This window comes from Microtus pennsylvanicus, chromosome 12 (assembly GCF_037038515.1).
Source record: "Microtus pennsylvanicus isolate mMicPen1 chromosome 12, mMicPen1.hap1, whole genome shotgun sequence".
Lineage (NCBI taxonomy): Eukaryota > Metazoa > Chordata > Mammalia > Rodentia > Cricetidae > Microtus > Microtus pennsylvanicus.
The window spans coordinates 79,394,459-79,466,547 of NC_134590.1; the positions used below are offsets into that span (position 1 = coordinate 79,394,459).

At 42.4% G+C, this 72,089-nt stretch overlaps 1 protein-coding gene across 1 annotated transcript; it reads right to left on the reverse strand.

Annotated features, from left to right (window-relative positions):
* Positions 1 to 4,237: 4,237 nt before the first annotated feature.
* Positions 4,238 to 52,098, reverse strand: Actr2 (actin related protein 2). The gene is made up of 9 exons (XM_075944424.1): positions 51,685 to 52,098; positions 38,781 to 38,891; positions 32,188 to 32,403; positions 29,490 to 29,562; positions 23,721 to 23,857; positions 23,082 to 23,231; positions 19,455 to 19,600; positions 13,127 to 13,259; positions 4,238 to 6,813 (listed from the first exon to the last, which is right to left on the reverse strand). Exons 1-9 carry the CDS (start codon positions 51,730 to 51,732, stop codon positions 6,643 to 6,645), a joined length of 1,185 nt encoding a protein of 394 aa, XP_075800539.1. The 5' UTR covers positions 51,733 to 52,098; the 3' UTR covers positions 4,238 to 6,642.
* Positions 52,099 to 72,089: the final 19,991 nt, after the last annotated feature.

The following is a 72,089-nucleotide window of genomic DNA, read 5'->3' on the forward strand; positions in this document are numbered from 1 at the left end:
CATCTGTCTGGCCACTCTTGACAAGACAGTACGGCAGCCCCCACATCTGTCTGGCCACTCTTGACAAGACAGTACGGCAGCCCCCACATCTGTCTGGCCACTCTTGACAAGACAGTACGGCAGCCTCCGCATCTGTCTGGCCACTCTTGACAAGACAGTACGGCAGCCTCCGCATCTGTCTGGCCACTCTTGACAAGACAGTATGGCAGCCCCCACATCTGTCTGGCCACTCTTGACAAGAGCTTCCTGTCTGGTCATAGAGGAGGCAAGTGAAAAGGTCAGGAAATGAAGGAGAGGTGGACACAGCAGTGATGGGTATTCTAATTGGCTCCTGACAGCCTGCTATGAACAATTTCCCAGCCTTATATGGAGGGACTGTTTGCTCTAAGTGAGGGTTTCTCGAACCTCAAATCTCATGTTAAGAGCTGCCCTAGACAGAATCGGACAAGCGGGAAAGGAGGAAGTCTGTGTCCAAGCCAGTAGAGTCAAGCATGGCTGCGGGATAAAGTCTTGTTCTTCTGAACCTGGGGACAGGGTGGTTGATCCCGGTGTCCTCTGAAACTTAAGGGAGCAGGGTCCTCTTGGGGTTGATGTGTAGGAAGGGAAACTGTCTCGAGGAGGAGGAAAGTGCTTGAGGTGGGATGGGTGAATTCACGAGGGAGATCAAGCTCAGTGGCTGTGGAGGTTACAAGAATTACCACGACGGGGCCCTGCCATCTACAGGAAAGGGGTGAGTGACCCGATCCTGATGTTGACTGGGGACAGACGGAGTTGGTCCAAGGCTAGGGTAGGCAGCGGTCAGCAGACTGCCACAGGAGGGAGCCGGGATGACAGAGTAAGGGAATGAGTAGGTGATCAGAGAGGCAAGGGTGTGGGTGAAAAGCCAGGGGTCAGAACCAGTGTCCGTACATGAGCTCAAATGCCAAGATGGAAAGAGGTCGCTTGGAGAGCCCACAGCCTGAGAAGGGCCAGTGGCAGGATCTCATCCAATCCAAGTGAGGGTCCTGTGAGTCTGACCAGGGTGTTTTCTAAGGAGGGGCTAGTTAGTTCTACCTTTCCTGAGAGCTGGAGATGGTGTTAAGATATGGAAATGCCAAGGGAGGTAGGGATTTGGAGTGGGAAATGTCCGAACCCTTTTGTCAGTGGTGGGAAATGCCTTTACCCACCCTGGAGTACATCCACCAAGACCTGAAGGTACCTGACACATTTGACTGTGGGCATATGTTAGCAATATTAGCTATGATCACAGTACTAGGGGAATAAAAGCAGGAAGGTCACAAGTTCAAGGTTATTGTCAGCTACACAGTGAGTTTGAGACCAGTCCAGATTAGACACTATTGCTGCGAAGCGGCTGACTACACTGTTGCTAGGGAAACATGGCGGATTTTGGGACTCTGAACCAGAAAAGTGGTTGAATACTGTAAGTGAGGCTTAAAGGGTCATCCTAGTAGGAGCTAGGAAAACAGTACAACCAAGGGAAGTTTGAACTAAATAGGCCAGCTCAACGGGTTTTAGGGGGAAACAATATTAATATTAGCAGCTGGCTGCAAACAATTTTTGTGATATTTTAGGAAGAGTATGGTTGCATTTGCCCTTGTCCTAAGAACCTGCCTAAGGCTAAATTGACAAATTTTGGATTAATGTCTTTGTCCAAGGAGATTTCAAGACAGCCTAGTATTGACGGTGTCATGTGGTTACTAGTGCTCACTCTTATGCGTATTCACATTGAAAAGAGCAAGCAGGGCAAAAAGAAATAAAAAACACAGTTTGAGGGAAAAAAAGCAGGAAAAACAATGTTGGAGCCAAGTCCTGTGCTCAAGGAAATGGGAAGAAGAGATTCAAGAAGAAAAGCCTAATTCTAAATGGAATAAAGGGAGTGGTGACCTCAGGGCTAAGATTCACCCAGTCAAGCTTCCAGCTTGTGAGAAGTAAAGCTTATGCAGCAAGGGAAACCATCAATAAGTTGAAGCTTACGCAAATGTAAGTCTTGAAGGGGCTGTGTTTCAGTTCCAGCAGCAAAACTTGACAGCTTGGGCCAATGGTTCTGGATTTAAGAATACAGAAGGAAAGTTGTGAGTCTTTATCTCTGTGGATGAAAGCCATGGAGGCCCAAAGAGGACACTGCTTGAAGATGAAGCCTGGATGGATTTGAAGACCCCATTGGAGATGCCAGAGCTGTGGGATACCTGTGAAGGAAAGCTGCCTGTGAGAGGGGGAAGAGCACTGTAGTTGGCCCTGCTGCAAGGGAAGAGCCAGCTAAGAAGCCTGGAACACCAGACACGGGGTTTGCTTGATTGGTTTTTAGTTTTGCTTTGCTCCAGTATTTTCTCACTATGCCCCATGGAATGGTAATGTATATTCTGTGCCATTGTATGTTGGAAATATGTGATCTGCTTTTTGATTTTGATTTTATAGGGGCTTATAATTACAAGACTGCCTTGAGTCTTAGAAGATACTTTTGGACTTTAAAACAGTGTTGAGACGGTTATAGACTATGGTGACTTTTTAAGTTGGACTGAATGAATTTTGTATTATGACATTGCTATAAGCCTAAGGGAGTAGAGAGTAGAATTTGATGATTTGAATGAGAATGGGCCCCATAGACTCATATATTTGAATGCTTAGTCCCCAGTTAGTGGTATTGTTGGGAAGGACGAGGAGGTGTGTCCTTGTTGAAGGTGTGTGACTTGGGGTAGGCTGTGAAGTTTCAAAAGCCCATGCCAGGCTGTTTTTCTCTGCCTGTCTGTGAATCAGGGTATAAGCTCTCAGCTGCATGCCTGCCTCCCGTCATGCTTCCCACCACGATGCTCAGGGACTAACCCTCTGAAACTAAGCAAACTCCCGATTAAATGCTTTCTTTTATAAGAGTTACCTTGGTTATGGTGTCCCTTCACAGCAATAGAACACTAAAACAAGAGACCTTGTCTTAAAAATAAATTAATTAAAATTAGCAACAGTTAATAAACTAAATTGTACAGCAAAGTTTATGGGTGGAGAAAAAAATGAGTACAAAGGCATTCACTCCACCAACAGCAAACACTACAAAACGGCAGGAATATTCTTTTTCTATCATCTAGGGACAAGAGATACCACATCATTCTAGCAACTCAAGACACGGGGTAAGGCACCAGACACAACACTCGGGATATCCTAATGGACTCTGGTCACGAAAGGATAATGAATCTTGAGCATACAGTTTATAAGAGAGACAAAAACACCGATACCAATCCCCTAGCCCTCATGCTCAAGGCCAATCTAGGCTCAAGAATAGGCCATTTAATTATTAGTTTTCCTCTTGCTTTGATGATTTTGTCAAAAACAATGTATCAGTGCAAGAGACAATTCAAGTTCAGAAAATCAAGGTTGAATTCCCAGCACCTACACTGTGGCTCACAAACACTTGTAACTCTAGCTCCAAGGAAATCTAATATCCTCTCCTGGCCTCCAAGGGCACTACACACAAACATGGTGTGCACACATACATACAAATAAAATACTCATACATATAAAATGAAAATAAAGGAAAAAGTTTAAAACAAAACAATATACCTAAAAATCTTCACACAGATCAGCTACAATGTCATTAGAGTCAGGTTACATAAAGTCTATCTAGAATTGATTCTGTAAAAGTACCCTGCAATCTCTTGGGAAATGAACAGTCTCTTACAAAAAAAAAAAAAAAAAAACAGAACAAATTCTAATGTAGCTCTAATCCATTCTCTAAAATCCCTAGTAGAAGGGCTGGGAGTGGTGGTATATAACTGTAATCCCTGTACTCTACAGGTAGAGGCAAAGGCAGGCAGATCAGCCTGATCTACACAGCCAGTTCCAGGGCAGCTGGAACTACATAAAGAAACCCTGCCTCATAAAAAAAAATTATGTAAATAAAGACTTCACTAGAAATAATGAGTTTTGTCAATGATCAACACTGAACCAGAGCTGGGCATCATGGTGCACATCTATAATCCTAGCACTTGGAAGAGGCAGGAGAATCAAGAGTTCAAGTCCTCCGTGGCTACACGCAAGTTCCAGGTTTGCCTGGGCTATAACACTCTGTCTCAACCTCTGCCCCAAATAAGATAAAACAAACAGACAAACAACAGCAAAGGTTGGGAAGAGTGAATGACCTTGGACTAACTGGTTTAAAGTTCTAAACCCATCAGGCACAGCAAAACTGAAAGTACAAATAAAAATAATAAAATTAAAGAGAAAAGGAAAAACAAAGACAAAATTCAAATTACTTTGAAAAATCTGATTTTATTTTCTTAATCAAAAAGAAGTATATTCGTGTTAAATTTAGAATATTTAGCTTTCCATTGATCTCTCGAATTCTTGCCAGACAGACACTAACAGTGCTCAGAACTGTGAAGTTAACATCCAATACCACATTTCCTAAGAAACCCCTCAAGGCATTGGTGATTTTAATTCAAAAATAAAAAAGGAACTTTAGCATTGGAATTCTAAGCGACAATGGGTTTCAAGAGCTAAAAATCAGATCCTTTAAAAAACAGATTTTTTTTTTTAGTTTTTGAAGGACTCAAACCTGACACCTCCAATAGAATGTCCCAACTCCCAGATTATTAAATTCATTATTTCACCTTAGAATAGGAAAACTATAAAATGGAATTTCTAAATTATTACATATATAAATACATCATTTTTTAACAGTCATGTTTGCTAGCAGAATTATGAAATAAAACAAATTCTACATTCAAGGTACAAATGATAATGCTCTTTCAGGTTTTGTTTAGGATTCTACCCCATTCTTTCTTGTTTTCAACCCCTGTACTTAAAACCATGCTCAAAGCCAAGAATTAACCATTTTTCTGCACTCAATAGTCACTGGTACCAGTCCTATACACAGTAGGTGTCCTGGAATGGGCCCAGGACTTCCAAGATAGGGTATCTGACAACGTGATTTCGGAAGGCTTAGGACTCTGAGTCATGCACCCAACACCGACCAGCCGGCACTGGCAGGTGGTTGTGTACTGAGCATGTCCAGCATGCACACAGACATCTCCTATTTGTTCAAATTGAGGTAAAACAGGCAAAAATACTTAATATCACAGAAGCTGCATAATTAAGACTAACTTCCTTTTGCTGCTGATTTTACATAAACTAATTTTAAAGTTATCTCAAAAAAATCCACTAAAAATTCTCATTTTAAGCATCCAAAAAGAAAGAAAAAAGGAAAAAAGTCATTCTTCCAAATTTATCATTAGCAAAAAATATTTTGAAATGAAGAAAAATATTTATCCCAGAATCATGATTTTTGTATTCATTGTGATACAACATCTTATTATTTCATTTTTCAATGTTAGAAAGACCTCACTCACTTCTAGGTACTATCTGATATTTTTTGAGATAACAAACAATACTAACAGGACTTATAAACAGGATTTTCTGACAGGTCTGCAAACATATCCACAATCTCAAGAACAAAAGACGGCTGGGAAGTAGCAATCATGATTAGTTTTCAGTACAAACATAGTTGACTCCTGGTAAATTTTCTATTGTTGTTGCTAAAATTTTAGTTCCAGGTCTTGTTAAAAAACAAAACCAAACTGGCAACAAGTCCCACTGTTTCTGTTAATACAACAATTATAACCCACTGCCAGTAGCTGTGTGTACGATGTAGCTGTTTTAGTCAAGAAGCACTGATGGACACATAAAAGTACAACTTTCAAGAATGGTACTAAGCATCATCACCTCAATGCTTTCAAAATAAACAACAGCATTTAGAAAACACCAGCTCTTAGGAACGTTCTATCTGTAATTTGACTCAGCAAAAGCATCTTGTTTAAAATATTACTTTCTCTCTGATAGTTTAGGAAGTAAACTTCCAGGTGAGATAAGGAATTAATTCCTAAACTGCATGGCAATGAAACACTAAGCTTGCTTTTTCTACCATATGGAAACAGTTCCAGGCAGACCAAAAGAAGAAGCCTACCAAGTCAGAGTGCTATAACTGAGGTTCATCTCATACCCAGAAGCAGAAATCCTCAAAGCCACACCAGGAAGACCACCCAATTGTTCCACCACACAAAACCTACCCAAACACCTTAGTTCTGAGCTTACTATTCCCGAAGACGTTAGCAGGACAGGCTTCAGGGCACTCAAAGTGAAGATGTTAACAGGACAAGGTGGCAGCAGCTGGCTGCTGAAAACTAACACTACAGAAGAAATGCCCCAAGAACTCAGGGCTGCCCACCCATCCCTTACCACCCCCACCCAGAATATGTAAAAGCTCATGTGAAAGTTTTCTCTTATGCTAATAAAGACACACCACCTAGAGTGCTAAAACTAAAACTAGCAGCATTAAAGCAATAAAGGAAAAATATGAAGCCTACAGGAAAGAGTGAAATGCCTACTTAGAAAGGAAGAAAGCAGCAGAGACCCTCTGCCCGCGGGTGATGTTGGTAGAGGAGTGGTTGCATTAAACAACCAGATTTATCCACATTAACAATGCTTCTCCAAGACAGAGAATAAACTTGACCTTTCCAGTCAAAGGGGACAGAGAGGCCTCTTTCAGTCCTGGAGTTGAATAAGTTCAAAGACTGGCAATAAAGAAAAAAATTAAAAAGAAAGAAAAAAAAACAGAAAAAGAATGCATTAGAGGCATGTTGGGAACAAGCCTGGCATTTATCGAACAGTAACACCGAGCTTCTCCAGCACACGCACACCCTTTTCTTGGTACTCTTGTCGAGTCATCCAAAAGTTGTCTTTGTCCTTCATGATGTCGGCCAGGACTGCGCCACCCAGGAACACCATGTGCTTTCTGCGGGGTGGATCTTCAATTCGTATCTTAAATTTCTGAAGGAGAAAAGAGAGTAATGAGATCGTGTGTGCACAATGCTCCATTTCAGGAAGACTTCTGCATGTGTATCCTTGAATCTCTCAGCAGTCTACACAGGACAATAGCAGGGTCTGTCTCCTCAGACACAGAAACATTTAGTAATTCCTCCCAAGTTCATGATTAGAGACAAGAATCCTAATTCACACCTGTTACCCAGATTAAATAAATCGTGACAATCAATCACTGTACTAAATAGCCCAAGAACCAGAAGTAAGACCATAACCAGTTTGCCTCAGTTCCTGAGCAGTCTTCTTCCAGGTCAAATTGAGTCACCATGACTCTAGTTCAGTGCAACACAGTAAAACTGAACTGACTGGTCTGGCACTGGGGATTGTCAGGGGTGGGGCTGGGGCTTGGGAGGTGGCTAAGTCAACCTGACACAAGCTAAAGCTATCTGAGAGGAGAGAGCCTCAAGTGAGAAAATGCCTCCATAATACCTGGCTGTAGGCAAACCTGTAGGGCAATTTCTTAATTAATAATTGATATGGGGCGGGGCAGACCACTGTGTGTGGAGTACCCTTGAGCTAATGGTCCTGTGTTCTATAAGAAAAAACAGGATGATGGCTGGAAGATAGTGGCACAGGCAGGCTTTTAATTCCAGCAACTGGGAGGCAGAGGCGGGTGGATCTCTGTGAGTTGAAGGCCAGCGTGGTCTACAGAATGAGTTCTAGGAAAGCCACAGCTCTTACACAGAGAAACCCTGTCTTGAAAAATCAACAAAACAAAAACAAAACCCCAGGATAAACAACTCAATAAGCAGCACTCCTCCATAGCCTCTGCATGAGTTCCTACCTCCAGGTTTCTGCTCAGTTTGAGTTCCTGACTTGGCTTCACTCAACAGACTGTGATTCACAGTGTGTGAGCCAAATAAACTCCTCTCCAAGCTGCTTTTAGCCATGGTGGTTTATCACAGCAAGAGTAGCCCTGATACAGGACTGAAGTCAAGGCTTCATTCACACCAGTGCATGTGGTCTACCACTGAGATCCACCCCAGACCTTCCAGCTCCTTTCTAATATGCAAAACTCAGATTCTATTGTTTTAAATTCAAGTAAAATGCACTCAAAACAAATAAGGCCTGATAGGTTCGTAATAGATTGCTATGGTCCAGATAGGTTTGTAATAGAATGCTATGGTCCATTTCCTTTTTTCTTTTTCTTTTTGGTTTGTTTTTGAGACAGGGCCTCACCATATAGCTGACTGCCCTGGAATTCACCAGGCTGGTTTCAAACTCACAGATTCTGCCTCCCAAGTGTTGGTTTAAAGACATGCACACTACACCTGTCTGCTATGATGTACTTCCAATATGAGGCACACTTAAAGATCACCAGAGTTACAGACAAGCAGGAGCCTCCCTTAGTCAGCTGGGTGGGTACCTGCTGTGTCAAAACTCTGAAAGTCCTATGCAGGTACATATGTGACTGAGCCCAAGATCACAAAAAATGGGAAGTCTCAAGCACCAAATTATTCATTAGATAAGGCTGTGTATCTTAAACCAATGAGATGGAGAAGATGGGAAGTTCCCAGCCTATGGGAGACGAGAACAGATGTGTTATCTAACTCCCAACAAGGTCGGGGCTTGTCTGGGATTTCTGTTTGGGAAGGCTCTTAAATCTTCAGAAAATGGAAGAGATTAAGTTTTCATTACTTGGTACCACCCAGGAAGAAGCGCAGCAAGTTTCTTTTATAAACTTGGGAAGATTTCTAAGTACATAATAGGACAAAAACCAGTCTCTGTCCCTGGAGTCCCTAAAGAGAAAACTCTTGGCACTTAAGGTTTGCACTTATTATTATTATTATTATTTTTTTTTTGGATTTTCGAGGCAGGGTTTCTCCGTAGCTTTTTGGTTCCCGTCCTAGAACTAGCTCTTGTAGACCAGGCTGGACTCGAACTCACAGAGATCCACCTGTCTCTGCCTCCCGAGTGCTGGGATTAAAGGCGTGTGCCACCACTGCCTGGCTGCACTTATTATTTTTAACTCACCGCGTACTAACAATCATGACTGTATGAGTGTTGAAATTCAAAAAATTTATTTTTAAGAAAAAGGGAACTAGGAGCTAGAGAGATGGCTCAGAGGGTAAGAACGCTGACTGTTCTTCCAGAGGTCCTGAGTTCAATTCCCAGCAACCACATGGTGGCTCACAGCCATCTATAATGAGATCTGGTGCCCTCTTCTGACCTATAGGCAGACACGGAAACTAACACCGTATACATAATAAATAAATAAATAAATGTTTTTTTTTTTTAAAAAAAAAGAAAGAAAAAGGGAACTAGTTTCTGGACTTTACCTCTGCAAGGTTATTTAAAATGTTAACTGAAATGTTAAGTTTACTCGTGAAGCTGCAGGTCTAGGGGACTTCTTGTCCAGGCCACCTCTGGAGTCTGCAGTGTATCAGCTCCAGCCTGACAACTGAGCACTGTTTCTCAACCCACTAGGGAGAAGACAGACAAGCACTGGCCCGTCCTTAGCACACATTCCTGACTGACCCCTGACTGACTACCATAGGAACTGTGGGAAAGGAGTGAGCCTCTACCCCAAAGCTCAAAGATGGTACATGGGCCATCCAAGACTTTAAAAGTTAATTCTAAAAATACCTGATGACACCTTATAAAAGGACACAGTGTTGGTGATTTATGTTTATACTAAATATACTGCTATTTTTTGCTTGTGATACTGTGAAACAAAAATCTTCTAACTGAAAAAAACAAAAACAAGTTTTTCTAACCCAGAATTCAGAAAGAAAAACTATTGAACCAACTCAGTCTTAGAACTCCCCATTTCCCAGTTGACTCAACTTCTGGAGTCTAAGATGCTCAGAGGAAACTACCATTACACAGAAATAGTTTATATGTTGAAAAAATAATCAGAACTATATTTGAATCTGAGGCTTAGCAAAAGTACTGACTGTTCTTCCAGAGGACATGGGTTCAATTCCCAACAACAGCACCTACAAGGTGGCTAACAACCATCTATAACTCCAGGGCATCTGAGACCCTTTTCTGGCCTCCACAGGCACCACAGACATACATGTAGGCAAACACCCATACACATAATAAATAATGCTAGACCCCTAGACATCTACAGACCTCTGTTTCTTTCCATACCAATCATGAAAGACTGTCAGTTTCTAGAGTCACAAATTCTACAAGAGACAATGGAACCATGAGTTCTAAATTGTTTCTGTCACATATATAAAATGTAGGTATTTATGCCATGGGAAACAATAGTGTTTCAGTTAAGTCTGAAAACCATTCTGTTTTATTTATTCCCCCTGCCCTGTAACAGCTCTAAGCTGTCCTAGAACTTGCTTTGTAGACCGGACTGGCCTAGTTTACCTCTGCCTCCCAACTGCTGGGATTAAAGGCGCATATAGCCACCAGGCTACCTTTTTTTTTCTTTCAATTTTTTTATTTTTATTTATTTTTATATATATTTTTTAAATATTTATTTATTTGTTATATATACAATATTCTGTCTGTGTGTATGTCTGCAGGCCAGAAGAGGGCACCAGACTTCATTACAGGTGGTTGTGAGCCACCATGTGGTTGCAGGGAATTGAACTCAGGACCTTTGGAAGAGCAGGCAATGCTCTTAACCACTGAGCCATCTCTCCAGCCCCTTTCAATTTTTTAAAAGGTTAGTTACCACTCCCCTCCACCCCCAAAGACAGAGTCTAGCTATAGACTCTGGGCTGACCTTACACTCAGTATCCTCCCATCTCATACTCCTATGTGTACCACTGACTTGCAAATGTTTTCATAAGGGTCAGAGTAAATGCTTGGGGCTTTTCATGTCTCTGACTACAAAGACCTTGGTGAAGCTGTAAGATAGTTATAATGTTTGACAATGAATAATGTGAACAATAATGAATATGTGAACAAATGAGCCTGGCTGTATTTTGCTGAAATTTTTTAAATTAATTATTATTATATCTATGTGTGTATCTGCATGTGGGTATGTATATCTATCTGACTGCAGTACCTGGAGCGGGAGTTATAGGCAGTTCTTAAAAGCCTATGGGTGTGCTGGTCCTCTGCAATAGCACCTGCTTTTAATCTTTCCAGCACCTTCAAGGAAACGTCTAAGGGCTCTGGGGGCTCATGAGGCTCTCAGAGAAGACACTGCTTCCTGAGCTGTGCTCTCAGCAGACTGCCGCTCTCACCCTGGAGGGCTCACAGCAACCTTCCTTAACTATGACTTCTACTACCCGCCTCTTCCCCCAACTCCACCACTCCTCCTCCAGTCTCTCTAGATCCTCACACATCTCCAGCTGTTTCTTCTCGTCCCTATTCTTCACTGGCACACGCACACATCCCCTCTATCTTCTGTTCTCCTTTAGCTGTTACTGTGTGTTGTAAGTATATATACAACTTTTGGGAGTCAATTCTTTCCTACTAGCAGGTGTTGATTCCAGGAATCTAATTCCGGTCACCAGGCTTGTGAATTCAAGCACTGACGCACCTCACAAGTCCTAGCCTCCATTTCTTTCCTTGTGGGATAAGGTGTGAGTAGGCTTGAGATACAGTATCTCTGTGTAGTCCTGGCTGTCCTGGAACTTATTATGTAGACCAGGCTGGCCTCGAATCTGAACATTCTCCTGTCTTTGTCTCCCAAATGGTGGGATTAAAGGCAGGCACCACTACTGTCTAGTGTCTCCATTTCCTTCTAAATTGAAAAAGAAAATTATTTTGTATGTATGAGTTTTGGCTGTATGCATTTATGCGTACATGCCTGGTGCTCGAGGCAGTCAGAAGGGGACACTGGATCCCCTACAGCTTGAGTTATGGATAGTTGTGAACTGAACCTGGCTTTTCTGCAAGAGCAACATACGCTCTTAACCACTGAGCCATCTCTCCAGCCCTCTCCCCTTGTTTCTTTACATTATCATTGATGACTTTTTTCTCTCCTCCTTACATTCATTCACCTGGCAAAATACCAACTCAGGTAATCAACCTGAACCTGGTTTTTCAAACAGCTCAACACGCCAGGCAGTGATGGCGCACGTCTTTCATGCTGTCTATTTCCCCACTCTCTACGACAACCATTTTAACCACTAATTTAACCTCTACCAGCTCTTTCTCTCTCACGGCTTCCTGTCTGAACCCTCCTAGGTCCTTTTCCCCCAAACAAGGGGTGAGTCAGATTCTATCATTTTTCTGTTCAGAACCCTCAGGATCCCTCATCTTTACCATAGCTGACGTGTCCTGCTTGCTGGTTTTCTGACCTCATCTCTCACCTCCTGTTTACTCTGTTCCATTCACACAGACATTCCTCCCAACTCAGACCCTCTGCACTACTCTCGACTAGAAATGCTCAGACCTAACCTGACACAGGTCTATGAGCCAAAGGCATTTCAGAGGCCTTTTCTGGTAAGTATGAGGGAGCACACCCCTTACCAACAACAACCGTGTTCTATCTCCCACCCCCACCCCAGCCATTTATTATTACTAGTGCTAAGTTACTCAAACTGACAGCAGCAATTTTTATTGTTTGCCACTGTTTTGTTCCCATGGCCTAGATCAGTTCTGGTGCAGTGCTGGAGTTCAATAAATGCTTCCTGGGCTTACAGTGTGGCTTAGTACTAGACTGCTTGTTGGTGTGTGTGTGGTCCTGGGTCCAACAGCTCTGAAGACCTGAAAAAATGTGGGGGGGGGCAGGAGGGGATCAGAGTATGCAGAATCAATTTCAGTGGGGTTTTACCAGAATATAGTGCTTTATAATCTCTTTTCCTCAAAAGTTTGCAGAATAAATGGTCACCAGAGATGGATCTTTAAATTTTCTATATAATCCAATGAAATGAGAAATGCGAGTGAAATACTTAGAAAGCACTATAGTATCAGTGTCTCTATACACAGTTTTCAGAAATGGATATTATCTAAAATAGGTAGCTATGGATAGTTAAGACAAACCCAGAGACTAAGCCATGGTTAAAGGACCTGGGTTACACCCATACTACAGACAGTATACTTCACAGTCCAAAGCTAGGAAAAAGGGCATGCCAAAGAACCACCAGCAATTGTATTCTAGTGAATGGCAACAATTACCAATAACGTCCATTTCAAAAGCTGTGGTAATTCTGGGAACACAGTATGACTGGGGAGACAAGACATACAACAAATGGACAATTTCTCTTAAGGCTCTTCAAGTCTTGCAGAGGCTGACTGTATAGGAATCCATTTACAAGACTTCTTGCTCCATCTAGTGGTTGTCAAGATCTATAAGTTACTTTACAGACTATTAAACAATGGCAATAGTTACTGGAATACTTACAGAAAGTTTTTCCACATCTCCTTTTAGAACTCGTTCTAAGTAAAGCTGTTTAAGCTCTCGTTCCAACCTCGATGGCAGCCCAGGGTACATGGTTGAGCCTCCAGAAAGCACAATGTGCTTGTAAAATTCAGATCTAGGAAGACACAGTGGGTATTTACAGTTTATTCATTTGTTTGAAATCGTTGGGGTAGGGATGCAGCTCAGCAGAGCACTTGCCCAGCAGCACAAAGCCTGTATTCCACCCTCAGCACCGCATCAACAGGGAACACTATGAGGTGGCGGAAGGAGATCAGAAGCTCAAATCTCTGCCAGATAAGACTGTCGCAAATGATACAGCAAAAATAAGATATACCCAGTAGACATATGGAGGGAGGAAAAAGCTCAACATCCCCCATCAGCACAGGAGTGTCAATTAAGTGGCATGAGCTATCTATCACTGCACACCAGAACAGTGACTCACAGAAACTGGGGAAGGAAGGGAGAATGTACAGAAGAGGGGAGCCTTGTACACTGACAGACAACCACTGTAACAAAACACAGCTTCTAAACTGAGCTACAACCCACCCAGGGTCACGTAACTTGACAACAGTAAAAGGTTCCCTAAAGTGCAAAAACCAAAACTTAATTCAAAAGCAAACATGCAATGAATCTAAGGTGTTTTGTTCGTGGCAATGCACATCCGTGTTTCCTCATGCAACTTCATCACAACTCAACTCACACAACTACTTTGGAATACAAAATAAATTTGCAGCACCTGGGCTCAAATTTAAGACTATGATATGTTAGAAAACCATGCATTTTTACTGTATGTACAGCTTTCTGTTCCTAGGAAAACTATATAGAAAACGAAGATTATTTTTCTATCATCACTTCTTGGTATATTAAGTATAAAATCAGAATATTTTTAGCTATATTGGGCTAGAACACTTGGCTTTAAAAACCAATGTTAGTTGGGCAGAAGTGGTATACACCTTTAACACATACTCAAGAGGCAGAGGCAGGCATATATCTCCAGGTTCAAGGCCAGTCCAGTCTATACAGAAAGTTCAAGAGCAGCCAGAGCTACACAGAGAAAACCTGTCTTGAAAAAAACAAAACTAGAACCAAAAATAAAGCTAGGGGCTAGAAAGATGGCTTACAGGTTGGGAGCACTAGCTATTTTTCCAAAGGACCAGAGTTCAACTACCAGCACCCACGTGGCAGCTCATAATTGTCTGGAATCCCAGTCCCAGGTGATCTAACACCTTCACACAGACATACATGGAGGCAAAACACTAACACACAGAAAGTAAAAATAACCAAATCATTGAAAATAACCCCAATGTATGAATTTTAACTTTTGAGTTTCATTTGAAAAAAAAAAAAAACCATTGCTTGGCGGTGGTGGTGCATGACTTTAATCCCAGTACTTGAGAGGCAAAGGTAGGAAGGATCTCTGTGAGTTCAAGGCCAGCCTGGTCTACAGAGTTCCAGGACAGGCCTCAAAGCTACAGAGAAACTCTGTGTGTGTTTGGGGGGGGGGGGGTCATTAAGTGAATCTGACTGGAGATTAGTTCAGAATCTCCAATAATTTCTGAAACAGCTTAAACACATTTTTGCCATTCTGTTGTTTCTTACAGTAGTGAGGACTAAAGCTGGTCCTCACACACTACAGGAAAGCACTCTACCTGAGACGCATCCTCAGCCCTGCTGTGTTTTTAATGAGACAGGATCTTACTATGTAGCCTAGGCTGGCCTCCTGCTTGCTACGTAGGCCATTCTGGACTCGAAATTGAGATCTGTCTGCCTCAGCCTGGCAAGTGCTGGGATTAAAGACATCTACCATCATATCCAGTTATCACTGATTAATCAAAATTCTGGCCAGTTAAAAAACACTGGCAGTGTTCTTCATCCTACAGCATCAAATATTCAGTCAAGATTTCTTCTTTTGATGTGTGTGTGAGCATTTTGTTATGTGTAGGGGCAATGCTGGAGAACAAATTCGGGGTCTTGGACACACAAGGCAAGTGCTAGCCCAAGATCGACTGATTTTTCTCTCTTTCCTTCCTTCCTTCCTTCCTTCCTTCCTTCCTTCCTTCCTTCCTTCCTTCCTTCCTTCCTTCCCCCCCCCAAAGGGTCCCACATAGTCTAAGAAAGACTCTATATGTAGCTATAGCTGGCCTTAAACAAGTGTGGAACACCATATTCAGCTTAAGATATAATTATTTTTTAATGATTTATTTTTACTTTATATGTATGAGTATTTTTCTTGCACATATGTATGTGTACTTCATGTGTGCCTGGTGCCTGATGAGGTCAGAAGAGGGTACCAGATCCTCTGAAACTGGAGTTACATATTGCTTTGAGCCACCACGTGGGTGCAGGAAATCAAATCTTTTTTTTTTTTTAAGATTTTTATTTATTTATTATGTACAGTGTTCAGCCTCCATGTATGCCTGAAGGCCAGAAGAAGGCACCATACATCATTACAGATGGTTGTGAGCCACCATGTGGGTTGCTGGGAATTGAACTCAGGACCTCTGGAAGAGCAGTCAGTGCTCTTAACCTCTGAGCCATCTCTCCAGCCCCCAGGGAATCAAATCTTGTTTCTCTACAAGAGCAGCAAATTCTCTTAACCACTGAGTCACCTCTCCCCAAAAGATTTAATTCTTTAGGTAAAAACAAACAAGCTCATTCATTTGATTAGTATGGAATTTGTTTTCATTTCTAATACACACACACAAAATTTCTTCATGATTCATTATCAGTAAATGTTTACCTATATAACTATCTTATATTCCTACATACTGTGAGAATCATGTAAAAAATTCTCAATCAAAAAAGAGCCATAGCCAGGCATGGTGGGATGTGCCTTTAAACCCAGCACTCGGAAGGCAGAGGCAGGTAGAGTTTGAGTTTAAGGCCAGCCTAGTCTACATATGAGTTCCAGGCCATCCAAAGCTGCATAGTGAAATACTCTCTCAGCTCCTTCCTCCAAAAAAGCGGGGATATGATGGCTATTCTTGGTTGTCAACTTGACTTTATCTGGAATTAACTAAAATTCAAAAACGACAGAGCACACCTGTAAGGGGCTTTTGCTTAATTTTAAGAGGGAAGACCCACTTCTAATCCAGATCTTGAGGTGAGAACACACACCTTTGGTCTGGGCCACACCTGCTGGAAGTCTACGTAAGGGCATGGAAGAAGGGAGCTTTACTCTTTGCCTCTTGCTCTCTCCTCACTAGCAAGCCCATTTCTTCACTGGCATTAGAGCCTACTTCTTCAGGATTCCAGGGTATATTGAAGACCAGCTGAGACATCGTGGACTAAACAGGCACTGGATTTTTGAACTGGAAGGCAGCCAGTGTTAGATTATCTAGAACACAGCCTGTAAGCCATTCTAGTAAATCCCCTTCTGTAAATAGATTCGTTCTATAAGTTCTCTTACTCTAAAGAACCCTCACTAACACAGGGTGTATCATAAGTGAAAAGTTTAAGGAGCTCTAATATAAACTAAAATCACCATTACAGAGAACAGTATTGAAACTCTCCTGAAAACTAAAGACAGACTATCAAATGATTCAGCAACCAAGCAGTAAACACGTATCTCAAAGACTGGAAATCAGCATGCTGAGAAGACGCCTGAACTCCCACATTCATGCAATTTTGTTCAATGGTCAGGTCATGGAATCAACCTGAGTTACTATTATGGATGAATAAATAAAAAAGATATTTGGGGGTGCTGACAAGATGGCTCAAAGGTTAAAAGCACTGGCTGCTCTTCTAGAAGTTCTGAGTCCAATTCCCAGCAACCACGTGGAGGCTCACAACCATCCATAGTGAGATCTGGTGCCATCTTCTGGTGTGCAGGCAGAATATTGTATACATAATAATAAATGAATCTTTAAAAAAATATTTGGTATATACAATGGAATGTAATTCTCCCTTTAAAAAGGAAATCTTGTAATTTGTAGCAAAGTAAATAGGCCTGGAAGAAATTATGTTAAATAACGTCAGGCAGAGAAAGGCAAATACTACAGGGTCCTATTTACATGGCATCTCAAAAGTCGAATTCAGTATCAGAGTACAATGATGGTTACCAGGGATGATGACCTGGTGACTGAAGCGAGATGTTGATCAAAGAAACGCAACTTTGGTTAGATAGGAGCCCCATCACACAACACACAGATTCTATTTCAAAATATATTATATATGCAAAAACACTGGATTTTAAGTGTGATCATCACAAAAGTTGTATATACAATAAATATTAACTTAATTAAAAATGTACATTCAAGACCTCATACCACACATACCATAAACAGAACTTCCGTCAATTAAAAAATAAATTTAAGCTGGCATGGTGGCAGAGGCAGGAGGGTCTCTTTGAGTTCAAGGCCAGCCTATTTTCAGGGCTACACAATGAGACCCTGTCCAAAAAAGAAAACTAAACAAATACATAAATTTAAAGGTTGGGTGAGATGGCTCAGTGGGGAAAGGTAAAAAACAACTTCCAAAAGTTATTCTCTGACTTCCAAGTATGCGCCATTGCACCCCCAACCCATACACATGTAGACTAAAGGAAATAAAAATGCAATAAAATTCATTCAGTGCTGTGCGTCAAACCCAGGGTTTCATATATGCTGGTCAAGTACTGTAACTAAATCCAAAAAGTAGATATGTACTAGGGTAAAATAGTAACTGGTAGTAAAAATGAATTTAGGCAAGGCTAACAATGGATGTTAGGGGCAGAGTGTGCTGAGGAAAGGGACAGATTATCAATGACTCTAGAGGAGCAGGATGGGTCGTCAATGGACACTAAAGGGACAGAGCAGAGTGGGATGTTCATAGAGTTTTTTTTTCTAAAGGTGTTTTATTACATATACTCTGTTCTGCTGCATGTATACCTGCCGCCAGTAGAAGGCACCAGCTATCATCACTACAGATGGTTATGAGTCACCATGCGGTTGCTAGGAATTGAACTCAGGGCCTCTGGAAGTGCAGTCAGTGCTCTTAACCTCTGAAACATCGCTCCAGCCCCGTTCATACAGTTTCAATGTGTTTCCCCCCCCCACAAGTTTTTAACTAGGAAAAGAGAAATAGACCATCAGAGGAAACAGTAAACTTCAAGTAATGCTTCAGTAAGAGCATTTATATCACCAATAACAAACATCACTTCTGGATGTTGATACCCTTAGGACACACCATATACAGAGTATTCTAATCAGAAATATATGCCTGAATGAGAAAATATAAAAGCCCAAATTTAAAAAAATCTAAAATAACTAGCCTGACTTTGCAAGGATGTCAATACCGTGAACTGCACCAGAAAACAAGCAATGTAGAGCCATGATTAAATATGCATGAGTCTACCCTTGATCCTTCACAGACAGAAGACAACTGTACAAAAAACACTACAGGGACACTGTACAAAACTGATATGATGCTATGTACATCAATAATAAATCTCTTGTATGACATATTCAACTACATAAGTGTATCTTTTCTCAGGAATACAAACTGCTAAAGAGAATTTATATATTCAGTCTGTTTTCAAATGGTCCCCCAAAATACAATTAACATAGAAAATAAATATAATATTAATATTAGCAAAAGAGTAAAATTATAGAAAGGACACACTTGCCACTTTTCTGTAGATTTTAAATTGTTTCAAAACACTAAGTTTAAAGTGGGGTCTGGAGAGGTGGCTCAGCAGTTAAAAGCACTTGTCCTTGTAGAGGACCTGATTTTGGTTCCCAGGACCCACATAGTAGCTTACAAACATCTGTAGCTCTGGTTTGCCATTTTCTGACCTCCATGGACATGATGTATGCACACGGTACACAACCATGCATGTAGACAAACACTCATGAACATAAAATAGAAAAAAATATATCTTTAAAACACACAGTGAGGGGTAGAGAGATGGTTCAGTTCTAACAACGTGGGCTGCCCAGTCTGATGAGCTTGGTCCCTGGGACCCACGTGATAGAAGGGAACCAAGATCCACCCAAGTACCATGGCATGTGCAGGCCATGTATGTACCATACATATGTGTAGACACAAATAAACAATGTAATATAATCTTTAAAGTTTAAAAACAAAATAACACCTCTCCTAAAAACACAATGAGGTCAGACAATTTGTTCATTCAAATTACATTACATTTCTTTCTTTAAAAAAAAAAACTGTATTCTTATTTTGAACCATGTTGAGGTGTGTGTGTATGTGTGTCATATGTATGCATGAACTCAGGTCCTCTGGAAGAGCAGCAAGTGCTCTTACTGCTGGGTTATATCTGTGGCCCACACACTTCTTATAAATGGCGGGGAAATGCTGTCTACTGTACCTGGTATCGATGTCAGCTGCCTGGATTGTATTAAAGAGTAATTCTGCAACACCAACCCCCTCAACATTGATCAAGTGAGGCTGAAATAAAGCTTCCGGTGCTTCAAATCTTTCTCCTCCAACTTTAATAATGCGTCCATCCGGGAGCTAGAAACAGAAAATAACCCAGTGCTAGTCAGCAAAGCCCCACAACTTCCCAGCAGTCTCCATAACAGTGATTCTTTTAAATACGTCTATTCTGTAACCAAATTTATTTTACATTACATTACACCATCTATTTTTTTTAATGGTACAAATGCTGCCAACTAGAAAATTCTTTGAGGCCGGGCGATGGTGGCGCACGCCTTTAATCCCAGCACTCAGGAGGCAGAGGCAGGCGGATCTCTGTGAGTTCGAGACCAGCCTGGTCTACAGAGCTAGTTCCAGGACAGGCTCCAAAGCCACAGAGAAACCCTGTCTCGAAAAACCAAAAAAAAAAAAAAAAAACAAAACAGAAAATTCTTTGAGAAGCGACCAATGCATACATGTGTGACATCCAAATGTGCTGACTAGCCAGCACATTCTGATTATTCCTTGAAAAGCTAATGCAAGCTGTCTTATTTCAACACAACTGTGATTTTAAGAAGATTTTTTTTTTAAATAAAAAGCTGACATCAAGCACTTGTAGTAATTTTCTTTCAATAGTATGTGATGCAAGTAGCATTTTACCACCAAATAATTTCAATAAAAACAAACAAAAAGGTTTAAGAAGTTGGGCATGGGGACTGGGGAGATGGCTCAGTGGTTAAGAGCACTGGTTGCTCTTCCAGAGGACCCAGGTTCAATTCCCAGCACCCACATGGCAGCTCACAGCTGTCTGTAACTCCAGTTCCAGGAAATATGGTGCCCTCACACAGACAAAACAGCACTATATATAAAACTACATCTTGAAAAAAAAAAATTTTCAAGAGACAAAACAAACAAACAAACTAGACTCTAGCAACCTTTCTGCTTTAGCCTTAGCTAGGACTACAAGCATTCCCTGATGTACCCAGCTGCGTTTTCTTATTTTTAAAGATATATATATATATAGTGTTCTGTCTGCATGTATGCCTGCATCCCATAAGAGGGCATCAAATTATAGATGGTTATGAGCCACCATGTGGTTGCTGGGAATTAAGCTCAGGACATCTGGAAGAGCAGACAGTGCTCTTAACCTCTGAGTTTTCTCTCCAGCCCTCAACATTGAATTTCTTACATCTTATTCTAGCCTACATTTGCCCAAACTTGCTTCTTTCCATTTACTCATTTAGTTTGTTTTGGTTTGTTTGCTTATTTTTAAAATTTATTTTTATTTTATGTGCACTGGCGTTTTGCCTACATATACATCTGTGTGAGGGTCTCAGATCTTGGAGTTACAGACAGTTGTGAGCTGCCATATGGGTGTTGGAAACTGAACCATTGTTCTCTGGAAGATTAGTCAGTGCTCTTAACCACTGAGCCATTGCTCCAGCCACCCCTTTTATTTAAATTTATTTATTTTTAGAGACAGGGTCTCTCTGTGTAGCTTTGGGTGTCCTGGAACTCACTTTGTAGATCAGGCTGGCCTCAAACTCACAGAGAGATCTGCCTGCCTCTGCCTCCCTGAGTGCTGAGATTAAAGGCGTGCATCACCACTGCCCGGCTGTGCACTTGAATATATTTTTCAAAGCTATCTCCAACTGTTTAAGGAAGGAAGGAAGAGACATATTTTGTTTCCACACCTCACCCCTCGAGTCAGGATCTCACGTAGCCCAGATGACCCATATACCCCTACCTTTCTGTCTCTACCTCCCAAGTGCTGAGATTATTTATAAGTGGGCACCACTCTGCCTGACTTTTATTGGGAGTCTGAGGCTAAACTATAGGCACAGGTGGACCTCACACTCACTGATACTTCAGCCCCATTTCACAATTACTTAAGTTACATATGGGCACCACCGTGTCTGGCTTTTGGTTTTGGGGAGATGTTGGAGGAGGTGGAGGTGGTGTTAACATGGTCTTACTTTTAGTCCAGGCTGACCCCAAACTAATTCACTGATGACTCTTGTGTCCAACATAAACCATGTCTTACATTGTTAGTTCTCTCACTGTTTAACTTATACTAGTTCCTTCCAAAAAATTAAGACTGAAAATTAGGATCTCTAGAAAATTTTCCAGGAAAGGTTTTGGGCTGAAACTATCAGGGCAAACCTGGAGGTTATCAGAAATTATAAGGTAGGTTTTGTTGTATGTTTAGAATGGTATCTTTTGGGGAGGAGGTCTCTATATGTAACCCTGGATGGCCTGGAACTTAATATGTAGACGAGGCTGGCTTCAAACTCAAAGAGATCATCCTGCCTCTGCTCCCCTCTCCCCCAAGAACTGGAATTAAAGGCATGTGCGACCACCGCTGGTTTCTAACAATATCCCTACCCCATCTCCCTTTTATGTCTTTTGAGACAGAGTCTCACTATGTACCCTTGGGTGTATGTACTGTGATTAAAGGCATCACTATACCCAGCTATTCTGGATTTTTTGGGAGACCTTATCAGGCGGGCCTCATTACTTATGGGTGCTCTCACTTCAGACAGTATTCCAAGTGTATGTGCCACTATGCCCAGCAGAGCAAGTGTTGAGCTCTGGGATCCATGTTGGCACTACTCACAAAATATGTGCAAATGTAATGGGTTTCAAAGTAAGTCTGAAAGCAGCCTGGATTCCAGCCCAGCTGGGTTTCAGTGAGAACCTGTCTGAGAAAAACCAAGGCATGAATATGTCCAAGATGCCGGGGGTGGTGGCGCAAGCCTTTAATCCCAGCACTCGGGAGGCAGAGGCAGGCAGATCTCTGTGAGTTCGAGACCAGCCTGGTCTACAAGAGCTAGTTCCAGAATAGGCTCCAAAACCACAGAGAAACCCTGTCTCGAAAAACCAAAAAAAAAAAAAAAAAAAGTCCAAGATATGTTTCTTAGATTATCAGCTCCATGACATGCTACAAAATTTTGAGGTTCATATGCGGAATGCATGATCGCAATCCCACCATGTGGGAGGCAGAGGAAGGAGGACCTTATACTACAAAGTAAGACTTGGTCTCAAACACCCAAGAATCTGAGAAACAGGCATACTAAATTTTCACAACTGCATATATACTGGCACATCAAAGGGCCTGGGAGTCACACAGCAATGAGATAATAATTATCTCCACAACTTATTTGACATTTATAACTTATTCTATTTTGTGTAACTCGTAAGTAGCACCCAGACAAATAACACTGCACAAAACATGTTGAGAAATGATATTCTGAAGATGCTAGAATCTCAACTAATACTTCCATTTCTAATTATATTCTAATTTAATTCTTGTTTTAATTCTCAATACATGGTGTCTTCAAGAATTATATCATGAAATCTTAATGTAGCAGGAGATATTGAAGTCAGGAAAAGATATTACACAAATCCAAACCACAAACACAGAAGGCAGAGACTAATCTGCTGGGTACATACAAGGCCCTCGGTTTGATGTCCAGCAAACACAACAAAACAAAAACCAAACAAAGCCAACTTCTAAGTGAACTAATAAACAGAGACACCCCTTTTCAGCCCACAGATGTGCTCCACACAGGATACTTACTGTATAGGACTCTACTAACACTGTGGTCTCTAAGGCCAGCTTCTGCTCTTGCTCAATATTGTAACCCACATAACACAGTTTTTCTTTAATCATGCGAACTGTCTCAAAATCAGCAGAATGGTTGAAGGCATATCCTCGCAACAGCAGCAGCTGCCATTAAAACAAACAAAAAACCCAGCAAATTAATAATCCATGCAAGTAAGTTCCACTGTAAAAAATTAAACCCTTGTTGGCTACTAAGATGTTTGGGCAGGTAAAAGGCACTTGCTGTCTCTGCCTGAGCTCCATCCCTGGAATCTCTGTCAAGGTCAATAACGACATACTGGGTGATGCTAGAAACGTTGTACATGAATATTTTAGATTTTTTATTATTTTAAATTATGTGTATTATATGTCTGTGTGTGGGTATGTGCATGCAAATACTGGTGCCTGAAAGGTCCAGAGGAAGGCATTAGATTCCACAGAGCTGGAGGTACAGCGGTAGAAAGGCCAAGAGAACTGTTTCTCCACAAGACAAGCATGTGCTCTCGATTGGCAAGCCAGCTCTCCAGCACTTAAATGTTTTAGACACTGATTTTTGTGTAAGTCAGTAAACAAACTTAAAAAGAAAATGAGCTTTTATAATTTCCTTTCACTTACCTTGATAAGATACCTAGTAATATCCCTCCCAGCAATATCCAGCCTTCTTGTAAGGTGAGGGAGAGAAAAGCCTTCATACACTGGGCAAATATGAGTTACACCATCTCCAGAGTCCACCACTACACCAGTCAATAAACCTGCACAAGAACCAGAAGGTTTTTAGAGTCGATTCAGAAAAGTCAAAGCCAGAAAATCTCAAATATAGTAGAGATGCCACCCAAGGAAAATCAAGCAATTAGTACTCCTTTCCTTTCTTTCTTTCTTTCTTTCTTTCTTTCTTTCTTTCTTTCTTTTTTTGTTTTGTTTTTTCAAGACAGGGTCTCTTTATGTAGCTCTGCCTATCACAGAACTATGTAGACCAGGCTGGCCTTGAACTCACAAAGATCCACCTGCCTCTGCCCTAGTGCCGGGACTAAAGGCCTGCACAACTACACTTGCTTCAGCACAGTTTCTAATCACAGATGGAAGCGTCTGTTCCTCAATGATTTCCTTTACATTTTTCTTTGTATGGGGTACAGATGTGGAAAAGAGGACACATGTACGCCATAGTACATGTGAGGTCAGAGGACAATTTATGGGGATGGGTTCTCCCCTTTCACCATGTGGGGCCAAGGGAATCCAACTCAGGTTGTCAGGCTCAGTGGTAAGTGCCATTATCCATGGTCATCTTGCCCTGGTGTTTTCCCTGTAGAGTTTCTAGTTCAATCACGGCTGCTTTAAGAACTTGGGAAGAAAGACCCTGCTACAGTTTTCTTTTCAACCTAATCAAAGCCCCTTAAAGTGAAATTTTCTCAAGTATAACGAATAATTTACGGAAACTGTGGAAAGTGATTCTTATACCAAGTTACAAGATGGTTTAAATAAATCTGCTAAAATCATCAGGCCTGGTACCTCATATTCAAAATCGAACTCTCAGGAAACTTGTGATGGACTAAAATTTCTAAGTCATGTATCTCAAAAACCTAAAAATAAAGAAAACAAAGCCAGTATGGACTACAAGGTGAGAGGTCATCTCACAAACGTTAAAAACAAAAGTCATCAAAGGAAAGTAAAAGCCAGCACCAACTGAGAACTACACCTGTCCTCACTGCTCACTTACAGGATGACTGGAGAGTTCCCCAGCCGGCCAGAGCTGCACAGGCAGACACCAATCTTGAGGAAATGTCTAATACATAGAAATACTACATCACTACATCGGTCATTCGTTATGGAGCCCAATCAAGAATGACCACAACTAAACCTACGACAGAGAAAAGCATCACTGGGGTGTAGTACAGCAACAGAGTGGGAGCCTAGAACCTGTATAAGGCCTGGTAGGTTGTAGCCAAAAGCCCATAAGCAACAGCAACAATAAAAAAGAGCAAGGGAGCTGGGCAATGGTGGTACACACCCTAATCCCAGTATTTGAGAGGCAGGGGCAGGTGGATCTCTGAGTTCAAGGTAAGCCTGGTCTACCCCGCGAGTTCCAGAACAACCAGGACTACACAGAGAAACCTTGTCATCACCCCCCCACCCACACACATATCCCATCACACAAAAAGGGAAGGGAGCTGCTGCTGTGTTTCCTGATTGCCACCGAAAAGATTTACTTTACTTTTGTTGTTATTAAGGCAGTCTCACCCTAGTCAAGAAATCATAACCATACTGCCCCAGCAGCCTGAGCAATGGGCTATACACTGGAATGACAGGTGTGCACGTCTGGCCTCTGCAACTGAAAAGTTGGAACAGAAGTTGGCAAGACAATAAAACACTTTGCAAAGCAAGCCTGGTGACCTAAGCTCAATCTATGAACCCCATGTAAAGATAGGAGAAAACCACCAACTCTGCAAAGTTGTCCTCTGACCTCTAAACACATGCATGGCATTATTATCACCACCACCACCCACACACAAACACTAATAATTTTTAGTAAAATATTTACTTTTATATTATTTGTGTATGTGTGTGCGCATGCACATGCTTGCCATAGCCACAAAAGGACATTAAAGTGCCTGAAGCTGTAGTTATAGGCAATTGTGAGCCACTTAACGTGAGTGCTTGGAATTGAACTCAGCTCCTTTGGAAGAGTAGCAAGTACTCTTAATCACGGAGTCATCTCTCCAGGCTACAATAATAAAATTTTTAAAAAGGAAAAAAACTGTTTGAAAAAAGCCAAGAGTCAATTCTGAGGGAAAAGAAAGCTTTTCTGGTTGGGCACACTGGGAAGACAAGGATGCGAAGGTCCAGGTCAGGCTGAGTGTGGCACTAATGTAGCACTTCAGAGACAGATGCAAATGAGACCAGCCTTGTCTACACAGCAAAATCTAGACTAGCCAAGACTAGACAATGAGATCCTGACTAAAAATAATGTAGCAGTATTCTAAGTCATCCTGGCTTATACTGGAAGCTGAAGACCAGCCTGGGTTGCATGAAACACTATTTAAAAAACGAGAAAAACAGAACTTTTAAAAACTCACACACAAAAAAGTCTTACATATTAATATTGTACATGTATGCAGAAGACAATTTTATAGAAAAATATTCTTCTTTTCATCTTTATGTACAGCTCAGGGGATCAAAATTCAGATCGTGCTGGCGCACGCCTTTAATCCAGCACTTGGGAAGCAGAGGCAGGCATGTCTCTGTGAGTTAGAGGCCAGCCTGATCTACAGAGCAAGTTCCAGGACAGTCAGATACTCTCAAAAACAAAACAAAACAAAAAACAAACAAACAAAAACTCTGGCAAGCTTCTTCACCAGCCCTTTATAACTCATTTTTGTCTTTTTCCCTGAATATACATTATCTATAATTTGCTTTTATTATTTCCTCATCTTTGAATGACCTCTCTACCCTTCTCTTTCGGTTTTTTTTTCTTTGGTTTGTTTGCTTTTTGAGACAGGATTTCTCTGTGTAGTCCTGGCTATTCTAGAACTCATTCTGTAGATCAGGCTAGCCACTGTCTGCCTCTGCCTCCCAGTATTCGGGAGGTGTGCGTCATCACCACCCGGCTAAGCTGTTCTTTATTTTGCCCTTTTTCTTTCTTATTACATATCATTTACATATAATACACATCCATTTGCCTATGGATGCATCAAGCACTGTAAAGATGCTTACTCTCACCTTATTATGTAAATATGCATGCACTGTCATATCTGTTTATCTTTGACAAATGAATAAATTTATAAACAGTCCCATTTTTAAGCTGATATAACTTGTTTTTCCCTGATTAATGTGACAGATTGATAAAACCACTATACTGCTATCCTGATCTTTCCAAGATATTGTTTTGGTATGTATGTACCTGCAGAGGATAGGGGGTTGATATGGCTGTATTCCTCAATTGCTCGCTACCTTACTAAATTTTCAAAGGTTATTTACTTGCTAAATTTCTGTGTGTATCTATGTATTTGTGGGTACCAGGTATCCTCCTCCCTCCCCCGCCTACTCCTTTGAGGAAGGGTCCAGGGCTGGCGTTTTCTCTGGTAATTTGGAAGCCTGCAAACCCAGCAATCTCTTGTCTCCACATCCATCAGAACTGGAGTTACAGGAATATGTGGTTTGTTTGGTACATGGGTGTTGGTATCTGAGGAAATTGGATCTCTTACTGACCCAGACTCACTGATTGGTACAGACTACTTGGCCAGCCAGCCCCCAGAATCCTCCTGTCTTGCTTGACCTTCCTAGCGCTGAAATCACAGGCATGTGCTGCTGCACACGGCCTTTACGGGGGTGCTGGGATCTGAATTCAGGTCGGCATTTACCTGCTGTGCTATCTCTCTAGCCCCAAAGACTTTCTATTGAAAAAAAGCAAAACAAAACAACAAAGCAAGGACTCTTAGCAATGCTATACCCTTTCATCACTGGGTTGTCTGTCTTTTCAATTCCTGCCCTTTTGTCTGTGTCTTCTCTGACTACTCATACCTCAACCTGAGATTTCCCAATTTCAATCTCTTCTATCCACTCAGACTGGACTAAGAAAAGAGACATATCTTCCTAAAATACCAGGTTACTTCTTATTTAAAAACCTCCTGCAGGTTTGAATGATAGTATTGTTTGTTCTTGTTAAAATTTATTTTTATCATGTATTTGTGTGTGTTTGCAGGTGTATATGTGTGCACACGAGTACAGTGCCCATAGACATCAGAAGAGAGTACCCAGTCTCCTGTATGCTGGGAATTGAACTCAAACCCTCTGGGAGGTCAACCAGTGTTCTTATTTACTAAATCTCTCCAGTCCCTCTAAAGTCACACTTTAGAATGAAATGTGTGTGGAAGAAGGGAAGGAGGAAGAAATGGAGTATAGGCTCAGATGTCAAGTGCTTGCTGCCAAACCTGACGACCTGAGTTTGATCCCTGGGACTCCCACAGTAGAGAGGAAGACAGAACCGACTCCTCCGAGTTGCCAGCTCAACACCACACAAGTGCTGTGGCCACACATGCTCATGCACATAACAAATTTTCAAAAAGCAAAACTATCCAAATGCAGACTTATCCAGGAAAATACTTTCTTTCACTTGACAGATTTCTTCTTTCCAATGAAAAAGTGCAGCTAGATTGTAATCAACCACCTTAAGAGCAAGGAAACTTTATCTCATTGTTAGACACATTTTCTATATCAAATAGAACACAAGACATATTACAACAGGTAAATAAATACAGCTTTAAAAAATAATTTCCGTGCCTTTCGTCCCAGCACTTGGGAGGCGGAGGCAGGTGGATCTCTGTGAATTCAAGGCTAGCAGGCCAAGCAGTGTTTAAAAGAATACAATTTATGTGTTGTTATTTCGTATGTAGCACTAGCCATGCGGGAGCCTGGTGGGACGAAAAGCAGGCCTGCCTGCAGCTCTCACTACAGGTGGCTAGGCAAAGTGCTTGTTATACAAGCAAAAGGACTAGCGTCTGGACCCTAGCACCCACATAAAACAACAGGTGCAGTAGCAACACAGGCTGTAAGCACTGGGAAGGAGATTGGAAGATCCAGTCATCCTCATCAATCAGTGAATTCCAGGTCAACTAAAGAGGGAACCTGTCTCTAAAGAGGAAGCGTAGAATGAGAAAGATACCTAATGTTGACCTCTGGCCTCCACAAGCATGTATCCCTGTGCACACATACATATGCCACACAGACAAATGGACAAACACACATACAACTGTCAAGTTTTTTTTTTTTAAAGATTTATTTATTTATTATGTATACAACATTCCTTCCATGTATGTTTGTATGCCAGAAGAGGGAACCGGATCTCATTATAGATGGTTGTGAGCCACCATGTGGTTGCTGGGAATTGAACTCAGGACCTCTGGAAGAGCAATCAGCGCTCTCAACCTCTGAGCCATCTCTCCAGCCCCCAACTGTCAAGTTTTGAAGTGTGGTTTTATATAAGTAAAAGTCTTTTCACTTCTTATTTATTTTTTCTATAATAGTGTTTACCTGAATGTCTGTTTACCAGATGCCTGCAGTGCCCTTTGGTGTGAAGAGGGCACAGGATCCCCTGGAACTGCAGTCATAAACGGCTCCAAATGGAGAAACAGAAAACCTGGGTCCTTGGCAGGAGCAGTCAATGCCCTTAACCACTGAGCCAACACTCCATCCCACCACTTAGGAGGCAGAGGCAAGCGAATCTCTGAGTCTGAGGCCAGCCTGGTCTACAGAGCAAGTTCCAGGACAGCCACAGCTGTTACACTGAGAAACCCTTTCTTGAAAAATAAATGGAACAAAACAACACACACAAACACATATACACACTAGTGCTCGCTAAATTAATTTTCTTAAAAGCTAAGCTTTACTTACCTTGAGCATACAAAGTCAGAACTGCCTGGATGGCTACATACACACCAGAAAATTGGTAAGTTTCAAACATTACCTGAAAATGGAAAGAGAAAAAAGGGAGGTGGTTTATACAGAAAACTTTATATCTATTTATATACTTCCTTCATGCTCACATGGCAGATCAGTTGATTAAGATGAAATCAAAGGACCCCGAGGAATTATCTATTCTAACGAGTTGTTCTTGCCCTTATAAAGCCTAGCTTTAATTTCAATTATTAGGGCAGAGTTTTAGATACACGCATGCATGTGTGCCTGCAAGCATGTATGCACACCTGAGTCAAGTTCTAGAGCATTTGTAAGTGCTACAAGCAAAGATTTCTGAATACAATATAGTCAGTGGCTAATCAGTATGAAGGCAAATTTCACACAAAATTTCCTAAATTGATATCCCTTTTTGATATCCCAGATTACCTGTCTGGGACCAGCAAGATTGCTCAGACAGTAAAGGTGCTTGTCTGCAAGTCTAACAACTTGAATTTGAGCCCCAGGACCCACATGGTAGGTAGAGAGAAATGATTCTCGTAAAGTGCCTTTCACCGCCATATACACAGGGTGGCAATCCTTCATGCCTGTGCTAGCTCACATGCGCGTAGGTGTTCTCTCTCTCTCTCTCTCTCTCTCTCTCTCTCTCTCTCTCTCACAAACACACACACACACATCAATATGAAATATCTTCTTGGGACCAGAGAGATGGCTCAGCTGTGAAAGGCCAAGTTCAATCTCCAGAAACCACATGGTAAAAAACAAAAACCAACTCCCCAAAAACTGCCCATCCACGGACATTTATACATAAACACACACCACATAAATAAGTGGAAAAAATATCTATTTCCCCCAAACTAAGTCAAAACTGGCTCTACCCCCTCCCCCCCCAGTTAAAAACAAATAATAAAAGAAATAGAACTGGGGATGTAATCCAGCAGAAGACTCTTTCTAGTTCCAATGAGACTCTGTATCTGACTCCCTACCAGTGGAATAAATGAATGGTAAAATGAAGTGTGATGTGGGATTCCCCTCTGTATGCTATGAATACTATTGGTTAACAAAGAATCTGTCTTGGGCCTGGCAAGGCAGAATAGACTTAGGCCAGCAAAACTAAACTGAATGCTGGGAGAAAGAAGGCGGAGTCAGAGAGACACCATGAAGCCACCAAAGAACAAAGATGCAAGCTGCCAGCTGGAATCTTGCTGGTAGGCCATGAGCCTTGTGGTAAAATATAAAATAATAGAAATGGGTTAAATTAAGATGTAAAAGCTAGCCAATAAGAAGTTAGAGCTAATAGGCAAGCAGTGATTTAATTAATACAGTTTCTATGTGGTTTTTTTGGGGCTGAGCAGCCAGGATCAAACAAGCAGCCTCCTACTACAGAGGAGAAGACAAAAATTAAAACACTAAGTTGTCAGATGTAGAGACTGCTCAGTTGCCCAGCCCACTGACTCTCTATTTGAGTCCAGACTGTAACTCTACTTCACACTGAATTACACTGAAGGGAGTTATTTTCTTGGGCCCTCCCTGGCCATATCTGCATTCATTCTCTGCAGCCCACGTCAGCTGAGAAAAATCTTAAATGATTTCTTTTGGTCTTCTATTGTAATCATTCACTGACTGATAGGGCTATCACTCTGAATATTTATATATTTAACAATTGATTGAAATGAGAACTATACAGAACTTCAATTTTACAATTCTGGAATATTCTAACATTTTATTCCAACAACCCTTTAATAAAGTAATGCTGTGTGTGCATATACCAACAAAATGCAAAGCCCTCCAAAGTCCATTATTTAAATCAATAACAAAGTTCTCCTGCCCTCACCTCAGTAGCCTTTTTAATCTTTCAGCAGGTTCTTCCCTCTGGCCCCCAGCCTTATCTCCACTGTCTCCTCTCATTTCTTTAATGAAAAGTATTATCTCAAAGACTTCCTAGTTTTTACCTTGAATCCCAGATTTTTGTCTTGAATTACACACACACACACACACACACACACACACACACACACACACACACAGGCTTTACTATTTTTCCATTAGTCTTATTACTTTCTAATAAACTACTTAATTTAATCACCTAACTTTTGGGGAGGGGAATGTTCTCATCTACTAGCATATACATGTTGACTGTCCCTTATTCAAAATGCTTGAGACCAAAGAGATTTTTGATGTTCGTTCGTTCGTTCATTCATTCATTCATTCATTCATTCATTCATTCATTTTATTGGTTTTTCGAAACAGGATTTCTCTGTAGCTTTGAAGCCTGTCCTAGAACTCGCTTTGTAGCCAGGCTGGCTTTGATCTCAGAAGAGATCCACCTGCCTCTGTCTCCCAGAGTGCTGGGATTAAAGGCATATGCCACCACCATCCAGCTGGGATTTCTAATTTTAAATTTGAAATATTGCCTATTTATCAGGTGAATTCGCTGATAATATTCAAAATTTATGTTACAAAATTCATAATTTCATAAGCATCATAAACATGATCAAAGCATTTCAGATTTCAGATGAGCAACTGTCAATTTGTAGGAAATATAAAACAATTAAGATCTAGGGAGAAATGATTACTTTTATTTATCTTTAGCAGCAGAAGCAGCAAGAAGAAAAAAATTCTGTTTTACATTCTATCACAGAGGTACACAAGGTTATCCAGCCCATCAAAAACTTACCTCTACAATCTTCTCTCTGTTTTTGGTTGGGTTCATGGGAGGTTCTGTGAGTAAAATCTTGCAGTTTCTGGTGTCTATGTTCAGCTTCTCTGGTCCAAATGTGTAGTCCCACAGGTGTTTCATGTCATCCCAGTTCCGTACGATGCCATTCTCCATAGGGTAGTTAACCTCCAACATGGAGCGCAATTCACTCGCCTCATCACCAACCATGAGATCCTAGAGGACGGGATAGCAAAGCTTTAAAACAAAGTTTTATGTAAAGAAGCTTTAGACAACTATATTCCTGGATTTTAAAAGCTCGAGAATAACTGAATTTTAACTTTTCTTGGACTTGCAGATCAAGTACTTTATTCCAAAGCTAATACTCTTTTCTTTCAAGAACAGCTTACAAAGTTCAATCAATATTTTATGTACTATGTATTTAAATCAATAAATTGACCTTACCTTTAATACATGTTTCCAAAAGAAGAGCATTAGCACAAATAAACCCCACATTTTCATATTTTGAAGGGTTTTGTATGAGGTTTCATCTGTTTCTTTTGCTCAAATGTTCAAAAAATAAGTCCTGTGATATGTGAAATAGCACATCGGGGGAAAAACTTGAAAAATGCTCAATGAACACAAGCACATTTCTTTCTATCAAAATTATTTATATCAATGTAGATGCAAAAATCATGATTGTTCATTTCTCTATAACAATGCATTACTTACGCACACCCATTAATGGACTTCACAAGCATCTATCCATAATGTATACATTAAAGCAACTCCTTCAAAGTTCTCCCATGGGCAACATTTTTAATCCTGACGTGTAATACTGGAAATGAATGCTATCTTTCATGAAGCACAATACTCATAACCTGTCTTCAACAAGAGTTGAAGGAGACCCACATAAAAACAAGGCGAACAGTATCTTAATATTTAAATGTTTTAGAAATCACCAATCCAGATATTATTTCTACATTAATGAATTCAATTAAAATTTAGTACCAGAAATAGCTATTTGGTATAATAAAAGTTTGAATTATTAGGAAATGAAGAAAAGAAACTGCAAAACTAACATGAGAAGATGTAAAATGAGGCTTTTAATAATCTTAAGGGGTGGTAGGGTTCAATCTGCAATGCTGGAGATAATGGGGGAAAAAAACTGGCCTAGAAATGTCCCAGAAAAGTAATTTTAAACCTGAAAACCAGGATAAGGAGTCTATTAAAAGTCAGATTTCTGAAAGATACACTAATGGCAAAGGAAAACAAAGATCACTAAAACTTTCTATAGCAACTAATTTCTTATAAAGTCAGTTTTCCCAAAATTAGCACTCAAGTTCCTTGACTATTAACTACTCAGAATCTTCAGGAAGAAAATGGAAAACTGGAAAGATCTCTACTTGTGAACTCTGGATACAGGCATGCATGGTGAAGTATTTAGGGAGAAGTTTACTACTATCTGTTCCTTAGTGAAACATCAAAAATAAACAACAACAAAAAACCAAACCAAACAAACAAAAAAACCCAGGGCATTTTGATGGATGTATAGTTATGTAATTAGCCAGAATAATAAATGTTTTGTTTCTGAAAGAGGGTCCATCTATGTAGCCCTGGCTGTCCTGGAACTCTATTATATAGAACATGCTGACCTCAAACATACAGAGATCTGTCTCCCTTTTGACTCCCTAGTACTGGGATTAAAGTTGGATAGAAGGTATTGTCCCTACACCTGGTTTAAAATAACAAATATTAATACTGAAATCTAGGTGATTGATATATGGAGAGTCTGTAAAACCTGTTTAAAGTAGTTATATGTGTTAAACAAAAATTTCTTAATTAAAAGCAGAGAAAAAAATCTATACCTGCAAATATATATGCTACTTTTAGCTATTAAGTATAATCATACCAATTTGTTGTTTATTTGTTCCTATGATAAATGAATTTTTTATTATACTATACAAGACAACTGAGTTAGATAATTAGTTGATTGATAGTTACTATTATTTCAACCAATTTAGAGTAAGTATAATACAATATCAACAAATTACACTTACTTTTATTCCTCTAAAGAACAGAGGTTTATTGCTGAGTGGAGATGGTGGCGCATATCTTTGATCCCAGCACTTGGGAGGCAGAGGCGGGTGGATCGCTGTGAACTCAAGGCCAGCATGGTCTACAAAAGTAGTTCTAGGACAGCTAGGACTAGACAGAGAAACCCTGTCTCAAAAACAAAAACCAAAACCAGAGGCTTATAGCCATTCAAAATAAAAGCTTTATGAATCTTCTTCTAGGGTCACACATATTATGAACTATTAACTGAAAGGGACATCTGACACTGAGTTTAGTCCCTTATGAACAAAAAGGGACATTTAAAAATTGAGATGAGTCTAAGGGACTTAGTGAAAAATTTGTTGATAAAATTGTTTTTTAAGCTCTCAAACAGGCCAGGGATGTTACGTAGCTGGTATAGTGCTTGCTCAGCATGCATGAAGCCCTGGGCTCCATCCCAGTACGGCCCAGTATCAGGTAGGAGGGCACATTGTAATCACAGAACTTGAAAGGGAGAGAGGCAAGAGATCAGAAGTTCAAGGCCTGCTTGAGATATCTGAAACTTTGTCTCAAAAAAATAACCCATGAAAAAAAATTAAAAAAACAAACAAACAAAAAACAGAACACAAACAACGAATGTAGGTATTGTGGCACACACTTACAATCTTAGTACCTCAACGGTCTAGGTAGGAAGATGGAGACTGTCAGAGTTCAGGCTTAGCCTGGGCTGCATAGAAAGATCAAAACACCAAACAGCCAGGAATAGTGGCACAGCTTGTAATGTCAGCACTCAAACGACTGAGGCACTGGTCTACAGAATCAGTTCCAGGACAGCCAGGGCTACACAGAGAAACCCAAACCAAAAACAAAGAAATAGAGGCAGGAAGATCAGTATCTCAGGGCTATCTCCTAGGCTCCACAGAAAGTTTAATTCCAACCTAAGCTATATGAAACCTTGTCTGAGGAAACACACACACACACACACACACCCAACTAATAACCAAAATCTCCAAACAAAACCTAGACCATATATAAACTTTACCTTAGAACCTTTCAATTTTCAAATGTCAAAAATGCTAATAATGCGGTGGTGGCACACATCTTTAATCCCTGCTCTAGGAAGGCAGACCTCTGTGGCCTGTTACTGATCAAGTTCCAGGATGACCAAGGCTGGCTACACAGAGAAATCCTGCCTTGAAAACCAAAAAACCAACAATCAAATCAAAGAATCTTAAGTTCCCTCCTCCCTTCAGAAGCAAGCAGGAAATGTTCAGAGCAGCCCTGAAATTTTACTGTTGCCCACCACTGGACTTCAAGCCTAAACCTCACCTGGAACTTAGAAACTCACAGGAAGCCAGGCGGTGGTGGCGCACACCTTTAATCCCAGCACTAGGGAGGCGGAGACAGGCGGATCTCTGAATTTGAGACCAGCCTGGTCTACAGAGTGAGTTCCAGGACTGGCTCCATAGCTACTGAGAAACACTGTATCTCAAAAAAAAAAAAAAAAAAAAAAAAAAGAAAGAAAGAAAGAAAAAAGAAAAAGAAAAGAAAGAGAGGGAGAAAAAAAGGAACTGAGACACCGGGCAACAGTCATTTATTTAGAATAAATTATATTTGCCAAGAATATTTTGAACAATCTCACTCTGAACCAGAAAATAGAAAAAACTACAAGCTTTAAACCACAATTACATCCCTATAAGGAAAGTGTGATCAGGGACATGCAGGCTGGAATTCGGATTACAGAGTGAAGTTACATCTCAAAACACGTTCTTTCTCTTCACCCACCATACTGCGGATTTTACTTTTACACTGAAAGAACAATACCAATTAGATATTCTATTCCTGATTTAAACTTTAAAATTATGCTTATACTAATCTCTACAAGTACACCCTGTCTAATAATCTCCTCAGTATTTAAGACAATGCATGCTCTTTTATTCAGAAAAAAAATTCCAGACTTAAAGACTACCACAGAAAAATGTAATAAGAGTCAAATGTCTGGGACAGGCCCAGCAAGCCTCTAGTTTGTTTGTTTGTTTGATAGAAGGGAGGTCTATGCATGGTATTTACTCATGGGGGGGTGGGGCTTTTACTTGTGGAAAAGCCTGACAGGACTGTAATTTTTTCTTATTTAGTCTCAGATAATGTCAAACCTACTCATCAGTAAGGATGACATGGAAACAGATTTTATTACTTTTTTCTCTTATGATTCATCTATAAAATAAAAATTTACTCAGTTTATCAAATACATATATGTTATCATACTGGCTGCAAATAGATGCATTCAGTATAATAGGCAATATATAACATCAATCGATAAACTTAAGTCCCCAAATGTAACAAATTCACCCGTTTTTATCTGTATCACATAGCTACTTCATTTCTGTATTATGCACACCACATTCCATTTTAAATATAACATTCATATACAAAAAATTAAAAAAATTAAAAACTATGTTAGTAATTAGTTCTTGTTTGGTTCATTGTATGCAATCAGGAAAGTATAGAACTATTAGTTGCTACAAAACTGAAGAAATAAAAAAGGTTAAAAATTAAAGTACTTAAAACAAAAATATGGATTTTCCCCCTCCCCAATACTAAAGGGACACAAAACAACAACTACTGTCCCGCCAGGCAAAAGTGGAAAACAAACAGAGCATGTGTGTAACCTCACTTACCATCTTTTTGTTATTCTACTTCAACAGGTCAAGAAAGGTGAAGAAAGAGAAGGTAGAAGCAAGAGTCAGAAAAGGCCTACATAAAATCCTCACTGAAATGTTTAAACATACAAGCAACAGAGACAATTAGGCTGAGGTCAGATGCAGTACTACTATATCTTATGGTGTTAATTATCAGGGCCAATGAACACGGACAGTAATTACTTCTAAATGAAAATTAACTAGATGATTTAAATTTTCATTGTCTTAGTCTACCATCACATTTTAACTAACAAGACTTACAAATATAAGTCAACTCACTAAGCATGGGGATTCCAAAAATTATTGAATTGAATTTTGAACTTCAATTAAGAAAACACGGAAAATACATGGTCTAGCTCAGTAAGAATTTAGTTCAGGTGTGTTTATCTAACTAAGCCCTAGTATTCAAGTGAAAGAAAAGCAATTTAACTTGAAAGGCTTCAAAGACAGCAGCGTGAAAAGAACTGACGTAAACACAGAATGACAAATTATATCAGCAATCGCTACTAGAGCCGTCCCTGAAAAATGTCTCATAAGAAAACTATTGATTTTTAACTACTTGGGCTTTCTAAGAAACAAGAAAATAAGAGAGAAGAAATGTGTTGTTTTTGTTGTGTTGGAGACTTAAAAATGACTATATATTCTGAACTTCAAAAATGCTATCATTCATAAAAATGTTTAAAAGCCAGACATTAAATAAAATGCATTATTTACACTCAGTTTTCCCTCATCACAGTACTAGCTGAATTTCAAGTTGAACTTCTTTCAAGACAGAATTTGCCAGGCTTCCTGATGCACACCTCTCCGAGTTCAAGGTCAGCCAGGCTACATAGTAAGACTTTGTTTCCAAAAAAAAGATAAAATTTAATCAGAATGAAAATTTATGAAAAAAAAAAAGGATTCCAACAAGATTTCCCTGCAAGGCCTATCCTAAAATGTCTTATAGTGAGTGAACCACTTAGTTGTTGAAACCTACCAAAGGCCAGAATTCACTTTTAGGTTTTTAAAACAAACATAGACCCTAAGTTTCCATGTGTATTTTTATCTATTATGTAACTAAGTTCTCTGGCTCCCACAGTAGAGACCTAAAACACAGGAATCTCTATCATCCATTACACCTGTCACCTTTCTTAGCACTCAAACAAGTGTCCCAGCATCCTAACTCTTACCAAAGGCTGCCCAAACAGGACCAAACAATGCTAACTATAAAAAAAAAAAAACCTCACTAAAAAAGCCCCTAAATTCTACTGGTTTACATCATCTGGACCCTGTTCATCTGAAAAATGTTCTTTTAATTATCTACTTCTTATAAAATAATGTGATTCCTGCTTGATCTCTAGATCAGTGGGAGAAAAAATGGTTGAGTCTCTCACACAAAGTACTTTGGCTAATGGCAACTTGCCCTCTTCTGCCATTACAGTAAGACAAATAGTGTTAAGACCAAATAAAGATCAACCTGACTTCCTCCCGCACTATGAAAATCAACTGTAATAGTGAGAAGAGGAACCAGTTCTAGACTTCTGGGTTTTTCCTGACTGACTGCATAAGAGTAGGAGGGTCAGCCTATGGGAACATGGAGAGAAAAGCCCCAAGTCTCAGAGACACTAAGATGACTAATATGTATCAATTTTCTACTTAATTTTAAAGCTGGTATTTTATACTCCAAATCGTAATGGCACCTTGCTATACATAAACAAAAAGATAAAATTAACTTCAAGGGTCTTTCTGCCTTTGTTGAAGTGTTACTATACAGTACAATTACCAGCAGTTCTCTGCTTTTCCTGACATTGTACTTTACACTACTTAATTCAAAGATCACTTCACACATCCTCGTGGTTATAGCGATGAATAAAACATTACCTTGATTTCAATGTTTCCCACTTTGGTGGTTGATCTGATAATAGGCCTTCCAACCAAAGCTGGGAAGATGTGTTCCGGAAAGTTAGAGCCTGCATAGCCACACTTCACAAACTGGAAGGAAACAGTAAAGAGTGGGTTAGTAACCAAGCACTTATTATGGGTATTTAAAAACTGTATCAGAAGACATCACTTTGCTTTCAAACCATCCACAGTGGTTACCCACTCTATTCCTAACATCATCTCTTATTCTCCCAGGTACCAGGTCCTTCCAAACCTTGTATTTATTAGGCTTATTATTGCTGTGATGGAACACCATGGCCAAAGTAACTGGAGGAGCAAAGGCTTACACGTCCACATCATAGTCCAGCGCTGAAGGAAGTCAGGACAGGCACTCAAACAGGGCTGGGACCTGGAGGCCAGAGCTGATGCAGACCATGGAGGAGTGCTAATACTGGCTTGCTCAGCTGCTTTCTTAGAGAATCCAGGACCACCAGCTCAGGGTGGCACCACACACTAGGCCCTCCCCCATCTATCTCTAATTATGAAAATGTGCCACAGGCTTGCTGCCCACAGCCCAATCTTATAGAGGCATTTTTTTTTCCTTGTTTGTTTTTTTTGAGACATGGTTTCTCTGTGTAGACCTGGCTATCCTAGAAATTGCTCTGTAGACCAGGCTGGCCCCGAACTCATAGAAATTCACCTTCTAACTCCTGAGTGTTGGGATTAAAGGAATGCACCACCACTTCCCAGCTAGAGGCATTTTCTTAACTGAGAGTCCCTCCTCTCAGCTGACTAGCTTGTGTCAAACTGACATAAAACTATTTAGAACAGCCGGGCGGGCAGTGGTGAAACAAACCCTTAATCCCAGCACTTGGGAGGCAGAGACAGGCAGGTCTCTGTGAGTTCAAGGCCAGTTTGGTGTACAGAGCGAGTTCCAGGACAGGTTCCAAAGCTACAGAAAAACCCTGTCTTGAAAAACCAACACCAAAATAAAACAACAACAATGAAACAACAACAAAGACAAAAAGCAATCCACTATCTAGAACAGAGTTCATATTTAGTTTTTGGGTAACTACTTCCTAAGTGTCTCCAGAGGGTAAAGTGCTCAAGCAGGGAGCTAAGCTGGTGGTTCATGCTGGAGCCTGCCTGAAAGCAGCGTCAGTGCACAGTGCTCGCTCAGAACTACTTGGGAATAGACACATTCACTCAACAAATTCTAAGTAATTAAAGAGAAATGAGCCAGGCGGTGGTGGCGCACGCCTTTAATCCCAGCACTTGGGAGGCAGAGGCATGTGGATCTCTGTGAGTTCGAGACCAGCCTGGTCTACAAAATGAGTTCCAGGACAGTAAGGGCCACACAGAGAAACCCTGTCTCAAAAAACAAAAATAAAATAAACAACAAAAGTATCTTTGATTTGAAACCAGGCTTTTTTTTAAAAAAAAAAAAAGTTATTTATTTTTATTCCACATGCACTAGTGTCTTGATGAATATGTGTCTGTACCAAATCCCCTGGACAGTTGTGAGCTGCTGTGTGGGTGCTGGAAATTGAACCTCTGGGAAAGCAACCAGTTTTTTTTAACTGCTGAGCCATTTCTCTAACTCCTAAAATGTTGATTTGTTTTACTTTCTTGAAGTGCTGGGGATAGAACAGAGGGTCTCGTGTGTGTGTGTGTGTGTTTTAATTTATTTATTTATTCTGTGTTCTGCCTGCATGTATATCTGTCTGCAGGACAGAAGAGGACACCAGATCTTATTACAGATGGTTGTGAGCCACCATGTGGTTGCTGGGAATTGAACTCGGGACCTCTGGAAGAGCAGGCAATGCTCTTAACCGCTAAGCTATCTCTCTAGCCCTAGGCATGTGTTCTGACCACTGAGCCACATTTCAAAACCAGACTTTTAAATATCCATTCATTTAAGCAGCCCCATTTTCCAAAAATGAAAAAACCAAATGATATATGGACTAACGTGAATTTTCACATATAAAATTGTCATGGTTTCTCAAGAGGGTCTTTCTGTGTTCCTTTGGAGCCTTGTCCTGGAACTCACTCTAGACCAGGTTGGCCTCTTCCTCCCAAGTGCTGAGATTAAAGGTATGTGCCGCCACCTCTACCCAGCTTCTTTCTCGGTTTTTGAGATATAAGACCTTAGACATGTTAGGCAAATATGCTCCACCTCTGAGCTACAACCCTCGATATATTTTTCAAGAGCATATACTGCACCAAGGTATGGCAGTGCATGCCTACAATCTAAGTACAAAGGAAGCAGAGACAGGGAACTACTGGAACAAGTTCAAGGCCACCCTGGTCAGCATAGGAATCTCCAAGTCATTCAGGGCTCAGTAAACTGAAAATGGGCCAGACGGTGGTGGCTCACGCTTTTAATCCCAGCACTTGGGAGGCAGAGGCAGGCAGATCTGTGAGTTCAAGGCCAGCCTACAGAGCGAGTTTCCAGGACACCCAAGACTATTACACAGAGAAACACTGCCTCAAGGGAGAAAAAAAAAAAGACAAAATGAGCAGACATTGAGAGGAAAAGACAAGTAAAACTTTCAGGCTAAGAGAATGTTATTATGGTTTGAGGACGGAATCCCTCTACAGGCTCATGTGGTTGAACACTTGGTCTCCAGCTGGAGGTTCAAGGCCAGTCTTAGCTGGCCAAACTTAACAAGAAATTTGAGGCCAGTTTGAACTACAATGAGACCCTGGCTCAAATCCATAAAACAACTATGATTGCATTGAGTTAGATAATAGACTAAGGTCATGCACAAATATCATGCTACCTTATGAACATGTGTGTGTGTAAAAGAAGAGGGAGATGGGGTGAATTCATTCCCTACACAGTCTATTGTTCTGTGGCATCAGGGCATACACTTTTAGAAGAACTAAGGTGAAAAACACTTCTTGAAAGTCATACATTATCGATAGTAACAGCACAAAGGTGGACAGAAAGCCAAGACTGGCGACATACACTTGCACCTAGAAAGTTGAGGCAAGAAGATTATTTTCAAGTCCAACATACCACTCTTAACTCAAGCAAACAAAAGAAAGTGTAAAGATAAACAGGAAATATTTTATTGGTTCATATTCGATGTATATGATGGGTTTACAAACATGTTGCATGAGTATACCATGTACTTTACCCACACTCTCGTTCCATCCCCCCCCTTTTCCTTCCTCCTGCTAGTGTCCTCTCCTCTGCTGGCTCAGTTTCACTTCTATTCTCATGACATGTTAAAAAAAAAATGATTTGTGTATCTATTACAAAAAAAAACTATGATCTACAAATGACAAACATGGTATTTATCTTCCAAGTCTGACTTATTCACTTAGTATGATCTCTGGTTGTATCCATTTTCCTGCAAATGATGGAATTTCATTCTTTAGAGCTCAAATTCTGACAGATTATAAGGAATGTTTTATCATTTGTTGACTATTATGAATAGTGCAGCAATTAATATAGTTAGTTATCTGTGGGACGCTGACTTTAGGGTGAATACCAAGAGTTAATGTCATTTAACAGTTTAGTCCTTTTTTGTTTGTTTTTTCAAGACAGGGGTTCTCTGTCCTGGAACTCACTCTGTAGGCAAAGCTGGCCTTGAACTCACAGAGACCTACCAGTCTCTGCCTTCCAAGTACTGGTACTAAAGGTGTGTGTGTTACCACTGCCCAGCCTAGTTCTACTCCTCCGTCCCCCGCCCCGTTTTTCAAGACAGGGTAAGCCTGTCCTGGAACTCGCTCTGTAGCCCAGGTTGGCCTCAAACTCACAGAGATCTGCCTGCTTATGTCTCCAAAGTGCTGGGATTAAAGGCATGTGCCACCACCACCTGGTATGTGCATGTGCCCACACACATGCATGCAGAAATGTCCACATGCAGCCAGTCACAGTGGCACACACCTTTAACACAGCACTCAGGAGGCAGCGGCAGACATATCCCTGTGATTTGAGTCCAGCCTGATCTACAAAGTGAGTCCTAGGTCAGCCAGGACTGTACAAAGAGAAATCCTGTCTCAACACCTCGCCCATAACAAATAAGTAAATAGAAACACCCACCTTCTTTAAGATGAGGTTACTGGCTGTGGTGCACCAACTAGACCAGACTGGGTGGCAGCAAGCCCAGGACCCCAGTCTCTGTCTCCAGGAATTAAACTCAAGTCCTCATGCTTGCAAGGCAAGCACTCTACCAATAAATCCATCTCTTCAGCTGCTACTGGGAATCTTGCTGGGAATCTCCATATCAGTTCCAAAGTGGCTCGACTAATCTACATTCCCACCAGCAGAATGTAAGAGTTTTCTTTTCCAAAGCTGGCTAGAAAATATCAATGTCCTGGCCCAAAGATGGTTCAGTGGGTGAGGGCATTTGCCAAAGACCTGAGTTTAATTCCTGGGATGCACAAAGTGGAAGGAAGAACTGATTCATGCATGTGGTCCTCTGACCTCCACAAACCTGTAATGTGAGCGGACATCAATCCTGCCAATATATGAACATCTTCACTGTCTCTACAGAAGCCCTTTTGGAAATGATTAATCCCATTAAATTATAAATAGCTTCCCTAGAACATTCTGCTATCCAGAATTTTGTCTTTTTAAACAGAACCTTACAAAAATGTTAAAATTATGATTTAAAGTGACTAAAAGTAATCATGAAAAATGTCTGAAACTAAGAATTTCAGATCCTCAGAGCCTCCTTAATTCCTTACCATCTGTTTCAAAACCTAAGTAAAACAAACTATTCGTGAGTTTTATTCCAAACTCACAAAGTTTAATCCTAGTTAGTTCACTGTCAGGCATTCTCTAGGTCTAGCTACACATTTCTTTTTTTTTTTTTTAAAAGATTTGTATTTATTTTTATGTGCCTCTGTGGGGTTTTTTTTTGGGGGGGGGGTGGTTTTTCGAGACAGGGTTTCTCTGTGGCTTTGGAGCCTGTCCTGGAACTAGCTCTGTAGACCAGGCTGGTCTCGAACTCACAGAGATCCGCCTGCCTCATAGCTACACATTTCTAAAGCATATTATTGTTCAAGTTGTGTAATGGTGTTTGGCCAAAACTATCTCAGGGCCTGTACCTAGAGGCCTGTAGGACAGATAAAAGTCTGGCTCAGTTTGAAAGATTGTCACCGGGGGGGGGGGGGGGGGGTGTGTGTGTGTGAAAGAGCAAATTCTAGGTAGCTGCCACTCCAGCCAGAGAGGGATTGGCTGTCTCTCATTGGCTGGAGGTACCCCCACATCACGCAATGACACAACCCATATAAGCTGAGGCTCACAGTAATAAACTGAGTGCACTCACCTAGGGTTCCCTAGGGAATAAGGCTAGGGAGGCCTGGCACAATGGCACATGTTTGTAATCCCAGCACTTAAGAGAGCCATGAGTCTCAGGCCAGCCTGAGCTATATAGCGAATGCCAAGCCAAGCGAAGCTTTATTCATAGGGAGCCTTTTTTAAAATATTTATTTATTATGTGTACAATATTCTGTCTGTGTATACGCCTGCAGGCCAGAAGAGGGCACCAGACCTCATTACAGATGGTTGTAAGCCACCATGTGGTTGCTGGGAATTGAACTCAGGACCTTTGGAAGAGCAGGCAATGCTCTTAACCACTGAGCCATCTCTCCAGCCCCATAGGGAGCCTTTCTTTTTTTAAAAAAATATTTATTTATTTATTATGTATACAATATTCTGTCTTGTTTGTCTGCCTGAAGGCCAGAAGAGGGCACCAGATCTCATTTCAGATGGTTGTGAGCCACCATGTGGTTGCTGGGAATTGAACTCAGGACCTCTGGAAGAGCAAGCAATGCTCTTAACCACTGAGCCATCTCTCCAGCCCCCCCATAGAGAGCCTTTTGTCTTAAATAAAAATACAATTCCTCTTGGGTTCCCTTTGAAGGCATATGTCATCAGAACCCCACTTGGTCATCTGACAGAGGCCGAGAAGTGAAACTGAGAGTATACGTTCAATCCCCAAGGAATGTTAAGCAGAATTCAGTAACACTAGTTCATGGTCCCACAATGTCATCTCAAATAACCGATTAATGTGACCTTTCTCGGGAACGATTACTTCAGAGCAAAGAAATAGCATTTTGTTGGGTGTGGTAGCTCATTCACATAGTCCTAACACTCTGGAGGCAAGGCAGAAAGACTGCAAGTTCAAGGCCAACCTGAGCTATCACCGTGTGTGTGTGTGTGTGTGTGTGTGTGTGTGTGTGTGTGTGTGTGTGAGAGAGAGAGAGAGAGAGAGAGAGAGAGAGAGAGAGAGAGAGAGAGAGAGATCTCATTCTTCTTCCAGAAAGACTGCAAGTTCAAGGGCCAACTTGAGTTATCACCTCACCCTACCCATGGGTGGGTGGCTGTGCGTGTGCACGGGCGTTCGTGCGTGCAAAATCTCACATTCTTCTCCTAAATCATTACATTTCTACGTTCGAGTCAAAATCCATCTTACCTGATAACTACACTGAAATAATACAAAAATTCAGAGAAAATAAACTCATATCCCTTCCACATACAAATTTCAGTATAAAGTCTGTCATTATCACCAGGCTACTGTCATAATTTCCACATACATTCTGAATATACAAAACTAAATACTATTTAAATACAAAAATCTTATGTTTAACCTTAAAGAAAGCCAGACAAAGAGGTGTAGACCTTTAAAGGCAGCACTCTGAAGAGTAAGATCTTAGTTCAAGGCCAAAATGGTTTAATAAGGATAATCAAAACAACAGAAAAAAAAAAAAACCTCAAAAACTAACAGATACCAACATTAGGCAAGTCAAAAGTACCCATTAACCAGGATGAAATGCTCACTTATCTGGGTAAAAATAGTCTAAGAAAATTAGAAGTTGGTTAGAAATATATATAGCTCAATGGTACAGTGCTTGCTTAGTGTGCACAAGGCAGTGGGTTAGAATGCCAGTGCTGTCAAAGAAAAAAGTATGAACGGAAGGCTAATCTTTAAGTTTATAACAAATGTAAATAAGTAACTTTGTCATGTGAGAAATCCTAAGTTTATTTTATTTTATTTTTTTTTTGGTTTTTCGAGACAGGGTTTCTCTGTGGTTTTGGAGCCTGTCCTGGAACTAGCTCTTGTAGACCAGGCTGGCCTCGAACTCACAGAGATCCACCTGCCCCTGCCTCCCAAGTGCTGGGATTAAAGGCGTGCGCCACCACCGCCCGGCTGAGAAATCCTAAGTTTAAAGGGGGTAAATTCTGGTACAGGGAGGAGACTGCTAAGGTTGATGGATCTCCCTGCCATTCACACATATACACAACAGCAAAGTAAAGGTCACATCAATGTCTTCAGATTACAATTGTGCAAATGGGTAGCTCATATCTTAAAATTCTTTTCTGGACTGGAGTTAAGCACCAGCTGCAGAGCTCACACCGATTAACCCCCTCACATGGAGATGATCTCTACAGAGAAGGAACAAACTTTTCCACAGCCAGAAGAAGAGGGTGCACAGAAAGCAATATCCCAGAAGAAACAAAATGTATAGCATAAAATAAATGCAGCTAAAGAAAAAAAAACCACTAGCTGCTTTTCCTAGAGGACTAGGGTTCAATTCCCAGCACCCATGTCTGTAACTCCAGTTCCAGGAGATCTCTTCTGGCCTCCATGGGCATCAGGCATGCCAGTGACACCCATAAACATAAAAAAATTGTAAAATAATAACAATTTCTTAAAAATTTAAGCTGCAATTTAAAAACTGTGTGTGTTCACACTAAGTTCCCTAGTACATTGTTCCCCTTCTCTGTGTACATCTCAGGAATCAGTCTCAGGCTTGGCAACAAATACCTTCACCTGCTAATCAGTTCAAGGGCCCTTAAAGTTCTTGAGTATATTTTAAGTGGAAAAACATTTTCCAAGTAGCTCAGAAGACAAAAATTGAGATCCTGAAGCCACAGAAACAATTATAAGCTACTGTCACTGCTTTACCAAAAACAGGAGTAGGAAGAAAAGCAGAAGGGAAGAGGGGAGGAAGAAAATTAACTTCAAATTAAAGCTACTATAATAGGGGAAAAAAGTAAGTACTTAATAAGAAACTATTGCTGGGGGTGGGAATGTAGCTCATAGAGTGCTCACCTATCATGCACTAAGCCTTGGGTTCGTTTTCCAACACTCATAAACCAAGTATGGTGGCACATGAGAGGTGGAGGTGGAGGATCAGAAGTTCAAGGCTGTCTCAGTTACATGGTAAACTGGAGGCCAGCCCAGATCCTTCGTTCGACAACAAACACCAATAGCATCTACTTACTCTTAACCTGACTTGGTGGAAGCAGATGCTGCCTTCGAATCCAGTGCCAGCATTTCTATAAGGTATGAATTCCTTATACAACAGTAAAAACCATACTAAAATTTCACATTATTTCAAATCTAAATGCATTAGGCTCCAACAATATCAAAATAATCCAATTCAGCAACATAAAATAGGCAAGCTAAACTCAAAAAAAAATTTTCAAGGCTCATTATACAACAAAATACAAGGAAAATATTCTTTCTGTGCTACCTCTCTTGGTATCATTTTAATCACTGCCATTTCTCCTGCATGTCGATCAGTTTAAGACTGGTTACTCAGTTCTATGTGCACAGGCGGTGCTTAAGAAGCAGATTTTACCATATATAGTTTCTTCCTTGTAGCACTGTGGTTTGAGCAGGCTCTCTACTTCCTACTGAGTCATCAAATAGTAAGAAGTACAATGTTCCTTAAGGCAAAATGAACAAAAGACCTGCCTACATTTGATATCAAAGCAACTTTTTCCTTAAATAAAAAAGATTCAAAGCTGGGCAGTATGACACATGCCTTTAATCCCAGCTCTCAGAAGGCAGAGGCAGGCAGACCTTTGTGAGTTTAAGGCCAGCCTGGTCTACAGAGCAAGCTCCAGGACAACCAAGGCAACACAGAGAAACCCTGCCTCTAAAAACAATACAAAAAGATTCAAAAACATTTATTTTATTTTTAAATATTTTATTAGTTTTTTGAGAATTCTAGCAACATGTTTTGATCATATTCACCCTGCTGCCCCCAACTCTGTCCCAGATCCACACCCCCTTCCCTTCCCACTCAACTTTGTCTTTTTTTTTTCCCCACTAAGGCAAGTATGTTCAATTATTCTTGGATATACAGCCTTCCATAGGAATGTGGCCGACTTATCAGGGGCTACATTATTAGTGAAAATGGTCCGACTCTCTCCCCACCACAGCAGCTAAAAATTCCCAACAGCTCCTTGCCTGGGGTGGGACTTCAGGAAGTGAGCATCCCCTCCATGCAGGAATCTGGCCTCATGTGTGCTGTCACAACTGCTGAGGTCCTAGTGTCCAGGAGTACTGTTTCTTGTGGTGACCCACTGCTTCGGGCTCTTCCTTCCACCACCTCTTGTGCAATGATTCCTGGGCCTCTGGAGACAGGGTATCACTATGTAGACGGGGCTAGCCTTGAATTGGCGATTTTCCTGCTTTAGTGGCCACAGCAGGATTTTCTTGTCTTTTGAGACAAGGCCTCACACAGCCCAGGCTGGTCTTGAATTCCTCATCCTTCTGCCTCTCCACCCCAGCACTGGAATTGCAGGCATGCTCCATCACACTCACTGGCATTTCTAAACTCTCATTGAGCTCGTGCATTTTGTATTTTTTCTATTAGTAACTGGTGGTGCTTGTATTTTAACTTCACAGTGGCCATTCTTATTTGAGGCCAACAGTTGTCTTATTAGGTCATTGCCTTTCACAAGTGAAACTCAAGTTCTTGTTTTGTTTTTACTTAAAATATTTCTTAATTAAACATACAAATGAGCAGAAGCCTGATAGATTATAACCAACTACAAATGTGAATTTTAAGTATAACATTCTTCTAGCACTATAAATGTCTAAGTACAACCATTAAACTTTATTAAGCATTGTTCTAACAACATGGCAGTCACTTTGGAGATATGCATTTTGTTGGCGAATGCAGTAACTGTTGGTGAGTTTATATTGAAGTCTGGTAACATATATTAACACCAGGAACTTGGACTCAATTTGAAAGGAATCAAAATTCACAGCTAAAGAGGTATCCTGACTTTTGTCTAAATGGCTACTTTTAGAAGCCCTATTCTAGAAAGAAGTTCCTTTCTCTGGGCTACTGAAACAAGAGTCTCATTGTGGGTAACAGGAAAATAGAGCAGGTCTAGCATTTAGCATGTGATCAAAAGAACACACCTATGCTTCCAGAATCCAATTACGGGCCTGCGAGAGAGATTAAAAATTCTAGCATCTCTCAGGGCTGGAGCGATGTGGTTAAGAGCACTTGATCTTGCAAAGGATCTAGGTTTGATTCCCAGTATGCACACGGTGCCTCACAATCATTCCGTAACAGAGGATTCAATCCCCTCAGGTACCAGGCTCACATATGATGCACATACCCACATGTAATCAAAACACCTATACACACAAAAATATAACAAATCTTAATTTTTTTTTTAAATTTAACTTCTCAGGGTTGGGGGATACACCTCAGAGAGAGCATTTACCTCCTGTGTCTAAATCCTTGGGTTCAATCCCAGCATCATTTAAAAAAAAAAAAATCAACCTCTTAAATAGTCCACATTTTAAAATAAGATAAATGAAGCCACCATTGATTCTTCTGCAACCATCTCCCATGTGCAGGGATTATAGGTATATGCCACGTTTGGTTAGTGAAGTGCTGGAGAAGGACCCCCTGGTTTCTCCAACATCGGGCAAGCACTCTACCTTATGAACTAACATCTCGGTCTCCGGTCCATGAGTGTATATGAGGGTTCATGTGTAAGAGTGCAGGTGAATGCAGGTGAAAGCTATTGGACACTAGAGGACATGGGGCGTTGGTCCTCATCTTTCACCTTGATTGAGACAAGGTATTTTGTTGTCCACTGCTACACACACAGCACCAAGATGACTTCAGAGGAAACACAACACAGACTCTAAGCAGCTCTTAGTCATCAAATATTTTTTAGAAACACCACAACTTTCCTAACAGTGACATGATTTAAGCCAGGACTATATATGAGTATATAAGATTACCACAGCTATTTCATTCACAGCCATCAATGTCTACAAAAAATACGGTTTATATAAAACTACAAGAGTAATATCAAAACAAAACCTTTTGTTTGAATTAATTCCTTTCATTTATGCTATAGTAACTGATCTTTGTGTCCTAAGAATTGGATTTAAGAAAAAAAAAAAAGAAGACGACGACGAGACGGGAGTCTGACTATGTAGAAACGGGGATCTGCCTGTCTCTGCCTCCCAAGTGCTGGCCTAAAAGACTACGCCACCGCTGCAGTCTTTTTAACAACATTTTAAAGACTTAGTTCTATTTTAGGTGTCTTATTTGTATGTGTACCACATGTGTGCCTGGTACCCACAGAAGCCAAAAGAGGGCATCAGATGCTCTGGAACTGGAGTTACAGATGGCTGTAAGCTGCCATGCAGATGCTGGGAGTCAAACTTGGGTCTTCTGCAAGAACAAGTGCTCTTAACTGCTGAGCCATCTCTTTGGTTCTAAAGTAGTATTTTTTTTTTAACAAACACTTTTATAAGACTCTTAGGAAAGTCTCAATGTTTATAGTTTAGTGTAAATATAGTGCAACAACACAAGCTCTGTTTAAAAAATTTTTTCTCCTGATAATTTAGAAGCTTTATTGGAAGCTAGGTGGAATACTATCTAGCTTTCCTCACTGCTTTATCCTTTATCTCAAAGAATGAGATCATTTTATGTATCCCTACATGAAGTCTGTGAACATAAATTATCTGTAATGAACACACATAAATGAGTTTGTTTAAAAACTTTTTCGCTACTAAATCTTAGCTATCACCACAGCAGTGGTGTCCCTCTGTATTAGGATACTTATCCTATTCTAGTCCAATTTTAACTTAGCTTAAAGGAAGCTGGTACAATAATTGTCAAAGAATGGCAGTGAATACCAGGTCCTTCCCCCCTCAACAACCTAGCTTCCAAAGTGATAACTCAAGAAAATCTATTTTAATTCGTATGTCACATTTGTGGCAAAGGAGAACTGTCACAAAATGTTGCAATACTAAAACAGTTAGAAATCACTAAAGAATTCATTCAAAAGAAACATTTTCATCTTCAAAATTGGGGCTTTGAGGCTTTTTAATGGGGATAGAAGGAAATCACTTGCAAATAGTTTTCAAATCAGTGATCTAGTCTGATTTTGACAATTTTAGAGTCTTTAAGTCTGTATCCTGCACTTAAAGAGAAAAAAATACAGGAAGGAAGGGACTGATCCACTTCCCACTAGATTAACTGGGGAGGTCCTAGGTCTCCTAAGTCTTCCCACAGAGTCGACGATCTAGGAGAGGATGCATGCAGAGAAAAGGGTGAAGCAGGAGCTGCCGACCGTCCCCCAAAACCACGGGCGGCAGGGGCAGCCCACACACTCTTCGGGGGCAGACGGGAAGCCGAGGGCTAGGGCCGCGGCCCAGGGCCTGACAGCACTTCCCCTTTTTTTCTGCGGGAACCCGTTTCCTGCCTCGCATTCGGCATCTTCAGCTACACAGGAAGAGGAAGGCCGCTGGGTCTTGTATGAAACATAGACGAGGCTCGGAAATGGAGACCTCCTCGGCACCCAGGAACCGGGCCCACCGCCACCCAGACCCACACAGGATCACAGCTCTCAACGCGGGGCGCAGGCGGATGCTCGGGGGCGTGTGGGGAACGGCCTCGCTGCCTTGGGCTGCACTAAGGGCAACCTTGCCCCCCGGCCACCGGCTCAGGGCCGGCCCGCGCCCCCGAGAGCCGCCCGACCGCCCGCGCCCCCGCCGGCGTCCCCCCGAGAGCCCGCCCGCGTGCCTGCCCGCGCCCCCGCTGCGCAGCCCCGCAGCCGAGGGTCCACGCGCACCCCGCACATCTACGCGGCCGCCCCGTCGGTTCTTACCCCAGTGCCGTTGTCGCACACCACCACCTTCCTGCCCTGGCTGTCCATGGTTCGCCCTGGAGAGCCGCCGCCCGGCTTGGCCTGCTTCCTCCTCCGCGAGGCCCCGCCCTCGGCCCTTCGCTCCGCCCAAGCCGGAAGTCCCCGCCCGGCCGCCGAGCCCAGCGAGCGGCGACTGGCAGCCGAGAAGGCCAATGAGAATCGGCCGGCGCCGGCGCGCCCTCTCGCCGCACTCGCATCCGGCCCTGCGCCCGGCGTGCGGGGCGGTGGCCCGGTCCCAGGTGGCTCGGCACTTAGGGCGCGGCCTGGCTGGCTGTCTCCGGGGCTGGCGGGTGATGGAGCGCAGGTGTGCCGTGGAGCGAGGTGGAGCAGCCGGCTGGGAAGCCCGAAAGCCACCTGGAGCTCCCGAGGCGGGATGTGTCACCGCTCCTAGGCCTTGGCGGATACACCTATACCTGTTTGCAGCCTCGCGTTTGCTCCGTACCTCCAGCTGCAGCTACAGTATAGCCCGGATGGATGCTTTCTCACTTCCTTCTTTTTCAAACGGGAACTCGCTCTGTTGCCAGGCGCTGGCCTCAAATTCGTGACCCTCCGTAGCCTCCCTTAGAAACTGGGACGAGTGCTACTCCCACCTCTTTAAAAAATAAAATATGCGCGCACACACGAACGTAGTCTCGGTTTTGAAATCAGACAACTCCAAGCCGGACGGGGTGGCTTTAATTCCTGGATGCGAAAAGCAAAAGCAGGCAGAATGATATGGGTTGGGGCCAACCTGGTCTACGTAGCGAGTTTCGGACCAGCTAGAACTATATAGTGAGATCCTGTCACAGTGAAAGAAAGAATAACTTTCATTTAGCTAGGCAGTAGTGGGGGGCGCATGTCTTTAGTCCCAGCTCTCAAGGAGGCAGAAGCAGGCAGATCTTGATTTCGAGGCCAGCCTGTCTACAAAGCTAGTTCTGGTGCAGCCAAGGCTACACACACACACACACACACACACACACACACACACACACACAATTCTGTCTCAAAAAAAAGTTTAATTTTTTTTTCGTTTTCTGAGACAATCTCACTGTCTTTTCTTGGCTGACCTGGAGCTCAATCCTCTGACTCACAGAAACACAGAAATGGGCCCCCCTCTGCCTTCCAAGTGCTGGGATTAAAGGCAAGCAGCACCGTGTCCTATACAACTCCACTTTTGATTCTGGCCCTGACAGTGAAATGTTTTGGGGTGTACGCAGGACTTTGTGCGGGGACATAATCACCTCTAAATGCACAGGTGATTGTGAGCATTCTGTGCTGAGAGCAAGCGTTAGCTCAGTGGTAGCATTTTAACGTTAAATACATGCTTCTGAGCCTGGTTCTCATTATCTGTAGTATCTACATCTGTCTTTTGTGACTGCCCTTGTTCTAAAACCCAGCTTGTTACATCTTCCTAAAGATTTTGGGCACAGCCAAGCCGGTAGTGGTCTCGGTCCTAAATATATAGGGAATGATGAAGCTTTTGCTTTTTTAATTTCCTCCTGTCAAGGCTCCATCACCTTACACAATATAAATTGCAAGATAGTAGTGTATCCTATTTAATTCAATTTTAGGCCTAGTACTCCCTTAGGTAAATATGAAAGATACCCTACATGACCTTACAGCCAGAACTTCTCAAATTTCATGGTTTTGTTACATATGTTACTACCTAAACTCAAGTACTTATTATTGATGCTTAGTGTTTCCAAGTTTAATATTTGTGATTAGGCCAGCAAGTCGGCTAGGCAAGTAAAGGAGCCTGCTTGATGCCTGAATTCAATCCCTTGGACTCACAGTGTGTATACATACATATGCATACACACACACACACACACACACACACACACACACACACACAAAGCTCTAGGATATATAGAATCTGGATGTTAAAAATAGTTTGCAATCGAAAAGAGAACAAAAGACTAGGCCGTGGCTCAGTTGTGAAAGGCTGGCCTATCAGGCACGAAGCCCTGGGTTCCATCCCCAGCTGTCAAACTACTCAGCTCCCCCAGGAGGGGGAGGCAGCAGGAGAAGAGGAGGAACACAAGGTCTGCGGGGGCAGGGATAAATTTAAATCTCTGATGGAAAATGAAAAAGAGACTTTCCGTGGCCGAGCCTCCTGGCAACAGCCTGTGAAACAGCGTTTTCATACGTTGTTTCAAGGCCTGGAAGTCTAGCTAGAAACAACTAAATGTGACCTTGGTAAAAGGAAAGAAAAAAAAAACAGCCAAGAAGACTGGGCTCAGGCCCGCACTGCCTACCTCTTCTGTTTTCCCCTGGGATTCCTGAGGTTTTTTTTTTGGGGGGGGGCGCGGTTTGTTTTGTTTGTTTGTTTGTTTCTGAGACAACTCTCGCTCATATCCCAGACTGGTCTTGCTATGCAGCCTAGGCTGAACTCTCAGCCATCCTCCTGTCTCATACTCCTAAGTTTGAGGGTTATAGGCATAAATAACCACACCAGACCTTACTTGTGGCCTTTTCTTTTTAAGATTTATTTGTTTTATTTGTATGTGTGTGTCTATGAATGAAGGTGTATACAGGTACCCGTGGAGGCTAGAAGGGGACATTGGCTCCCTGGGAGCTGGAGTTACAGGTATCTTTAAGCCATCTGACTTGGATGCTGGGTTCTGAACACTGGTTCTTTGATAGAACTGTAAGTGCTCTCAACTGCTAAGCCTTCTCTCTAACTCCACTGCTGTAGGCTTCTTACCTGTATTAAGGGGTGATGGTTAATACTGATTGTGAATTTGATGTCTGCAATCACCTAGGAGACGTACCTGCAGGCACGTCTGTGAGGGCTTCTTTAGATTAAGTGAGCCTTGGGGGCATGCCTGTGAGGGTTTTCTTGGTTAGGTTGAGAGAGGATGATCCATCCTAAAGGAAAGTGGCACCATTCCCTAGGCTAGGGTTCTGGACTGTTTAAAAAGAGGGGAAAAAAAAAGAGGGAGCAGCAGCATTCCTCTTCCTGTCTCCTGACTTCAGGTGCAGCATCTCCATCACCACGCACTGTGTGTACCCTTGAACTATGAGCCAACACTCTGTGTGTCTCTGTGTCTCTGTCTCAGTTTTCTTTCTTTTTTTTTTTTCTTTTTTGGTTTTTCGAGACAGGGTTTCTCTGTGGTTTTGGAGCCTGTCCTGGAACTAGCTCTTGTAGACCAGGCTGGTCTCGAACTCACAGAGATCCGCCTGCCTCTGCCTCCCAAGTGCTGGGATTAAAGGCGTGCGCCACCACCCAGCTTTGTCTCGCTTTTCTTGAGACAGGGTTTCTCTGTGTAGCTCTGGCTGTCCTGGAACTCACTCTATAGACCAGGCTGTCCTTAAACTCAGAGATCTGCCTGTTTCTGCCTCTCAAGTGCTGGCACTAAAGGCGTGAGCCACCACCACCCCAGTCACTCTTTCTCTCTTTTTTTTTAAATATTTATTTATTATGTATACAATATTCTGTCTGTGTGTGTGTGTGCAGACCAGAAGAGGGTACCAAACCTCATTACAGATGGTTGTGAGCCACCATGTGGTTGCTGGGAATTGAACTAATGACCTTTGGAAGAGCAGGCAATGCTCTTAACCACTGAACCATCTCTCCAGCCCACTCTTTCTCTCTTAAGCTGTAGTTATCACAATATTTTATCATAGCAACAGGAAGAGTAACTAAGACAATGGCCATATGTCCATGGAGATCGCCTCCTACAACCCCTGGTGAGTGGAGCCGTGCACCTCCTCCCTCTCTAACTTCTATTCCCAGTTTCAGAAAGGAGAGAAGGTAGAAGTTAATGCTCTTTCTCTAAAGTAGCAGCAGTTCTCAACCCCTGGGTCATGACCTCTTTGGAGGTCAAACAACCCTTTCACAGGGGTAGCCTAAGACCATTGGAAAGCATAGATATTTATATTACAATGTGTAACAGTAGCAAAATTATAGTTATGAAGTAGCAACAAAAGTAATTTGATGGTTGGGGTCACCACAATATGAGGAACTGTATTAAAGGATAGCAGCCTCAGGAAGGTTGCAAAAACTGCTATAAATGAAAAAAAAATGAAACTTATTCCCTGACAATGCTGAAGCAGGCATGGGCAGCCCATAAATGGGGGTTTTGGGAGAACTTGTCCATAATGGTTTCATGGTCTCTTCCTCAAGAGGGCGCCAGATCTCATTACAGATGGTTGTGAGCCACCATGTGGCTGCTGGGGATTGAACTCAGGACCTATGGAAGAGCAGGCAGTGCTCTTAACCACTGAGCCATCTCTCCATTTCATTTTGGCCCAGTGGTGTTGGTAGTCCACTTTGCTCCCTATTTTTGACTGTTACTAAAACTCCCGACAGGAAAATCTCACTCCCTGTGTGTTCAGCACGTGGAGATGACTATCTGATGGGGGCCTCCCATCCCTAAGTGATGGGTGGCACTGTCTCAGGTGCTCTGCCCGCCTTCTGAGCTGTGACAACACAACCTCCTTAGTTTACATTACTACATTTTCTGATGCTGGGGTATTAAAAGTAAAACAGACGATTTAAAGTATGTGAGAGGAGGCTGGGGATGTATCTCAGATGGCAGCAGAGTGTGGCTGAAGCCCTGGGTTAGATCTTAGTACAACATAAACTGGATGTGGTAGCACACACATGTAAGCCCATCCCTTGGGGACGGAGGCAAGGGGACCAGAAGTTCAAAGTCATTCTCTCTATAAGAAGTTCAAGCCTGCCTAGGTTGGAAACACTGAAACACCACCACCTTTCTCTCTCTGTGTGTGTGTGTGTGTGTGTGTGTGTGTGTGTCTGTGTCTGTTTGTCTCTCTCTGTCTTTCTCCCCCCCCCTCTCTCACTCTCTCTCTCTCTCTCTCTCTCTCTCTCTCTTTGGGGGAGGATATGGGTAAGCTCTATGCAAAGATCCCTTTCTAGCTAAAGAACTTGAGCATCTGTGCATTTGGTGTTTGTGGTGGTTTGAATAAAAATTTGAGTGTTTGTTTCCCATTTGGTGGACTGTTTAGGAAGGATTAGGAGGTGTGGCCTTATTGAGAAGGAGTGTCACTAAGGGTGAGCTTTGAGTTTTCCAAAGCTCATGCCAAGGCAAATCTTACTTTCTCTTTGCCTCCAATTAAATGCTTTCTTTTATAAGAGTTGCCTTTGGTCATGGTGTTCCTTCCCAGCAGTTGAACAATACCAAACACAGGGCCCACGTGAGAAATTTAGCAAAAGATGCTTCTCAGTGCCTGTTTCAGTGAAAACACTTAAAACACAATCTTTTTAAAAATAATTTATTTGTATTTTATGTGCATTGGTGTTTTGCCTGCATGTATGTCTGTCTGTGTGAGGGTGTCAGATCTCCTAATACAGGAATTACAGTTGGGAGCTGCCATGTGGATGCTGGGAATTAAACTCAGGTCCTCTGGAAGAGCAATCAGTGCTCTTAACCACTGAGCCATCTCTTCATCCCCCAAACCCAGTCTTTTAGTAAGTATAGCACTGGTTATTTTTAGCTGGTTACCAGATTTCACAATAGCTCCTTGGCTGTATCCCTCTTACCTAGCTGAAATGCTGTATCCTGTGATCAGTACTTCCCCAGTTCCCCTTCCACCCCTGGAAAACACTGTCCAGTTCTCTACTACCAAATTAGAACTTAAAATTTTATTACATTGACCACACATAAAAATAAACTTTATTACAGTTGACCCACACAGAGGTGTTCACATGCCTCCCCATTCCAGTGTCTGGTTAGAGTCTGGCGCACAGCTTCAGGGGCTAATGGAGATCTGATCACACAACCCTTCCAGTCAGCTGTGCTCATTAAGTTACAGTGTAAAAAGAGAAAGAAGATAAACACAGGAAACAGAACACAAAGCAGTGCATCGAAACATTGTTGGTATTTCTGGCCTATGACTAGGGTTAAACTTCTCACAGAAGCAAGAACATTCCAGGCTTCTGGCCAAGACAGAGCTGATCCTTTCCCAGCAGTCCCCGCAACAGCCTGGCCAGATTCTGTCTCCTGTTCTCACCACACTGACAGTCCGACCTACTGTATTAGCTACTTTTCTATTGCTGTGCTGAAACACCATGAACAAAGGTCTACTTGGGGCTTAAGGTTGCAGAGGGATAACGGTCTGTGATGGAGATGGGTGTAGCAGGCGTCAGGTAGCTGGACTAGCCGCTGAGAGCTCACATCTTGAACTACAAACTGGAAGCAGAGAAAGTATGCTAGAAGTGGTCGGCTTGAAAACCTCAAAACCGGTCCCCATACCTCCTAAAACTCACCAAACAAGGCCACCCACTACCTGGAGACTAAATATTCAAATGCAGGGCAGCCGTTCAAACCACCATACCTATTTTGGAGACTGAAGAAGGAAGATGACTTAATCCCACAGGTTCAGAGTCAGGGGTGCTGTCTCAAAAAGAAAAAAAGTAAATAAATCAATAAATAAAGTTAGTGTCTTAGGGTGGGTTTTTTTTTTTGTTTGTTTGTTTTTTGCTGTGAAGATACACCATGACCACAACAACATCTAATTTCATTGAGTTGGCTTGTTTACAGTTTCAGTGGTTCAGTCCATTATCATCATGGTGGGGAGGAGCATGATGGCCTTCGGGTAGACATGATGCTGGAGTAGGAGCTGAGTCCTACTTCCCGTAGGCAACAGGAAGTTGGTGAGAAACTGGGCGGTATCCTGAGCATAGGAAACCTCAAAACCAGTCCCCACAGTGACACACTTCCTCCAACAAAGCCACACCTCCTAATAGTGCCACTCCCTATGAGATTATGGGGGCCAGTTGCATTCAAAATACCACAGTTAAGTCAGGTGACTGTCTCCAAGCCAGTCAGAGTGGTGAGGGGATGCAGTTCAGATCCTTGACTGGCGCTGGTGACACAATCAGCAGACAGCTCACGGGCTTAAAACCAAGGAGTCTCACTGTTAGGAATATTTCCTAATGCGAGCTCCCTGCCGACGCAAAAATTCCTAATCAAGCCAAATCAAAACAAGCTGAATTAAGAAATATCCAGGTTTAACGGGAGATCTGCGCTCTCGGGTGGCCCCGAGGAGGAACCAGGAAGCTGTGGAAACGCAACCCCCCCCACCCCCGCCCAGTTCCTCTTTCGGGAAATCACTTAAGTACCCTGGGGAGTGGTCCTGACCCCCATCCCCAGGGAGGGGTCAGGACCTGGCCTGCTGGGATTTGGAGTCCAGACCAGGCCTGGAGACTGGGATAGATGCGAGGGACTGGGGCCTATGCTCCCAACTTGACACTCACTGACAAGGTGAACCCTCAGAAAAGCATACAGAGACCCACCTGGAAAGCTGAAATAGACAAGATCGCCTGACAAAATTGGTATCGTGAGGGCGGGGAGGAGAAGGGAGGGCAGAAGGAGAAAAGGAGGGGAGAAGGGCAGGGAGGAGAGAACTTGAGGGAACAGGATAGTCAAAATGGAGGAAGGACAGAGAGGGAGAGATATTTTGATTGAGGGAGCCATTGTGGGGCTAGCAAAAACCTTGGCACTAGAGAAATTCCCAAGAATCCACGAGGATGACCTCAGCTAAAACCCTAAGCAATAGAGGAGAGGGTGCCTGAACTGGCCTTGCCCTATAGTCAGACTGAAGAATATGTTAAATGTCACCATAGAACCTTCATCCAGCAACAGATGGAAACAGAGGCAGAGACCCACATCGGAGCACTGGACTGAGCTCCCAAACTCCAGCTGAAGAGTGGGAGGAGTGAGAATATAAGCAAAGAGGTCAAGACCATGAAGGGTTCACCCACTGAAACAGTCTACCTGAGCTAATCGGAGCTCACCAACTCAAGCCGGACAGAGAAGAAACCCGCATAGGTCCAAACCAGTCCCTCTGAATATGGGTGACAGTTGAATGTGGGGCCACTGGCAGTGGCACCAGGATTTATTCCTACTGCTTGTACTGGCTTTTTGGAAACCTATTCTATTTGGATGGACACCTTGCTCAGCCTAGATATGGTAGGGAGGGCATCGTGTCTTTCCCAAAGCAATGTACCTTACCCTCTCTGAGGAGTGGATGGGAAGGTGGAGGGGACAGGAGGAAGGGAGTGAGTGGGAACTGGGATTGGAATGTAAAATGAAAAAAAAAAGATAGCTTGTTTTCTTTTTTAAAAAAAAACAATAAATTAAAATAAATAAAAATATTTAAAAAAGTTTGGAGGGGGGCAAGGCACTCCCTCAGTCATTGAAGGAAGGGAGGGAGGGAGGGAGGGAGGGAGGGAGGGAGGGAGGGAGGGAGGAAGAAAGAGAAAGAAATCAGTGCCGGCATGTTGGTGCATGCATGCCTTTAATCTCAGCACTCAAGAGGCAGAGTCAGGAGGATCTCTAAGTTAGAAGCTTACCTGGTCTACATAATAAGTCCCAGGCTAGTTCGGGCTTTATAGTAAGGCTTTGTATAGACAGGAAGGAAGAGCAAGAACGGAGGGAGAAAGGAAGTGGAGTGGAGGAACTCCAAAGTGTGTGAGACCTGAGTAAGTATGTGCTATTGACAATAGCCAGCAACACCAAGAACCATAGCCTCAGACCCATGGGCAAATGGAACAGGCTTTTTCTCCTCAGAGGGATGGATTAGCCAGAGTTCTGATGCTGTGAAGAGACACCATGAGCACTGCTACTCTTATGAAAAGAAACCTTTAATTGGGAGCTTGCTCTCTAGTTCAGAGATTTAGTATCATGGTGGGGAATGTGGTGCTCAGGCAGACACGGTGCTGGGAAGGTAGTAGATAGCGACATCCTGATCTATAAGCCCCAGGAAGAGAGGAAAAGAACTAGGCTTAGTATGGGCTTTTGAAACCTCAAAGCCAACCCTAGTGACACACTTCTTCCAATCTGTCTAATCTTATCAAAGAGTTCCACTCCCTGGGTTGATTAAGTATTCAGATATGTGAGCCTATGGGGGACATTCTTATTTAAACCGCCACAAATCGCAAAGCCATCCTTTGCTCCGTATGTGAATGTTGACAGTGTGTGAAGAAAATGCCCACCATAGCTGTCTCCCCTCTGATGTTGATAGCCTGAAGGCTGCTAGCCTATGGAGACTGCTCCTACCAAGATTAGCTAAATCTGCTTTCTTGTTCAGCCGTAGGCAATAGCCCTGCCAATCTGTTCAGTTCTGTATAATCAACATGCTGAGCTTCCAGGTTACTGAGGCTTCTCTGCCAGAGAGCCAAGACTACCTGATTCTACTTTGTCTGTGTAACTGCTTACTTTCCCTTCATTCCCAGTCAGGACAAGTTCCGGAATCCATGGAAGGAATCAGCAAGCAAGCAAGGAACCAGAGTTGCTGTTACCACAGAAAGGAAAATGGATGTGTGCTATATAATTAAAATGCCACAAAAAGGCCACGAATGGTGGCTAGCTTGGGATTTCTGTTGCCTCAGAAAAGCGCCATAACCAAAACCAACGCAATCTGAGGAAAAGTGAGCTTGTTTCAGTTTACCGACTATCTCAGGTCACATTCCATTATGGAGAGATGTCAGGACCAGAGCCTGGAGGCAGCTGAAGCAGAAGCCAGAAAAGTGCAACTTACTGGCTCGTTCTCCTTGACTTTCTCACCCTGCTTTTTAAAACTGTCCAGGCACCTGTCCCCATCAGTCCCCTGACACAGGGAGCTTGTCCTCCTATATCAATCATCAAGCAAATGCACCACAGAGTTGCCTGCAAAGCCAGGCGGTGGTGGCGCACGTCTTTAATACCAGCACTTGGGAGGCAGAGGCAGGCGGATCTCTGTGAGTTCCAGGACACTCAGAGCTACACAGTAAAACCTTGTCTTGAAAAACAAAACTAAATGAAACAAAACTAAAACTAACAAAACAACAGAGTTGCCTACAGACAAATCTTATGGAGGCATTTTCTCAATTGAGAATTCTTCCCAGTGACTCAAGCGTGTGCCAAATTGACGTAAAATTAACCAACACAGTGGTACACACGTTTAAATCCAGCACTTGGTAGGCAGAAGCTGGTGGGTCTCTTAGGAGTTCCAGGCTAGCTTGTGTGTGTGTGTGTGTGAGAGAGAGAGAGACAGAGAGAGAGAGAGAGACAGAGAGAGAGAGAGAGACAGAGACAGAGAGAGAAAGAGAGAGAGACAGAGACAGAGAGAGAGAGAGAGAGTGTGTGTGTCGGGGGTGGGGCAGTAAAGAAACCACTGAAATGACTGCTCCAATAGTCCAATAGTGGGGAATTTGGTTTGGTTTGGTTTGGCTTGGTTTGGTTTTTTTGAGACACAATTTCTCTGTGTGACCCTGACTCAGAGACCTGCTTGCCTCTGCCTAGGCATGTGCCACCATGTCCAGCAAGGGGTGAGAGGGAGAAAGGTTTTTTATTGTGGATAAGAGGGAGAAAAACATCCCTAAGGCATCTGTAAGAGTTCAGAGCAGAAGGAAAAACTGAACACGGCCAGGGCTAGAAGAGCAGGAGAGCGTAGTAGAGACAGAAAAAGACAGAGAATGATAGGAGAACAAGCAGAGAGTTAGAGAGGCTAGTAACAGCAGCAAGAGCACAGCAACAGAGCAGAGAATGGTTAGGCTCTGACCCATGAGCTTGAGGGAGTTTAGGGTGGAGGAGCAGCTGGGAGGGTATAGGAGACTAGGGTGAAGGTATAACGAGTATTTGTGAATAGCACCGAGGAGCCTGGAGGCCAGCGTGGACTTCTGTGGTATGAAACGGCAGGTGCATGGACAGCTATGTCCCTTCTGCCAGAGGCAAGGAGATGGGGAACCCGTTTCACAAGTTCCTGAGGAATGCTGGCTTTTATCTAACAGTCATAAATCCTTCAATAGTCCAACTTGAGGTAATTTTTAGATATGGACTTCATGAGACCTAACAGCTTTAGCTCAAGGGAAAAAAAACAAACAGCAGGAAGCCACATAGTTCAGTGGTTGGGTATTTAAGACCTTTTCTAATGTTTAAAACAAGTTTTTATATATTCAAGGAAGGATTTGATTCATTCCCATAACTAAAAGTCCAGAGAAATGAATTTCAGGCATCACTGGATCTAGGCAGTCAAAAATATTCATTACGCATTGAGCTTTAGATCTACCTGGCAATCTCTTACCTGTCAAACAAAAACCTAGGCATGGTCCACATGCTCACCATGAGACTAGTCACAGAAGCCAAAGAGAATTGCTTATTAATTGAGGGAACATCTGTAAATATTCTCACATAAGAATTGAGAACAGAGTTGGGCAGTGGTGGTATATGCCTTTAATCCCCACTCTTGGGAGGCAGAGGCAGGTGGATCTCTGAGTTTGAGGCCAGCCTGGTCTACTGAGTGAGTTTTATGAAAACCAGGACTACATAGAAAAACCCTGTCTCAAAAACCAACAACAAAAGAATTAAGACTAGAGAAAGGTCACCCTCAGGAACTTTGTAGCCTGTCATTTCCAGTGAGACACATACGTTCTTGGCAGCACCAGTCTACTTCAAAGAAGATGAAAAGTATGAAAGAACTTTCTTCGTGGAGTTTGCTTTTATTGTGACAAAGTTAGCCACTGGGAAAGAACCTGCCCTTGCCTCAACTGCTGACAGTATGCTGTCCAAACTGGATAAGCAGGGCACAAAAGAAGGTGACTGCCAAACTTTTCCAAGTCAAGGTAGGCCCGTCCTTCAAAATTCTTGCTTCACAGAAAAATCTATCAGATATTCTAGGCCTGCAGGCCAAAGATAGATGCCCCAATGCTGCAGAGGAACTTTGGGTGACTGTCCAGGCAACCAGCTGTCTCTATAATTTCTAAAGTTGTGGACATGGGTTGCTCTGCACTTCCTATTTACCCAGGTAATGTTTTATCCTCAGGTCTCTGATGGGGTTGAAGACTAGATAGCTATAGTTTTACTATTTTGTTACCAAATTAAAAAAAAACACAAAGGAAATGTAAAGTTTATAAATAATGAGAGACATAAAAGCTTAAGTTGTTTGTCAAAAAAAGTGTTTAAGGTCTAAAAGGATATTTTTAGATTGATAATATAAGTTATGATAGAAAATGGTTTAGGTAGAAAACTTTGGACTCATCAAGATGGAATAAATAATAGAGCACTTTCTCCAAATTTGCCAAATACAAATGGACTGGAGATGGTGAATGTAATTCTTACCTGGTAAGTGTTATTATATATAGTTTTACTGTGCTAGAGGTAAAACCTTCACTTTTTGTTTAGGCAAAAAGGGGGAAAGTTGTGGGATGAACTTTTTGTACATTGTGAGGATGTGTCTGCCTAAGGTAACTTCTGGTTGGTTTAATAAAGAGCTGAATGGCCGCTGGGTGGTCATTAATCCCAGCACTCAGGAGGCAGAGGCAAGCAGATCTCTGTGAGTTTGAGGTCAGCCTGGTATATAAGAGCTAGTTCCAGGACAGGCTCCAAAGCTACAGAGAAACCATGTCTCAAAAAAAAAAAGAAAGAAAGAAAGAAAAGAAAAGAAAAGAAAAGAAAGAAAGAAAGAAAGAAAGAAAGAAAGAAAGAAAGAAAGAAAGAAAGAAAAAGAGCTGAATGGCCAATAGCTAGGCAAGAAGGAAGGGCAGGCGGGAGCTCTGGGCAGAGACAGGAACTCTGGGAGGAAGAGCGGTGAGAATTGTCAGCCACACATGGAGGGAGTGGGGCACATAATACTGAGCAGAGGTAACGAGCCACGTGGCAGAAATTAGATTACTATAAACTAGTTAATTTAAGTTTTAGGAGCTAGTTGGGAACAAGCCTAAGGCCAAACTTTCATATTTAACAAGACATCCCCCTATTATTATTTGGGAGAAAGCCTGGCTGTATTCCTCAGGCACCAGACAATCACATGATGCTCAGATATGCATGCAAGCAAACACTCAAGCACATAGAATGAATGCTTCAATTTAGTGTTTGTTCTTTGTTTTGTTTTGTTTGTGGGTTTTTTTTTTTTTTGGCTTTGGTTTTTAGTTTTTGGAGACAGGGTTTCTCTGTGTAGCCCTGATTGTCCTGTAACTCACTTTGTAGATCAAGATGTCCTCGAACTCAGAGATCTGTCTGCCTCTGCCTCCCAAGTTCTGGGATTAAAGGTGTGTTCCACAGTGCCTGGCAAAATTAAAGGCCTATGTAAGCACCTCCATTGCTCAAAACCGTGAGGCTATGACAATTGTCCATGATATAAAGAACAGTTTATAAATGAAATGTATATAATTTCTTTAGAGAATTTTAGTCTAAACAAAGGAGACAAACACGACTCACAGACAATGTAGACAAATAATTTTTTTTTCCCGAGACGGGGTTTCTCTGTGTAGTTCTGGCTGTCCTGGAACTCACTCTGTAGACCAGGCTGGCCTTGGACTCACAGAGATCCACCTGCCTCTGCCCCCCAAGTGCTGGAATTAGAGGCGTGTGTATCACCATGCCTTCAGTCACCACAAACAAATGGCCTAATATGATGCATGCCTGCTGTTAGAGCACGGAGATGTGCTGCCCAGGCCCTGGACGGTACCTGAAGTCTGTGCTGTGTGAGCAGGCCCGATTCTGTTGTTCTGGTACCAGGAGCAAGACTGAAGCTTGAGGCTGAAAGATCTTGTAGGGGCGGGGGATGGGGGTGGGGATGGGGGTAGGGGAGTGGGGGGGATACACTGGGAGGCACCACCAAAAATACTAACCCGACATCTTGGTCTGCATGCACCTGTCTGTCACTGTGTTTAGCAGGGACAGACCCAGGCATGGGGTCTGAGGCAGAGCACTATGGTCAATTCTCTGTGGTGCCCGAGAAGGGATGGAACAACACATAGGTAAAATTGTCTCCCTGCCTGCTTCAAGGCATGGCTCCATACTTTCTAGCTACACCTAAGTTCTGTACCCTCTCACCCGGTTTCCTGAGCTCTTAAGAAGACACTTTAAGATGTGGGTGGTTGTTTAAATGGATCTTGTCAAGGAAGACTGGAAAGGGCCCTGGGAAGTCCAGCTCTGCAGCTCTGAAGATTTTGTATTCCATTCTTCTTCATGGGGAGGATTTTTTTCTTTTTTTTTTTCTTTTGGTTTTTCGAGGCAGGGTTTCTCTGTAGCTTTGGTGCCTGTCCCGAAACTAGCTCTTGTAGACCAGGCTGGTCTCGAACTCCCAGAGATCCGCCTCTCTGCCTCCCAAGTGCTGGGATTAAAGGCGTGCGCCACCACCACCCGGCTCATGGGGAGGATATTGAGCCCTCGGGGGAACAGATGTGCAGGGCGCTGTCTGAAGCCGGTGTGGACTTCCTCTAGGTTCCTTGGATTAACATATAGGACATAATGAATCAGCAACCACACTCATTTCACTTTAATGAGCTTCTAGTTCTCTCCTTAGGTCTGTACTGTTATTTGGGTTTTTTTTTTTTAACCTTTAGTAACACACGAGTACAAAAGGGGAGACAGAACATTTCTTAGTAAATTAAAAAAAATCTAAAATCTATCACACATAGTGGTGTGTGACAAGACTCTTCCTGGGGAGACACAATAACACACATATCTTCCGACCCCAGATAAGAAGCCCACAACAGACCAAAGTACAGATATCACCAAAGTCCAACTTAATGAGCCAGTAGGTTTTGCTGGGGTTGCTTACAAAAACCTAGGTTACTGACAGCAGCAGACTCAAGGACATCTGCACACCAAAGCAGCTCACAAAATCTGGGAACGCAGAGTACACTGCACCGCTTGTAGGCAGTTCAACAGGCTGGAGAGTCTTTCCCAGCGACTCAGTTGGTCTAAACTCTTTCAGGAAGTGTGACTGGTTTCTACATCTTCCAGGGAGCTACTGTGGACTCAGAGTCTTCTCTGCAGCTTGACTCCTCCTAGATTCTTCTTTACCGCTTAGCATGTCCGAGAGCGAGGCTCAACACTTTTTATTGCTTAGTCTTGGGAGAAAGGGGCCTGGTGTTTCTGGTCAGTTTCACAGACTTTCTGAAGCTCTTTTGAGTTGTTCTTCTGTCTTAAAGAGCATCCCTGAGGGATGGAATGCTTCAAAGGTAAGAAGCTGCTACACAGCACACGGTGGCACACACCCACCACTGGAATACGCAAGTGGCAGAGTTACTGCCAATGCAAGACCAGCCCGGGCTACACAGTGAGTTCCAAGCCAGCCAGAGCTACATAAGAAGACTCATCTTATGCTGGGTGGTGGAGGCCAGCCTGGTCAACAAGAGTTAGTTCCAGGACAGCTAGGACTGTTACACAGAGCACAGAGAAACCCTGTCTCAAAGAACTAAAAGAAGAAACAAAAACAAAAACAACCTGGGCATGTTGGCTGATGATTATAGTTCTAGTACTTGGGAGGTGAAGGCAGGCGGATCATGAGTTCAAAGTCATCCTTGTCTACATAGCAAGTTTGGGGGCATCCTGGGCTAATGGTGAACTTGTCTCAGAAAACACAACCAGGTGTATGGCTTGTGTGTGTAACTATAGCACTTGGGTGGTAGATAGAGGCGGGAGGAACAGAAAAGTCCAAGGGCATCTTTGTTTACACAGAGAGTTTTGAGGACAGCCTTAATTACAAGAGAGTTTGGCTCAAAAAAATTAAAAAAAGTAAAAAACAAAACAGTTCTGCAAAGTCTACTGATTCTTACGCTCCTGAAAGCAGGAATCCTAGATACAAAGTCACCCAGACTGTATTGAAGTACTCTTTCATTTCAAGTCATAGGGATGGTAACACAGAGATGGCCCACTGGTACAGTGTGGGGTGAAAGAGACGGCTTTGGGCTTGAGCAACATAAAGGATGGAGTTCCAGAGAGATGACGAAAACACATCTCCAGGAGGAACAGTTTCAGGGTGTGAGGTGTATCAGGAATATTTAGCAATTAGGAGGACAAAATGACTGTCTCAGTCATAACTCCACTCTGTTGCTTAACTTGAAAGTCTCTCCATCTCCCTGCTCAGGCCTGCTCCAAGGCTGAGAAGCTGCCAAGCAAGGTGAGGGTGGGGCCAGCTCTCTGGTCCCTTTGCCTGCTGTGATTCTCTTCCTGCTCCTCACCCCATGCAGGCTTCTTTTCTAGGAGATGGGAAAGCCTCCAAACTGGCATCTGTGCAGGTGCCTCTCTGGGAAAGAGACCGCTGGGGCTGGCCTGTGTAGCCTCAGACATTCCCAGACGGGGCTTCCGGGAGACAGGTCTGCAGACTGTGGACCTGTCCCTCCTCAGACTGTCATTTCTTTCCTCGTCATTTGTTCAAGCCACTATGGAGTCCAAGGCTTCTTTAGGGATGGTTTGGAATCCCTGGAGCTAGCTTTATAGACAGTTGTAACCCCTCAATATGGATGCTGAGAACCAGGATCAGGTCCTCTGCAAGGAATTATTCATTAAAAAATTAACTGAGGCTGAGCACGGTGGCCCTAACCTTTAATCCCAGCACTTGGGAGACAGAGGCAGGCAGATCTCTATGAGTTCAAGGCCAGCCTGGTCTATAGGGAGAGACTGTACAGAGAAACCCTGTCTCAAAAACCAAACAAACAAAAAGCAACTAACCGCTGGACTGGGGAGATGGCTCAGAGGCTGAGAGAGTTTTGCTTTTGTAGAGGAACTGAGTTTGATTCTGAACACTTGTATTAGGACCACCGACAATGGCCTGTAGTTCCAGCTACAGGAATCTATGCTCTCTGGTTTCCAAGGGCACCTACTCATACATATGTGTGCACATACACACGCACCCACACACACAAATAAATCTTTAAACATTTTTAAAGATCTTAAAAGGAAATTGCTGCAACATACAGTCTGGGAAATCTCACAGGTATGTGTTAATGTTAAACCAAAGAAGCACAATACAAGAGTGCATACTGTTGATTTTGTTTATATGACGATCAAGAACAGGGTGAGTTAATCTCTACTGTTTGAACTCGTGGTGGTATGCACCTGTAATCTCAATACTTGGGATGTTGAGTCAGAGAATTACAGTTTAAGGTCAGCCTGGGCTGGTTAGGGAGTACCAGCACAGCCCAGGGATGTATATCAAGAACATTGTCTCAAACAAATACAAACAGAAATCAGAATGGGTGGGTAGTGGATGGGTAAGAGAGAGGTTTGAAGGCTACTGAGACATTCTGTATGTTATTCTGGGTGATTTTGTTTGTAATTTTTCATTTAGATGTCTAGTTTAAAAGTCTGCATTTTATTAAATAAATAAATTAAATAAATAAAACAAAAAAAACAAAAAAGAAAACTGCAAAAATAGAGTCTGCATTTTATTACATAATTGTTATCAGTATTTTACTAAGAAAGTGAAAACAGTTTATACAACAGTTCATGTTCTTTGACACGTTGCATCTTCATTCTGTGATAACATAAGATGGGCATTATTTACAAAGCATGCTTTAGTTGTGAGGACGTTCATTATTCTGAGCCCAAATCTGCCGAGGACATTTCCAAAACAGAATGTTGTGATGGTTTGGATGAGAACAGCCCATATTTGAATACTCAGTTGACGGAGGAGGGTCATCTTTCTATCTGTTGTTTCATTGGTTAATTAATAAAGAAAACTGCTTGGCCTTTGATAGGACAGAAAATTAGGTAGGCGGAGTAGACAGAACAGAATGCTGGGAGAAAGAAGCCGAGTCAGTCAGTTGCCATGATTCTCCCACTCCAGACAGACGCAGGTTAAGATCTTTCCTGGTAAGCCAGCTCGTGGTGCTACACAGAATATTAGAAATGGGTTAGATCAATATGTAAGAGCTAGCCAATAACAGGTTAAAACTAATGGGCCATGCAGTGTTTAAAAGAATACAGTTTCCGTGTAATTATTTCAGGTAAAACTAGCCGTGCAGGAGCCTGGTGGCAGGACGCAGCCCCACCGTTTCACCCAGTCCCCAGTTGGTGAAACTGTTTGAGAAGGATTAGGTGTGACTTTGTTGGAGGAGGTGTGTCACTGGGGCTTTGAGGTCTCAAAAGCCTCCTGTCATTCCTGGTGGGCTCTCTGCCTCTTGTGGTTCAGGATGTGAGCTCTCAGCTGTTCCTGTGCCATGCGCTTGCTCTGGCATCATGGACTCTAACCCTCTGAAACCGTAAGACCAACTAAATGCTCTCCTATATATGCTGTCTTGGTCGTGGTGTTTTGTCATCATAATAGAAAAGTAGCTAAGACAGGCGTCTAAGTGATGTAGTCTTTGCTGTCTATGCCTGGAGTTTCAGTAGCTTAGTTTCTCGGGAACCTACCAGGATGTACCAGCAGGTGGCAGTGTTGTCCAGCACCTGAAAGCAGAGCTTCAGGGGACTCCAGACTTCTCCAGTGCAAGAGGCACCGGAACCTCCTGTGTGGAGTGACAGGAGTCGAAGGGCAAATGCTTCTATCCCTGTATAGGGACTCAGCCATGTCATTGTTGCCCCCACGTAAGAACCATTACCCTCTGCCCTGTCGTCACCGGTCATCCCGATGGTCACAACATGAGACGGAATCTTCTCCACTGTTTTCCTCCTTCCGTGACCCAGCGACCCTCCAGCCACAGCGCTTTCTTCACCTTTCCAGTCCCCTTTGCCTAGTACCTACTGCCCTCTCTCTGTCCGCAGGTGTTTTTCACCACCGTCTCCTTAAGCAGCCCAGAAACGTGTCCTCCATGAAGGTCCTTCAGCCAGTACCTTCAGCTCTTCCGGACCAGGTCTCACTTGTATCTGTTAATGATTTCCCAGTGTTTGGGGATGAAGTTCAGCGCCCACTGCAGAGCCCCTAAGGCACTGTATAATCTAGTGTTGGGCTGGACTACCACCTGCCTCCCTTCTACACACAGCCTCCCCCCCCCTCCCGCCCAGGCTTTTGTTGTTGTTGAGGCTGGGTCTCTAATGGTGCTGTGTAGCCAAGAATGACCTCGAACTCCTGTTCCTCCTGCCTTTATCTCCCAATGCTGAAATTACAGGCAAGTGCACACCTAACCACTTCATTCTTTAGATTCTTCCCCCTCCAGTACATCACTTCCTCTAGTCAGTGCTTCTCAACCTTCCGAATGCTGTGACCCTTTAATACAGTCTCTAAAGTTGTGGTGACCCCAACCATAAAAGTCTTTTCATTGCTGCTTCATAACTGTCGTTTTGCTTCTGTTGTAAATCCCAATGGCAAGAATAAGATCAGTACCACAATTTGAGCCAAAATTGAAGCAAGCTTGATTTTTTTTTTTTAAATCAGGGTGCTCTAAAGAACTGGCCAGCAACTACCTCCTAAGTCCTATTAAAGAGAACAGTCCTAAATCCATCTCTTGGGTCCCCTTTAAGTAATAAGATCACAAGTAGTTTTATAGAAGAAAGACAAGGGGCCTGGAGAGATGACTCACAACCTAATGTATGAGAGTTCGGTTCCCAGCACCCACGGCAGTCTCTCCAGCCACAAAAAAATAAATAAATAAGTAAAAACTAAAAAAAAGAAGAAAAAGAAGGGACATTAAGGAAATACAAAAAAAAAAAATCTTTTGTCCCTGTGTAATTAAGGAGGGATGGGGGGGGGGGGGCGTCCTCCTTTATGTTTTACCTGAGCATAGGTCAGGCAGTGTCTAAAATGCTTTGAAGTTTTTCCTCAATGTCCAGGTAGCCAGACCTGAGGAGAGACGAGTTCTGGGATGTTCCTAGGTGACAAGTGCGTGGCCTGAGGCAATGATGCCAGGCAGTCAAGCAGGTTTGGCCCAGTGCCTTTGGCGTGCAGATTCTTCCATCAGGCAAGATCCGCCATCTGTTGCGGCTCTCCTGGACCCCAAGTCAGAACATGACTTCATCTCTTCTGGATCGTACTCAGGAACATCCTCATTGAGGCAGATAGTTCCAGAACCATCTAAGGCTTGAGTTCTCCAAGAGCAACCTCTTTGGCAGCTTGATCTGCACGATTGTTACCTTGAGTTTAGGACGTCCTGGCCAGTGAATAGTGGCCAGTTCAGTTGGTAGCCAGATGGCCCCTAGCAGCTGGACAATTGTGTGTGTGTGTGTGTGTGTGTGTGTGTGTGTGTGTGTGTGTGTGTGGTTTTTTGAGACAGGGTTTCTCTGTAGCTTTGGTTCCTGTCCTGGAACTAGCTCTCGTAGACCAGGCTGACCTCGAACTCACAGAGATCCACCTGTTTCTGCCTCCTGAGTGCTGGGATTAAAGGCGTGTGCCACCACCACCCAACTTAAATTTATTTTTAATAGTCTTTCCCTCTGAGATGAGTAAGGCCCTGGGTTTATTTATCTGCCCATGAACACGAGCCCTGGTAAAAGCAAGGATGATGACCCCGAGGAGCTCATCCATAACTGTCTGGGAATACCCCATACCATCAAAGGTATGCAACCTGACCTGACAGACATTCCTTTCACTACCAGAGATGCAGATCTCTATTTGGATGGCAGCAGCTTCATTCAAGAAAGAACCAGATATGTGTGTGTGCCTGTGTGTTACAGGCCAGAAGGAGGTCATTTGGGCACAAACCTTGTCCAGGGGCACATCTGCCCAGAGAGCAGAAATAATAGCTCTGACACAGGCTCTTAAGATGGAGTAAA

Bases quoted from the DNA above. Each gene is read 5' to 3' on its own strand.
- Actr2 (XM_075944424.1), bottom strand. From the start codon at position 51,732: ATGGACAGCCAGGGCAGGAAGGTGGTGGTGTGCGACAACGGCACTGGG. The intron at 38,892-51,684 runs GTAAGAACCGAC...GTTTCCTTCCAG, and splicing joins TGTGCGACAACGGCACTGGG to TTTGTGAAGTGTGGCTATGC. The intron at 6,814-13,126 runs GTAAGTATTCCA...TTTCTCCTTCAG, and splicing joins GAGATGTGGAAAAACTTTCT to AAATTTAAGATACGAATTGA.